We start from the raw sequence: 72089 nt of genomic DNA on the forward strand, positions 1-72089 counted from the left end.
TACTGGAGACACTGAGCAACGCAGAGAGAGGAGAACATGCTTCTCCCCACTAAACGCTGACCCTCTTGTGCACAGACTCAAAGACTCTTCCTTCTGCAGGTTTATCTGAGCCTAGACTCAAAAGAAGCACGTTCATTATGAGCTAAAGGAAATCAGATCCATTTTCTGGTGCATTGGCCCTCTGGCTCTTTGGCAATTTCCATGTCCTCCTCATTTGGAAAGGCTTCCTCATTTTCTGTCTCACAAAGCAGTCCTATTGTTGCTTATTTCCACTGCAGGGAAGAGGTGAAGCGTCTCACTCAGGACGGCAGAACAATGGAAGTCCCTGGAAGAAAAGATTTGAAAGTAAAACCCAAGTTGCCCCTGAGATATTCCAAAGTCCAATTGTTTTACTCCTTTTAAATTTTTCAGAAAAATTTTGAAATCCTCTTTGACACTATTTCATAAAGCCTGTGATTGGGCCAAAAGGCTTATTTCACTGTGTACCAAAAATAGTATACATTGACTAAGAAAAAATAAAGAATTAGAAATAGATTTATTGAGGACATGCCAGTAAAAACAGGCTCCATTGAATCCTCCTTTTCAGAAGGCTGTCAAGCTAAACTTGAACTAGTCTAATCAAGGTAGGTGGTAGATTACAAACTTGGAAACAAGTGAGCCTCTATATTCTGTTAAGTATAACTACTTGATGGAGAATTGGTGAAGATCCTAAATGTGAGTATCTCAGAAAGCAGGAAAGGGCAAGTCTGTCTTGATGCTAAATGGCCAAGGCTTTCCCTTCGACTTTACCTCCTCGTAAACCCATGGCTCAACATTTACTAAACCATTCACATATGTGTCTCCCATCCCAGTAAGTGGCAAAGTTGATAATGTACTTCCTCTAGTAAGAGTGGACAGAGCACCAGAAGCATGAGTAAAAGAATAGTGGGTAAGTGGATTGTTACGTGTGAAAAGATGCGACAAGGTAGACCTGGTTAAGAAACAGATGTAGGGAGGTTGAATAAAGAGAAACGTTGGGGAAAATGGCAGCTAATGCAGAAAAACAGCAATGCTTACAATGTCTTGGGAAAGAATAGAAAGACAGATATTACAAAGTTTCCCATCTTGTTCTAGAATTTCTCTGTATGAAAACAAATTCCTAATGAGGATTCTGGATCGCTTTCTGGGCTGATATACATTTTTCTCCTACAATAGATACTAGCAATCTGCATATTATTTACCAAACTGTCCTAGGCAGGAGTATCTATGGTTATTTATAGTTTACATACACCTTGTCCTGCATTTGCTAGAAAGTCATGCTTTTCCAGAATGCATTTCAATATGAAGTTTCTTAAGTTTAAAGTGAGAAAAAAATGTATGGCTCTAGAAAATATTCTAGTGATTTTTGACACTATGGACTCTCTTGTGTGTTCCTGTCTTGGATTAATATCGATGGCACATGCTTTCGTACTGCCTGGAGATTAAATGAGATACCCAACACAACTTCCTTTTGTTTTCCCACATATGAATTATTTTACTTGCACGGAATTTTGAATAGATGAAACATGTTTTAATCTTCTATTTTTCTACTTTGTAAAAAAGCCAAAGCAGCATTAGCCAAATCATTAACCCAGTTGACTTGTTAATGGATTGACGTGACTCAGGCATTTTCCAAAAAGTGAACCCATATTTGGGTAATCCCATGTACTTTCATCATATCTTTCTGTCTGTTTCCCAATACCATGATGAGGAGTGTCATTCTTTCCTTGGAAGTCTGGCAATTTTGTCAAAAGCAGAAGAAATGCTGTTGACTAATGCAAATCAAGCAATTAAGAGCATTTCTAACAAATGAGGCCACCTTAAAGAAGTCATTTTGCTTCTCTGGGCCTTGTCCACCTCATGTTTAAAGTAAGAAGTGGGACTAACTCACCTCAAAGATTCCTGGAAGCTTTAAATAAAACTCTATGATTGATTTCCGGAGCAAGACTAAAAAAGTGCTTCCTAGCTGCTGCTGTTATAATTCAAAGAGAATTTGGGGAGGAGAGTAGCCATCACTGGATGTTTCTTGAAAGGCAATAACGAGTTGCATCGTCATCTGAGGACCACAGAGTGATAGCCAAAAATAAGGGTGGCTGGTAGAAGCACACTGTTTATTCATGCGCTTTGTCCATGAAGGGATCTCCCTTGACAGTCTTCTGGTACATTTCATCATTTCTCAAGACTACCCTGAACCACCTGATTTGCCTCTCTCTACAACCTCACTCTGTTTATTTCACCTTCTGGGTGACACGTGTACTCTGAACATGCAGTTGAAGGCCTAAATATTAGCCCGGATTCAAAATGAATATAACCCCAAAAGATGAGCAACAGTGACGTTGCCCAATTGATTTCTATTCTCCTCTCTTTTCCTAATTCGTTTATAACAGTTAGAATGACATAGGTTCTTTTTTATTCTTCCCATGACCTCTAGGATTACTATCTATTAAGATCAATTAGGGAAGGCCTAGTTGACTATCACAAACCATCCCAAGATTCATCAAAAGTGAGGCTGTTTCACATGGATTCCAAATTGCTTAAACTTGGGCTCCAAGCACCCGAGGATCACTAAAAACCGCAGAGATAAGGCTTTGTCATATAGGAAGAAAGGCTCAGGTAAGTGTCTTCTTCAAGAAGACTGCCTTGGGACTAGCAGTCCCCCTGTTGTATGGTTAATAAGGCAAATATGTTGTTTTTATTTGCATATCCTCAGAATAGGGGCTTGAAAGGAAACCACATCTCAAATAGACAGACTAATTTGTTGAATTCTGAACTAAACCTCTGTTTATTTATTTGTTTGTTTCGGTATTAACAGATATTTATTGAGATCATACCAGATATAGAAAACTATTTGTGTCAGGCAAAACCTTTCAATCAAAATTGCTGCATACTGAATCAGATCTGAATGAACATTTCATTCAACTGCAGCCTTATATTAGAGGAACATATTCTCTTTTTTTCCTGACATGAATATGACGTGTCTTCCAAAGCAGCTGAGTGACTAGGTTCCCTTGTTCATTATGCTTTGGGATTTGCAGAGACTAGGAAGGGGCATCATCTGAGAGTGATAGAAGTTTCTAGAAAGACTGTTCTTCCTGTAGGCAAGAGAGGTGCCGTTGTCGGCAGCAGCAATGTAAATCAAAACTTTGAGCTCACCCTCTTGACTATCTCATTAGTGTCTCTTCTTGGTTTATTAAAGCACTTGTGGAGAGAAATGAATAAGAGGCTGGGGAGGCTTCTCATTTCCATGCCCATCTTCTCCACATTGACCAGGTGGGAGTCAGGAGGGATGGTCAGACATGATGAACCTAAGTTCTATACTGTAATATAGTCACGGGGCAGAATTTCATAAGAGTTTGTCTTAACTCATACCCAAGGACGTTTAGTTGTCAGTAAACTAAAAAGACCTTTAATAAGGTTACTTCGTCTACATCCTTCACAATAGAAACCAGAGTCCAAAAGGCCCTAGAAAATTATAGCAGCCAGAAGAATGAAGCCCTGTCTTGGCTCTTAGTTGGAATGGTATGATCAAACTCTCTGACACATTCCTTCTGCAGTCATAAACTCGTATAGAGCTAATCACTGTGGGAAACATTTATATCATATGCAGTTATGTGAAGAGAAAAGTAGATGATCTTGGGACATGAACATATAAGAATATCGAGAGATACATCTATCTTATGCTTGATTCTATTATATTCTCTTTGTCAATGAGTTGCAATTTTTGTTAAAAGGAAAGTGAAAAAATAAAGTTTAAGGTAACAGTTGGTTTATAATGGATTGCCTAGTAAAAGAATGGATGCTTTTCTGACTTTAAATCTCTATGAGGACTTTTTCCAAAATGTAAATCTCAGGGGTTGTAATTTTTGCAGGTGATAATTAACTTCCATAGAACATTATTTTAAAGTTTAGATATTGAATCAGATTATATTTTGCAGGCTTTCCAGAGCTTAGTTATGTGTGTTCTCTTCAGTTTGAGTCTCCACCATATTTTAGCATGTAAAAACAAAACAATTTCATTTATCACCGTAGAAGCAATTGTGAAATCATTGCTACATTTAGTCGTGGCACTGTTACCTGGGTCTAAGTACTGGAAATAAATTTATTTTTATCAGCAACTGATGCTGATGTACACACCAAGACAAAAACATCAAACGCATAAACCACCAAGAGAATTTGAACATTTCCTCCTCGAGACTTCTTTTGCCATTGACTAATGTTCGATGCTATATGCTTGAGATTTTGCTTTCAAGGGGATTTCTAACCAGGTTCTTTATTTAATCAATAGGAATAAAAACATCCAAGGTTTAAATTAGCGTAATCTCTCAAGATCTTGAGTTTGATACTTTCATAATTTTTACATAATAGTAGCTGCAGGGGATTGGAATTGCTCTTTTAGCTGGCCTGAGTCTGAGAGGAGGTTCCAAAGTCTCTGAGTTGGTTTATTTTCTTTGTTTTTACCCCCTAAAGCGCTGGAAATGGTTGGCTCTGATGCACTCCTTAAAGCAACCGCAAGATGAGGCAAAACAGGATTGAGATGAAAACCAAGCTCACCCACATCCTACGTCAATTAGCTATTTTCTTTTTCTTTGTAAACAAGGAGACGGTGGGGGGGGGGCGGAGGTGTTATAGCTTTTACAGTAGATGTTCCTCTGTTCCTCCAGCCCTCCCCAGAGCTCTCTTCTCCCCTACCACTACCCCTTACCCCCAATGCCAGCTGACAGCAGACCATGTTTGCTCGAACTGTACTCATTATTTACTTTCCTCCGGCTTTATCTTGAAGGTCATCAGCACATTGAATTATCTTGAGAGAATCTTCAGAATAGTGTGTGTTTGTGTGTGTAGGTGTGTGTGTGTGTTTAGTAAGGATGTGACTGGGATGGGGAGGTGAGTCTCTGAAAAACAAGTTGAAAGAAGAGTATTGAGGAAAGTGATGTTTAAAGTTACGCAAAGTGCAATCAGTTGTTGATAGAACTAAAAGTGCAGAGAGCTCAATGGGGTCTTGGGTTGTGTCTCTAGCCTGAAAAACAACAACAACAAAACTTAGCTCCAAAATTGCAGACACTCAATTTTTTCAGATGTGGGGCTTTTTTTAAGATGTTAAAAACAATATAATCAAAGACACTGTACTTTGTTGGACACGAGCATAGGAAAATTCACTCATTCATTGATTCTCTGTTATGTGCCAGGCAATGTACTAGGCACCGTCAAAGATGAATAAGATATTGTGCTGGAATTCACAGTCTAACAGAAGAGACATAAAAGCAAAGAGTGGAAATATATTGTGACAATAAATATTTGGATATAGTGGTATCACAGAGTAAGGATATTTCAGCCAAATCTTCATGTATGAGGAGGAATATGCCACATGAAAAAGGGAAGGGGGGGCTAGAACTTCAGAGAAGAAACCCCCTGTGCATTAGTGTGGAGTTATGGCAGAGCACAGTCTATTCGGGAAGGGCAGGCAGTTCAAAATGGCTGGCGCATAAAGTTCTGGGATGGGAATGGCTGGCAAAAGAAGAGATCATTGGAGCCAAAGTAATTGAACTGTGATTGAAGTTTAGCTATGATAATGTCTATGAGAAATCTGGCAACGTGACGGCAAGTGAATATGAGGGAGCAAAGATAGACCATTTAGGCTTTCAGGGGCCTCAGCAGAAATACAGTAATTTTGTTGAACACCTAATGTGGGGTGGACACTTGGTAGATTATTTTATGTATTTCGTCCTCTTTAATTCTCACCACAGCCTTGTGGGTTAAGGTTGATAAAGACTTAACTAGAGGCAGAATTCAAAGAAGATTAAATGAAAAGCCTAGAGGAGTATCTTAGATCTTGGTCTTGGTCTGTATGCCAGAAAACTGAGGAGCACTTTAGGAAAGAGATGGGAGTGAGAGTCAGCTGCTTGCAGTGGTTTTGTTCACTTATCTGAAAGCCTGTGCAAGTTTTGAAATAAAGAGAAGTCGGTTGGCCAGTGAGAAAGAGGGGAGGCCTCCCAGAACCATTTGGAGAAAAATTGGAAAACGTTCTCTTTGGGGTTGGCCTCAACTACTTTTCAAAAAAAATAGCAGATTTTTAAAAACCTGAAGGAGTACATAAATCCTTTTAGGCCTTTCAAACTAGGACATCTCTTGGTACCATTCCATATCTTGATATTGTAATAATTATAATTTTCTCAAACTTCCCCAAGGTGGAACATTGGGGGAATGACATGGGTGTGTGCATTTGAACTCCTGTTTGACTTGCTGCAGAAGTCCATCATCTAATTCTCTCTTTAAATCTCACCTTTTAGGCCACGTGGTTCCTTGTTTGATGACACCATTTTTTTTTTTGCCAGCCCTTGCTATCCTCCCTCCTGCCCTAGCAACCAATGCCTAGGTTCTACTCATTTCCACCGAGAGACCTGAATGAACTGCTTCCTACTGTTGCCCTCTTGCAAAACGGCAGTGAAAAAGGAATGGAAGCCACATGCAGGGCCCTCCTCCCAGCGCACGGGCAAGGAAAGGTCTCTTTTCTCCTGGAGGAGGAGAGTCTTCCTTCTCTCTTCAGTAGTTGCCTTTATCACTCTGGTGTTCTGTCCAGTGGTTCTTTATGCCTCAAACAAAACTTCACATCCCTGGCAATTGAATTAGGAAATTTGGGGGCACTGCTGTTCTGGCTCCATAAAGATAGGGATTAAATTGTTTAAGTTATTTATAGCAGCTCTTTGCTTCTTGACCTTCAGTGACTCTTCAGGTTTATTTGGCTGAACTTTTAACTCTGGATCAGGGTAATTTGGGAAATATATTTTATATCCTTAAGTTCCAATTCTAATTTTTGTTTTGTGTTTTGTTTGGTTTCATTTTGTTTATTTGGGGAATTTAAAGTATGGGTGTTCGCCTATCAAACTGACTTCGTTCTGGTCAAGTCAATTCTGGAAATAAACTTTTAATTGAGCATCTACTACAGTGATGACAAGACAATGTTTACTTTAAATGAGGTCTAAATCTAGTTGGAGGGAGGACATGTATGGAATGGACTGGAAATAAAAAATGGACTATATTTGGTGCTACAATGGAAATTAACAAATTATGCTATAAACTGAAGAGGAGGCGTTTTGGACTTTGCGATGGGGAAGGTTTCACAGAAGAGGTGATATTTGAGTTGGACCTTGAATGAAAAGTAGTAGTTCATGAAGTAGAGAAGGAGAGAAGGACATTACAAGATGAGAAGGTAGTGTGAACAAAGAAACAGAGGCATGGAAGCGTATGTCTTATCCAAGGAATAATAAGGACTGCTACAGGACAGTAGGAGACTGCTAAAGGTTGGAGGCTAGAGGAAGTGGGAATAGCTAATCCTAGAAAGACAGGTTGGAGCTTTCTTGTAGAAATCTTTGCATGCCACACCGAGAAGCTTTGAGTTCATTCTGTTGGCAACTATGAACCATTACATGTTTCAAAAGATAGATCTGGTGGGAGAACAGAAATATATATGATGATATTCCAATATGTACAGTTCAGTCCCAGAGTATAATCATGTCTGCCCCATGTCCAATATTCTGCTTGTGCTGTTTGAACCATTTAAGAATAAGAAACAATAAAGTGTTTTCTCTGATACAATATTTAAATAGATTTGGGTTACCAATCCCTACTAAATTCCATTTAGTAAAACATTTATCCCAAATAGACACCATCTCCATGGCAAGTGACAATGAGGAGAGTGGATGGGTTCTTCACAGAATATTAGCTACGTTTTCAGTTTTGGAATGCCACACTCCATTGATGTTTACTCTTATTAAGTAGAATCTCCCAAGAAGTGCTAAGAAAATTATGTTAAGCTGTGTGTGTACTGATTTTCAGGTTTTAGGAACCAGATTCTGTGCCTGTAGCTCACTTAAACCTTGCCATGACTTGGAAGAATTTCCCGAGGTTCTAGGTCTTTCCTTGAAAATTCGGAATGATTCTGGAAAGGTAATTTTCATGATACTTTTTCCTTTGAATAAATCGTTTGATCAACATTGGAAGGAAGAAAAATAACTGAGGTGATGTATGTCTTTCTCCTTAATATGTTCTGTTTGGAATTAATGTCTTATTGATGATCTAAGTATTAGAGCTTAGTACACAGGAGCTATTGAAATGTTGTGTCAGTACAAAAAGCTGTGTTCACTATTTCTCATTCTCAACATAAACGAGCACTAAATCACTGCATAAGGGGGTATATGCATTAGGGCCTCCCACATAAACTTCGCCTCTGCATGCATAAACATTTTCTCATTATTGCAAATAATCAACAGGAGAGTAGCAAATGCAAGTTTAGCTTTTCTCCAGAATGTTTATCATGGTTACTTTAAACTGTTTATAGGAAAGAGAGAACTATAAATGTCCTTCAGGAGGTAGGCAGGACCATATGGCTCAGAAGGCTTTTCTGCGATAAAAATGTTTGGTTAAATTTTAGGCAACACATGATCCTTCCATAGCAATTATTTGTCATTTCAAACACTGTTGTTGATATTCAACTCCTGAAACAAATAACACCAACCTAAAACATTTATAATAACGTAAGAAACGAGGTTCATTCTAGAGCTGCTAGGATCCAGCTGCACCCTTGCAACCCATCTTCCAGTCAGCTGTGGCTCGGGCAGATCCAGCCTCTCCATCCTTGCACTGCAGAGTGTGCTACGGGGAAACTCGCCTTGGCCTTCAAAACAATCACTGATATGATCCACCTTAATGTTTCCCACATTGAGGCTTTGCAAATTTTAACTTTCTCTCAGAAAATAGCTTGTATGTTCAATGGCTTGGCTAAGGGTTTTAATTTCTGATGATTCAAGCATGCCATGCCTTGAAAAGTGTCTCAAATATAGCCTGGGTGTTAACGAGATGTAAGTTGAATAGGAAGCCATTCAATGGCTTGAGTAAGGGTTTAATTTCTGATGCGTAGAGCGTGTTTGCCTTGAAAAGTATCTCGAATATAGCTTGGGCGTGAACAAGATGTTAGTTGAACAGGAAGGCAACGTTTCTTGGTAAATGTCCATCAGCTTAGCTTAGACACAGGGTTTCTGGGTTTGTCTAAATTCAAGTAGTAGTGAATGAGATTAGTAAAAGAAGAGGCAGACCTGTCCCAAGGCCTTTGTTTGGCATGCTGCTGTCCTACTTCATTTACACTGACAAGACTAAAGCTTATCTTGGTTAAACCCTTAGAAAGTCACGCTGACAAAAACCTGGAAAAGTCCTCCTGAGAGCCTTTTTGAATATCTATTTATTTATATACATTATGCTGGTGGTATGATCCCTTAAGAATAATTCAATTTCTTTTTTTTTTTCTTTTTGCCCAAAGTTTATTGACTGGAACAAGGAAAAATAAATCCATTGTAGTTTTCCCATAACTTAAGGATGTTAGCTATTTTGGCCCCTCCTATTCTGTCTCAGTCAAAAAGAACACCCCTGTGCACTGCCCCCACCCCCACACACAAATATACACTTCTCTCTTCCTTCATGTTTCTACGTATTGGAAGGTGTTCTGAAATGGATAAAGAAATGAATAACACAGTTTTTAATTTAAGAAAATCACAATACAAGATTTTAAGAAAATACAATACAAGAAGGAAGACAGTAATGACCACCAAGAACTATGACAGATATTCAATATAATGCGTGTTACACTGTGGGTACTGAAAAAGTACCATGGAGCACAAAGAAGGGAGAAAGGTTAATTCTGACAGGTGTGGGGAGCAGAATGAAGGAGACTTCATGAAGACGTGGCATTTGAGTAGTCTTTAAAGATGAGTTTGATTTTAAGAGGTGAAGAGAAGGGAAATAATGTTCAGAGAAGTCATAAAATAAAACAAACAAGAGAATACCTCGTTCTTGTTCTTAGACATCCTTCTTCTCTTCCTTTCTTCTCCCTTCCTTCCTTCTTTTCTACATATATAGAAAACGAGACTACCAAAAGTTATGGCATTATTTTCCCTTTGGGGTTTCTGTCTTGCCAGTGACTCAAAATGGTGCATTTCATATATAGTTAATGGCAGAATCTTTTTTTTTTTCCACACTACAGAGTGATCATCACCAAAAGTCTAATTACCATACATCACCATACAATTGCCCCATTTCACCCATTTCACCCAGCTTACAACACCCTTCCCTTCTGGAAACCATCAATCTGTTCTCTGTATCTATGAGTTTGTTTTTGTTTTATTTTGGTTTTTTGTTTTGCTTTTTTAGATTCCACATATGAGTGAAATCATTTGGTATTTGTCTTCCTCCTAAATAAGTTAGAACTCCTAAATAAGTTAGAACTTATTTCACATAGCATAATGCCCTTGGGGCCAGCCCCGTGGCTTAGCGGTTAAGCACATGTGCTCCGCTGCTGGCGGCCCGGGTTCCGAAGCACTGCTTCTCCGGCCATGCTGAGGCCACGTCCCACATACAGCAACTAGAAGGCTGTGCAACTATGACATACAACTATCTACTGGGGCTTTGTGGTAAATAAATAAATAAATTTAAAAAAAATTTAAAAATATTAAAAAAAAAATGCCTTCAAGGTCCATCTGTGTTGTTGTAAATGGCAAGATTTCATTCTTTTTTATAGCTGAGTAGTATTCCATTGTGTGTGTATACCGCATCTTCTTTATCCATTCATTTATCAATAGACACTTAAGTTGTTGTGATATCTTGGCTATTGTAAATACTGCTGCAATGAACATAGGGGTGCATATATCTTTATGAATTAGTGTTTTCACGTTCTTCAGATAAATATCCAGAAGTGGAATAAAATCTATTCTTAATTTTTTGAGGAATTTCCATCCTGTTTTCCATAATGGCTGCACCAATTTACATTCCCACTAGCAGTGTATCAGGGTTCCCTTTTCTCCACGTCCTCTCCAACACTTGTTATTTCTTGTATTTTTGATAATAACAATTCTAACAGGTGTGAGGTGATATCTCATTGTGGTTTTGATTTGCATTCCCTAATAATTAGTGATGTTGAACATATTTATATCATGTGCCTGTTGGCCATTTGTATGTCTTCTTTGGAAAAATGTCTATTCAGATCCTCTGATCATTTTTTAATCGGGTTGTTTTTTTGGTTGTTGTTGAGTTATATGAGTTCTTTACATATTTTGGATATTAACTCCTTGCTGTATATATGATTTGCAAATATTTTCTCCCATTTGACAGGTTGCCTTAGGTCTTGATAATGTTTTCCTTCTCTGTGAGAAGCTTTTTAGTTTGATATAGTCTCATTTGTTTACTTCTACTTTCATTTCCCTTGCCTTTTGAGTCAGATTCACAAAAATATTGCTAAGACCAGTGTCAAGGAGATTACTGCCTGTGTTTTCTTCTAGGAATTTTAGGCTTCAGATCTTACATTCAAGTGTTTAATTCATTTTGAATTAATTTTTTGTGTATGGTAATATAGTAGTTTAGTTTCATTCTTTTGCATATAGCTGTTCAATTTTCCCAACATCATTTATTAAAGAGACTGTATCTTCTCCATTGTATGTTCTTGGCTCCTTTGTCATAAATTAATTGTTCACAAAAGTGTGGGTTTAATTCTGGGCTCTCTATTCTTTTCCATTGATCTGTGTGTCTGTTTTTGTGCCAATACAACACTGTTTTGATTACTATAGCTTTGTAGTATAGTTTGAAATCAGGCAGCGTGATACCTTGAGCTTTGCTCGTCTTTCTCAAGATTGCTTTGGCTATTTGGGATCTTTTGTGGTTCCATACAAATTTTAGAATTATTTTTTCTAGTTTTATGAAAAATGCCATTGGAATTTTGATAGAGATTGCATTGAATCTGTAGATAGCTTTGGTTAGTATGGATATTTTAACAATATTAATTCTTCCAATCCATGAGCATGTAATATCTTTCCATTTATTTGTGTCTTCTTCAATTTCCTTCATCAGTGTCTTATAGTTTTCAGTGTACAGGTCTTTCACTTCATGGTTAAATTTATTCCTAGGTATTTTATTCTTTTTGATGCAATTATAAATGAGATTGTTTTCTTAATTTCTCTTTCTGATAGTTGGTTATTAATGTATAGAAATAGATTTCTATAAATTGATTTTGTATCTGCTACTTTACTGAATTTGTTTATTATTCTGACAGTTTTTTGGTGGAGTCTTTAGGGCAGAAAGGCAGAATCTTTTACAAAACAACATAAAACAAACATTAAAAATAAAATTTTGAAAATAGCAAAGACAGAGGTTAATAAAATCTATGTGGACACAATTTGTGTTTGCATTTTCCTTTGTAGTGTTATGGAATTGAAATTCTGAATGCCCCACTGGTAGATTTTAATTGCTCCTGTCTTCATAGTTGTAATGCAGAATAGTTTGATTAATATTAATACCTAACTGGTATTTATAAAATGGCTTACGGTTTGCAGCAGTAGTTCCAAATCGGGCAGTATCTACTGCCTAGGGAGCTTTTGGCAATTTCTGAGTTTATTTTGTTGGCAAGTATTGGAAGACATTAAATGGGCAGGGCCAAGGGTGGGCAAGACAGATATCACACAATGAAAGATTGTCCTGCATCCCACCCAAGGCTTGTGTCCAGCAGATACTCATGCAGGTGAGAAATTTACTTATAATCATTTATGTCAAGTGCCTCACTCTGTTTTATATATGTATATATACATAAATGATTGAATACATACTGAACTTTTTAGGTATGCAATTACCACATAAATCAAATTAAAAATGTATTTTGTTTTGCTCGGATATTTGCTATATTTTTCACCATTTCAGACAATCATATCACACCAGTAGCTTATGTTATTTAAGCCAACAATATGATACAAGACTGTATAAGTCTTCCAAATAGAGGTGCAAGCATCTGACTCCTTCTTTATGGCTTCCAGGGTAATCATGCCTATGCGTGTACCTATTGAAATACAGTATAGCATGGTGGTAAAAGCATGGATGCTGCAGACTGCCTACATTCTCTTACCTTCCACGCTTGCTACACACTAGCTGTGTGACTTTGGGCAACTTACTTACCCTCTCTGTGTCACATTATCCTTATCTGTAAAATGGGAATAATCCTAGTACTTACCTCATAGATATTAAAAAGGTTTGAGAGCTAAGAACAATGCCAGGCATATAGTAAGTATTATAAAAGTGTTAGCAATTATAACAGGTTCACATCCCTTCTCTAAAACTCTTGGGACTAAACGTGTTTTAGAATTCAATATATTTTTTAAAGGTAATTTGATGCATGTAGTGTATGTATTATGTAACATTATTAGTGGAAACTGGGAGAGTGCCTATAATCAAAAACATTAATTTTTCTGCAGAAAAACTTCTGTCTGTTCACATCATTAACTGGGAAAAGTAAAGACCACATCAGCTTCATGTGTGTTTCTGTCAGGTTTTATTGCCAAACAAGTTACAAAATATTTTTGAATTTCTGAGCCATTTGGATTGTAGAATTGTGGAAGAATTATGGATGTGTATTTTATTATTTATTACAAATTATTATCTTCTATTTCTCTTTTATGTGACAGGCATTATTTTGATTAAATAAAAAGGGATCTTGGGAGCCAGCCCTGATGGTCTAGTGGTTGAAGTTCGATGCTCTCACCGCTGCGGTGGCCCGGGTTTAGTTCCCGGCTGCAGAACCACACCACCTGTCTGTCAGTTCTCATACTGTGGCAGGCTCAGCGGCTCACATAGAAGAACTAGAAGGACTTACAACTAGGATATACAACCATGCACTGGGGCTTTAGGGAGGGAAAAAAAAATGAGGAAGATTGGCAATAGATATTAGCTCAGGGTGAATCTTTCCCTGCAGAGAAAAAAAGGTATCTTTGAAGAAAAAGTATAGCATCCACAAATTTCATTTGAAATAGTTAAGGTGCTTTACAAACTATTATAAAAAGGGGACGTTGGGTCTGATATGGTTGAGAACCACTAATATATGGCCTTTTCTGGAGGGGATATATATTATTTTATTTGATCTTCACCATAGCCCTATGAGATAGGTCTTTACTTTAGAGAGAAGAAAATAACAAGGAACAGAGAGATTAAAACGTGTCAAACACCTCCATCTCAGTAAGGCAAAGAATTGCATTGACCCAGATCTTGGACTCCGAGTCCTGTCCTCTTCCTTCCCATTCCACTCTTGATCATGAACCACAGCTAAGGTAGATACACACTATGCTCAGCCTATGATTCACAAGTGACTATTTGAGGCTAAAACCTGAGAACACAGAATGAATAATAATGAGCCACTTCCCATCAAAAAGCTGATTTTTATGCTGTTATATTATTACTTAACATAGCTTCATTTTCCACCTACTTTGCTAACTAAAAGTTATTTAGTACCTGGATCTATTTTTCCCTCCTTTTCTATGAAAATATTTTCATATAGAAGAAATTTCACCCTTTTAAGATTTTCTTGATCTAAACTCTTTTTTAAAAAATACCCATGACCTCTAATAGGTTTCCATTTGAGAAAGAATGCAATTGGCAATGCTCGGTGATGGAAAGAACACTATATTAGAGGGCAGAAAAAATAAATTCAGGCCCTGATTTAGCTTAAGTAGACAGCATGATTGACTATAGGTGAATGCATGCCTTTATGAATCTCAGTTTTTTCATTTGATTTACTGTGAGAATGAAAGGAGGTGCCATACACAATACAGTTAGAATAAAGTCTGCCAAATAAGTGCTCATTCAATACTAACCCCACTGTTTCTATACCTATAAAATAAAAGATTTGTACTATATCAAGAGTTGCTCTATCTCTGAAATTCAGTTACAGTAGAGCAATTCCAAATTATCCCTCATAGCATCGACTCTCTGTTGATGATCCACTGGTTTTCTGAGTTCTATGAACTTCATCACAGCCCAGTTGGACCCATAAATAGTAACGTACTGCTAATTTCAATGTTTTTACTAATAAATTATATTTCCAAGTTGAGTCAAAACAATAGTATAGCAGGCACTGCTCAACACACAAGATAAATAAAAGATATTGCATTAACCAGTCAAAATACTTTTTAAAAATCAAGAAGCAATCACTGAATAGCTTTCCTTGATTTAGATAGCAATTAGGTTAATAATCAAATGAGACTGATAATCACAGCTGAGGAACCCAATCAGCCAGATTACAACGTATTTCTTTAAACCTCTTGAAATGTCCCATCACAGCTGAATAGGAGACTCTACTTATGACTGATGTCCCTTGGTCGTTACTAATTTTGTTTCTTTGGATGCCAGTCCTTAGAGGAAAAATTGTTTCAAACAATCTGTTGTTCATAGAGCTATGTTATTTAATTTTAGAATTATTTGCTATGTACCCTCAATAGAATTTTCTTCTCCCATAACAAGAAAACAAATTCTGTAAGTAAAAAACAGTGCATTTTGCACCCTTCTGTTTCACACAAATTCAGCAATGTGTTGTGATCTATAGTCTTCATTGTTTGCACACTGGTTTGCTCATATCCCCTTCCTTTCACAACAGAGAATCGGATTTATTTTTAAAAAGCACTTGAGAAAAATACACATCCTTACTGTTACTTGCTGCTGAAAGAACATCGATGTCTCCCTCTCTCAGAAAAGTGTGTCCCTCCTCGACTGCAGTTTATCACAGTGCAACCTACACAGTCGTTGCATACATTCTTCCATTCCCACACTACTTCTAGAGTGTCTACTGTTTGTCAGACTCTGTTCCATGTACAACAATGAGCAAAACAGTGGTCCCTGCCCAAATGGAGCAGTGTCTAGTCATGTATGGCCCCCAACTGCCTTCTGCAGTGTCTTTTTGCATTTGTTAGTGGTTCCTTTCCTGGAACACTCTTATTTTTGCATTCTTGTAGAATGTGCATCATTTCAGCTTCATCAGTGATTTTTTTTCCTCCAACCCAAACACTAGAAACTAGAATTGAGGTCTCCGTAGTAATTTAAAAGGAAATCGAAGTCCCTATTCAAATTTCCTTTTTGGGAACTTCATTTAAAAAAATATATTTCATATGATTCCTCTTAGTTTAAAGAATAAGCAATGATAAGCAAAAAGAAAATATTTCTACTTTAATCTTTTCTTTTGAATTGCAGTGTTCCTCTATTCATTTGCATGATAACTGGCCCAAATCACTCTGCAACTGGGACTTGGTATACAGATTATGATGCTCCTAAATTCAGGAGGGGTTTTTCAGAAAGGTTTTGTTTGTTTTGTTGTATTTTGTCTTAACCAAACAAGGCAATGCCCAGGAGCGAGGAGTTTCTGGTTAGAGTATACATATACAGAGGGAATGTACGTGTATGTGCTCATGGTCAACCAATGTGGTGTATGCAGATTACTCAAATGCTTCTCTCCATAGCTACCGAAGATTTGGCCTTCAGCACGTAGAGAAACTGAAAATGTGCGTTGGATACAGGTTCAGCCACTTTTCCTCTGACCTTACAAAGCTCTTGACCTTTCCTTTCTCAAAGCATGGATCAAAAGGAGAATAAAGTAACAAGAGACTTTATCCCAATTGTTTCAGATTTCAAAAGCCAAAACTTGATCAGTCATAGGCTGAGAGAGAGGAATTAAAGTCTCTCACTACTGGCATATTTCTGCCTAGTTTTCTTTTATTTCCTGTAGGTTTTGCTTGTGGTATTTTCATCGTGTGCGTGGATATTTTCATTATCCATACCTTTTATATCTTTGTTGCAGATGAAGTCATTTCCTAATATCACTGCCTCCTCTCCCTTCTCCTAGAGTCATCCATGAGAAATGAATAAATAATGTTATTTGTGAGGTTAAGCTAATTCAGATAATTAGCACTACCAGAAACTTACATTTACTCTGGAGTTTCTGATTGTTTTTTTTCCCCCAAATACAGCTAAAGGGGAGGGAAGGATCAGCCAGATCTTCCACTAAGCAAAACCATGATTTTTTAAAGTAAATCTCTCTCCTGGTTTTCTTTCTATTTCACTGACTACTCATTCTCAGGGTCCTTCACTCTGTCTCCTCTATGTAACTTCCAAATGTTTACATATTGTAGGGTTTCATTCTCTTCACTTTTTACACAGTCAAGTGGCTTCAAATACCATCATCCACTGATGACAGCCAACACTCTAGCTCTAGTTCAAGTCTCCTAGAACACCAGACTCAGGGTCCATTAGGCATCTCCAATTTAACACAGTCAAAACACAACTCCAGTCTTCTCCCCTAACCAGCTCTTTTGCCGGTCTTTTATAGATCAGTAAATTCGTCTGCTGTCTACCCAAGTACTTAAGTAATTACTCAAGTGGGTAGATAGCAATCACTCAAGTCAAATTTCTGGGAGTTATTCCTCTTTTCCCTCATTATCTTCTCACCCCCTCTTCTAATCCATCAACACATCTTATAACTTTTAATTCCAAGTATTCCCAAGATCCTTCCCATTTTGTCTGTCTTTACTTCTCCTTAGCCAGAGCCATTGTAATCTCTTGCCTAGTTTAGCAGTGGTTTTCGAACTCATCCTTTTGATTTTATATTTGCCCCTTCTGATGAATCCTCCATAGAACAGCCAAAATGATCTGTTCAAAACATGAATTCAGTTATGTTACTCTCTTATCTAAAGTCTCCAATGACTTTTCACTCCATTTCGAATAAAATCTAAACTCCTTAGCCTGGCCCCTATTTGATCTTATTTCCTATATCTCACCCACTTGTCTACTATACTCCAATATCACTGATATTTGTTTCTTGCTGTTTCTCTGTTATGCCAAACTCCTTCAGGCCTCAGGGCCTTGACGCTTGCTGTTTTCTGTAACTGGAACACTTTCGTCTCAGGTCCGCAGAAGACTGACGTCTGTTATTTAGATCTCAGATTAAATATCACACCCTCAGAGCGGTCTCCTCTGATATCAGTGTTGCTGCCAGTCATTGAACTTCAGAGCACTTTACATTAGTTTTATGCAGAGTGTTCATCACTGCCTGCTATTTTACAGATTTGTCTTTGCCTGTCTCCTGCCCCCTCCTACCTTTGAAATAGAAGGTAATGTCCCTGAGAGAAAGACATTGTCTGCTTGTTCATGGCAGTAATTCCCGCCCTTGGAAGAGTACTTGACGCATCAATGGTGCTCAATAAACATATAGAGTGAAGGAATGAAAATCATTAGAAAACGTGATCTAAAATGAGTCAGACAATATATTTGGCTCCTTGCACATGCTGTTAATAACACGTTGGAGACTGTTTTTCTGTATATAGCTGTCTCATTTCTTACAGTGCTGATGAACTAACTGGTTCTGTCTTCACAGTTGAAAGTAACTGAGCATCTAACTTGAAGTGAGCTGTGGGTCATCAGCAGGTCTGGGCTGTAAGCATTCAGACTAACTTCAGATGACCTGTTGAGACACTTTCTAGAATGGACTTTTAAGTACCTGTCAAAGTTTATAATTCGAGAGCACACATAAGTGAACTTGAATGCCTTTCAACTCGGAACATTTGATGCTTAAAAATCACCTCTATTTCACTTTTCGCTAGCTGGATCTACTCATCTTTTAGTTTCAGGGCCTGATTCATCAGTTTCTATAGATCCATTTATAAACTCAGTCAGCATTTTGCTCTGCCAGCCTATGAATAAAAGGGGGTAACTGGAGGCTCAGAAAAAAAAAAAACCCTCTGTTTTTCACTAATTCTGCTTTCAAATAATTTCCAAGAAAATAATACAATAAAAAGTACGAGTTATGTATTCTCAGTTCTTCATTTGAATACAGAATATATCCTACTTTCCTCCTCTTTTCTTTTGTCCCCACTTTAACACTCATCCAAGAAATAAAGAAAAGTCAATCATTCTATTCATATAGGCAAAACACACCCCAGCATGAAGCCTGGGGCTAGATGTTAGTAGATGATATATCCTATCAGACTGTAATATTTGATAGCTCTAAAAAAAAAGTGATATATTTATATATAAAATAACAAGTGCTGCAAGAATTGCTGAGCTTTTGAATACAGGGCTCTGTCATTAACCCTTATGAGCTCAATGACACTTTTTCATGTTTCCTTTCTCAGTAAAATAGAACTTTCTCAAAATTCTGGCTCAGATTAGTAGATAATGGAAGAATTTATGGATGATGCCTATGAGGTTCCTACCCTTCAAGTTGACTCAGCTTGTCTCATGATTTCATAGTGCTAGGAAAACCTTTTCTAAAAAAAATCCCTTTTAAAAGAAAGTTTAGGTATATACAAGAAATTTCCATATTATGCAAGATTGGTTTGCCAAAGACATGTCTTCTGATCTAATTTCACCCACAGTCTACACAGGGAACAAAAACAAGTGCCTTCTAAAACTGCCTATTATACTAATATGGCCATCATCTAGAAAGAAAGAGCTTTTGTGTGTGTTATAGTCAATAGAAGAGTTTAGAGAAGCTGTCTTTGAACTATTTACCTTTCCCTGTGTCTAGCTTCAAGTAGCAATCACTCTGAAAATCTCCTGTGCTCTTCCAACATTTAATAATCTAACCAACTATTTTTAAATGACCTAATGTCCCCAACTACCACATAGTTTAAATGAAATAGCCACTTTACTTAATTTTTATTAAATAAAATCACACTTCACCTCTCTGGGTTTCAATTTCTTCTTTATAAAAGAAGAGGCTGTACTTGAAAATTTTTAAATGCTAAATTCCCAGAAATCTAACAGAGGAAGTAAAACTGTATGTGCTTGGCACTCTGTTTCCTTGACGTAGGTTTTTACCATTTTCTTTCACTTGCTGCCTTACTTCAGAGAACCCAGTTTTCAGTTGTGTTGCATCATTAAATTCTGAAGTCAGGATTCTGAAGTCCTGAAATATATTCATGAAAATTCAATTCCACTACAACTTCTAAAAAGGAAGCCCTGACCTAAAGTTACTTTAACTTTAAATTGACTTGCCCTGATGTTACATTATGAAAAGGGACAATGATAGTAATTCCTTACACTCAGATAAAGTTTGGTGTTTTCAAATTATTTTCACATACATTCCCTAATTTAAATTTATTTTCACCTTATGATGTAGCCAGGACAGGACTGTTTTATAGATTAGGAAATTGAGAATAAGGGAATTTAAATATCTAGCTCATAGATTGGGGCTTCATTCAGGTTTCAGATCCCAGTTCATTGTTCTTTCATATAGTCCCAGGATTACCCCAGCTCTGAACATCATCTAAAGTGATACACAATAGAAATAACGTTCTCATCAAAAAATACAGTTTATGAACACAGAGATGGTAATGCCACTGCGACCCATGCTTCAAATAGAATGTGGGAGATGCTTTTGTTTTTCCTTTAAACAATGTACGAGATGTTCTTTCTGAAGAGGTTCTGTCACTAACTAGTTGCATTACTTATATGAGCCATTAAATCTGTCCAAGCTTTGGTTTTTATTAAATATTGTCATTGAACCTGAACTCGATGATATCTATGGCATGTCCAGCTCTAAAATTCTAGAATCCTGAGGTTCTTAAATGTTTATTTCTTGTTTTATTATTTTTCTTTTTATCAAACCACCTCATCTCAGGTAAAATGGTAACCTAAACAAGTGGAAAGTCTTCCATAATTTGCAAAGTAAGGAAACCCGCTTGGCCCACCAACAGCCTGTCTGTAATTGATAAGAGTTACAATTGTAATTGATAATTGTCTGTAATTGATAACTGTTACAGGACAGTCCTTGCTGTCATACTTGCCACCATACCATAAATCTGTCGCTTCCTCTTTTCTTGAAAGAGAGAGACTCTCATGCCTGTGTGGTAGCTGCAGGATTCAGCCTAATGGCTGGCAACTTTCATGCTCCATTGGCCAAATCCACTTCTTTAAGAAAGAAGTTGTTGGGCGCATTCATGGCCCGTTGCTGACAGCTGACTTTCTTAAACTGGTGATCAGGCCAGTCAAGGAAGGACTTTTCTTTTTAGCATAATTTATGTTGGAGAGGATATGACTACAATAAAGACAATAATAAGAAAAATACCAGTGAGCTTTTTGTCAATATGTATTATGATTTTCCACAGTGTTTATCCCCTCTAATCCAGCAATTACTATTCTGGAAAACTACTCTAAGAATATTATTTTTTTATACAATGCATTTTCCGAGTAGGGGTGTTCAGTACAGTATTATTTATGAAGAGAAAAAGGTGGAAGTAATGTCCAACATTAGGGAAGTAGTTATATAAAATATAGCATATACTCTCTTTTGATATTATATAGTCATATAATCATGGGGGGAAATTCTTCTGATAAATTATTAAGATAAAGCACAATACAAAAAAGTATAATTAAAAATATTTAAAAAATTAAAAAGTGTGTCAGCAAAACAAACAAATACAAGAAGGAACTATTAACAATGACAATGTTAGAGTGATGGGCCTTCAGGTAATTTTTATTATTACTTTTTACACTTTTATATATTTCAAGTTTTCTCTGATGATAATAAATATTATTTCAATCTAAAAAAAAAATACCCAATGGCTGGATGATTACTTGGTGGCATCTAAAACTGTATATGAATATATACCTGAGTTCTGATTCCACCATTGACACTATGATCATGTTACAAAAGGAAATCATCTTACTACTCTGGGCTTCCATTTCTTCAAAAGTGAAGTGAAATAGTTAAACTGGATTATTTCCTGGATCTCTCTCAACTCTAAATTGTGATGTTATAATTCTTTGCAAGGAGCATGGGGTGATGAGGTCTAAAGGCCTACAGTTATTACTCCTTACCTCACCAGCACTCTTTCCCTCCATTTCCTTGTAGGACCCTGTTTGCTGTGGGATGGGGGAGGGTGTGGATAATTCACCTGGGCAGTGTGTCTAATGGCCTTGCTACTCTTTCTTCCTGGATGGCTCATATCCCAACACATTTTTTCTCTTGAAATCAGAAGCGTTTGACCTGAAGCAATAACTCCACTGTTCATGTACTAGTGATATTATGATTTATCCTATGTGAAAAATAATGAATATTATTCATATAGAATGAATAATAATATTATTTACATAGGATAAATGATAAAATTACCCATAGCAACCCCTCAAGTTTTGTCTCCGTGTCCTTTGACTCCCATCCCCTTCACTGATTTTTAGCCTAGCACATTTTTAACCTTGCCTCACATGAAGACACATATCTTTCAGATATAAAATTTACAAAGGCATGCCATATCTTTTTAGAATGAATCCAGTATAAATAAATACAAAAGAGTACAGAAGAGTGTAGTGCTTGAGCACTAACCATACCCATGAGAAGTGACTATGCCCATAATGGGTTATTTTGTTTTTTGGTTTTTGCTTGGAATTTCAACGGTTATTTGGCAAAGTGATTAGAAAGAAAACTTGTCCCCTTTCAGAGCCGCCTTCTTAGTCCCAGAGCCCAAATGCATGCATGCTGTAGACCAGGGCTCTTGCCCTGAATTGGCTCTTATGCATCTCTTATAGGCTTGTCCTTGACTGAATCCTATAATAGATGCTGAGAAAACTCCAGTGCACACTCAGTCCAATACACAGCTGCTGCATAAGACAATTTATTCCCATGCATGAGAAATTTTTTCAAAGAGCTCAATTCATAGAAATCACTTATTCATTCAAAAAGCATTCACTGAGTTCATAGTAGGGGCCATGTATTGTGCTAAAGTAGACATAAAGATAAGCCCAATCTAGGTTCTTCCTTTAAAAAGCATGCAGTGTAGGGGAGAACTACACACTCAGCATAAGTAATGATAATATAAAGTCATCAGTGGGTAAGGGCCTCTGAGAGATACAGTCAGAGGGCTGTGGAAGCCAGAAACGGTGTTGGGTGAAAGGTCAATGGCATTAGAAAGGGCCTCTGAGATTTTATGGTCTGGCTCCCTCCTCCCAGCTCTTCGTAGAGTCTAGCCTTTCAGGACTGCCGACTGTCTCCCTTCTCTGCTTGAAATTGTCTAGAGTTTGGTACCTCTTAGATACTTTGAAAATCTCAAGGATAAACATCTGGACCCAACACAGAAGGCTCCAGGAAGTGGTCTCGTCGGCAGCCAGCTGCAAGCAAGCAACAAACACGACCCATTAAATCGTGTGTAATAGGTGGGGATGGCAGTCCTCTTGCCTCCTAACCCCTTAGTGCTTTTCCTCTTTATGGACTAGTCAGGAGCATCACACTTAGCCAACCACTAGAGCACAAGTAGTGCCTTTCCTGCAGGGGAGCCGCTGGGGGCCGCTGGGATGCTCGCTCTTAGAGATGGAAAGTTACAGGGACACGGGATAATTACAGAGTCCAGCTTTGCCTCCTTTTAAGGGATAAATCTTTCTTCCTAGCTTTTGTCTGTTTGTAACCTGAGGTCAACTAAAGTTAATTCTTTTAGTTGGTCCTTGAGAAAAGCCTTTCAGTCTGCATTTATAGGCGCAAATCTTGACTCCAATTAAAAAAAAAAAAAAACAGCCCTCCAAACAGTTATTTACTTGAACTCTCCTATCTTATAGCTGCATTCTCAATGTTTTCATTGCCCAGAGATCACTCTTCCTACAGTTTTGCCCTTAAGTATCCAGATTAGCTTAACTTTCACAGCTGCTGTTAGCATTTCTCTGAATAACTTGACTCTCTTATTTCCGTAAAAAAAAAAAAAATGTATTCCCCCTCCAGGGAATTTTCATTTTGTGTACTTTTCCAACTACTTTCAGGCACATCAGAAAACAACTTTTCTGTTCTATACCTGTTATTTTATCCACCCAGATCTCTCTGAGCTGTCACTAATTAGCGTCTACATATATACAGATTTGAGCAATCTAGCATTAGTTTTCTTTACAGCAAGACGTACCTTCATCATACATTGAGAACTTGGGAGAGGAGCTACTATTCTCACACCATCAATATTTATTTTTATCCATTTCCGTTTTGGAAGGTTTTTTTCCCAAGGAGGTACGTGGGGGTCTACGTGGAGGAAAAGAAAATGAACAAGGTGTTGAAGGCACTGAGAAAGTCATTCATTCATTCATTCAACAGATGTCTTCTGAGCACTGTGCTAAGACCTAAAGACAGTGTGGTGAAGGCAGAGGACATTCCTACTCTAGCACAGCAGTCAAAACCAATAGGAAGTGAGATCGTCAGAGATGATGAAGCTACATAGTCCTCTTCAGGTAACTAACCAGGCGAACGATGGAGGTGATATGGAAGTCTGAGCGTGGTGCAAGAAAAACTCAGCCAACCTCCCTCCTCTTTGGGAAATTTAGATAGGCTGAGAAGTGATGTAACAGACATGTGATATTATCAGGAGAGTCCATTTTCCATAATGACAAAGACATGGTAAGATGGTTAATAAATCTACAGCAAAAGCAGTTTATTCACAATGGAATGGAAGGAGAAATAGAGAGGAGGGTAGAATGGATGAGGCAAAGAGAAAACCATAAAAATAAGCACATTGAGACCTTAGGGTTTATCTGTGCCATGATGTTAAACCAAGTTTGGGGTCAGAGGAAAATGAAAGCTTGTGCTGTTCTTGTTAGTAGTCATGGGCAGGCTGTAAGGAGCAGTATTATTAACCTTCTGGGCCCCAAGGTCCAACTGAAAGAGCTCCAATTGCTCTACTATCAGCTACCAGCTGTGGGCTGTAGGCAAGACATCTAACTTCTCCAAGCTGAGTTTCCCCATGTGTCAAATAGAGGTAATAATTGTTCCAATCTTATTTCATTTTAGTGAGGATCAAGTAAGATTGTGCCAGTAAAGTGTTTAGCAGAATGCCTGATACATGGTAAATATCAATAAAAGCAGACACTATAAGTTGGCAGGGAGTGGAATGAGACTCTCAAGATTTTGATCTTCAAGGGATCAAGGATGCTAAGCAGCAACAGAGGAGGCACAGGAGACTTAGAGAATCATAAAGACAAATGAATGAAAGAATATGATCAAAGAATATTGGACAACGTTTAATTCACTCAGTGTGAAAAGTGGACTCTTTTTAACCTCTTATCCATGTCTAATCTCAGTTTCAACTTTTTTTTGGTCATAAGTACTTTTTTCCCTCCAAGAGAATATAAAAACTAGAACTGCTTTGGGATGGGAGTCAGAGAGGGAGAGGGAAGGTTGGGAGGTCACTGCTTGTGTTTGCTGGTACCAACCCCTCTTCCAATATTTGTGAAATGCACCTCATTTGATAACTCAACTCTCCCCGGCAAACAAAATACTCAAGTTTAATTTAGGAAAACAACAGCTACAACTCCTACCTCTCAGGTGGGTTCATTCACCTCAGATGCCAGCAATCCCTAGTTAATGAAACAATTTGCAATATTAGTGGTGAAATTCTTCTTTCTACAAGTTACTCTTGGCTCTATCACACAGACCACAAAACAAAGAATTGCCTCCTTTTGCACATAGCCTTTAGTACGTTTAAATTCTGCTTTCTTCTTTCTATCTACTTCAGAATCTAGCCATTTGCTTTAAAGAAAATTATTATTTTTTTTGCTTTAAAAATAGTTCTTACCACCCTTTGGAAAGATCTACTAGCTGTGGTAACTATGAATGGGTCTCTTGATTTTTTCTTTTTTCTGGTGAGGGAGATTGGCCGTGAGTTAACATCTGTTGGCAATCTTTCTCTTTTTGCTGTGCAAGATTGGCCCTGAGCTAACATCTGTGCCCATCTTCCTCTATTTTGTATATGGGACACCACCAGAGCATGGCTTGGTGAACGGGGCGTATGTCTGTACCAGGGATCCGAACACACGAACCCCCGGCCGCCGAAGCAAAGTGTGTGAACTTAACCAGTACGCCACTGGGCTGGCCCTGGGTCTCTTGATTTTTTTTTTTTTTTTTTTTTTTTTGTGAGTAAGATCAGCCCTGAGCTAACATCTGCCAATCCTCCTCTTTTTGCTGAGGAAGACTGGCCCTGGGCTAACATCCGTGCCCATCTTCCTCCACTTTATATGGGACGCTGCCACAGCATGGCTTGCCAAGCGGTGCGTCAGTGCGTGACGCCCGGGATCCGAACCGGCAAACCCCGGGCCGCCGCAGCGGAGCGCACGCACTTAACCGCTTGCGCCACCGGGCCAGCCCCGTCTCTTGATTTTTAATAAGCAAGATCTTAAAGAGATGAAGAAAAGTATAGTTTTAATTAGTTTAGAATTCTTGCTTTGTTGATTGACACATTATTTGACTTTTCACCATTAGGAACCTTTTGCAACCTGGCTGTCTCCCTGCCCTCACTGGTTCTTTACAGAAGTCACTAACACTTGGAAGCCATTGATGCCTATAGACATAGAAACAGCTAATTCCCTTTACGACTTGTCCATTTCCACTGCAAGCACTAATTCTATTTCAGTTTGACTCGCATTGATGGGCTTATCTTTGCTTCTATTCAGTTATCTGTTTCAGCAACAATAGGATTCTTTATCTGTACGGCTTGGTGGATGGAAGGGCACACTCACCCGACCTGCTGCTGCTTTTATTTCAGAAAATCCATTTTCTAATCACTTTTCCTTGGACCCAAGTGGATCTATTTTTTTCCCCTACATTTTGTAATTTGTCACATTTACATTTTTGGTAGATTGTTTTGAATTGACTTTTCTGATAAGAGGGTAATGGTTATAGATCAATCACCATCAATCATGGTACCAAGACAGTGAGAAGAAGTACCTTTCTTTCTAGATTTCCTTTGGAAGTGCTTATTTTGCACACATCAGACAATCCAAGTAGAATCTATCCTGAATTTAGTAAGAAACAACCAACATTTGGAAATAGAGACTTATTTTTTTTTTTAATTTTAAAAAATCCTCTAAGACAGATTTTATACTTAGAAACTACCACTGCTAAATACTTAATATTTATAATATTTAAATATCAAAAGAAAAAAAAGATTTTGTGGCTCAGTCTTCTCTTGAGTCAAGCTGCCTTCTCAGCTCTGAAACCTCCAAATAAGGTAAAAAGTCTGATTTAAGTTACAATTCTAAGTTCTAGACGGTTATTTGACTCTTTTCTAGCCAACTTTAGGGCTGATGCTCAAAACAGTTGGAGACTAGATATGAACAGAAAGCTAGCAATGAGAATGGGAAAATTGGTAGTAAGTGTCTGTGAACGCCTGTGGACCACCCGCACTCCCTATATTTAAACAGAGAGATGCGAGTACTCACTCTCTTCCCTCATAGGCTCGTGGTTGAACTTGCCCAGGCAATAGCCCATCAGGTATCTCCACTGCTTTAAAAAGCCACAGGTAATGTCCGGATGGCTTATCAAGGGATAAATTGTGATGTAACGAGAGGAATGAGAGGTTACTTCTGAAGATCCTGACCTGGAGGTCTTGGTCTTTCTCCTTTATTTCCTCTCATACCAATCCTAGTGAAACGTATTTGGTACATATTTATCTTTTAAAAATGCACAGTTTTGGGCCGGCTCCGTGGCTTAGCGGTTGAGTGCGCGCGCTCTGATGCTGGCGGCCCGGGTTCGGATCCCGGGCGCGCCCCGAGGCACCACTTCTCCGTCCAACGCGAGGCCGAGTCCCACGTACAGCAACTGGAAGGATGTGAACCTATGACATACAGCTATCCACTGGGGCTTTGGGGGGGAAAAAAATGAATAAATAAAATCTTTAAAAATGCACAGTTTTTTGTTCCTGCAATAGTGTAAAGGACACAACAATAGTTGGAAGACCACGTTCTTTGAAGTCCTATTTTTGTGGCCTTGAGCAAGTCTTGACTTTTCCATTCCTAGATTTCTTCGCCTTTAGGATGGGGTAATAATACCTACTCCGTAGGCTCAAATGGAGTATCCGTGAGAATGTTTTGTACTTTGCAATATGCATCTTAGTGGTGTTTCTATTGTTTGTTTGGTTGTGTGTTTTCCCCCCTATAACACTGTGAAGAAATACAGAGGCTGAGTGGGAGGGAGTGGGAGCCATCTGTGAGGATGGAAGGCTAAGTCCTTATTTATTTAATGAATCTCTCTTTACAGTTCTGTCACTGTGCAATTTCTCTTTGGATTTCTGTTAGTGTTCCCTCTCTGTGTTTTGACCTGCTATTTGGAAGATACAAGTTTATTAATGACAAATGGATGGGAAAATTTAGGCTGCAGGGTGGAGTAGAAAGAACGAAGTCTTGGAAAGTGAGTTTGAATTCACTTTGACCTTAAACAAGTTACTTAACGACTGAGCCTCTTTTGTCAAATTGAGTTGTTAAAGGGATTAGAGATAACGTATGTACATATGAACACTAGTACAGAGAAGGGGCTGGATAAATGAGTGCTATTACCCACCTGATTATTACTATTATTATTTTAAAAAAGAATATTTTCTGCTTACAGGATACTCACTGAATTCGATTTACCTTAGTGCATAATGGTGGAATTTTAGAACTGGAATGATCCTCAGAGATAATCTAGTAAGTGACATCTAATCTATCCCTTTTGTTTTTAGATGAGGAAACTATAGCCCTGGGAGCAGAGGGTCATCTTTTTCCTTTAAAATATATAGGTAATTGCAGATCTTAGTTAGAACTCCAAAATCATAATCAGAGTTCTTTCCACTATAACATACTATTTAACATAATGCTCAGTCTTTCATTTTCTAGTTCCATCCTGGATTCCAGACCCAACCAAATCCACCAATTCTCCCCCAACTCCCAAGTTCCCCTTTCAGTGAGAAGCCTGATCCATTTTTTATGGTTTCCCTAGACTTACAACACCCTGACCTCCCATCCTTGTGTGTTCTCTCTTGGCCTCCTGATCCCTGGACACAACTCACTGAGATGCCTTTCCATTCAATATTTTTCTTAGTCACTCACCAAATATGTTTATAGTAATATATTCTTGTACATTTGTGACAGAGGACAGCACTCATATAAGTTTTAACGAACACAGACATGCTTTCCCATATTCATAGATAAAAGAATAATGTGAAATTAAAATAAAAATTTCATTTAGAATGGTTTTCTTGAGTATCACACTCTTATTCTAACAATATTGCCCATCCCTCAAGACATTGTGTGAACTCTTTGAAATCACTGGATTGAGGAATGACCACAGTAAGAAGAGTTTTCCTGGGAGTTGGGGAGACTACGTTAGAAGGCAGATTCCAGGAGTCTCAACTTCACACTCTCTCCCATGAGGTCTCTATTCTACAGGCATGTAGACACTCCCCAAAGTATTACCCTCCCTACAGGGTGCCGATCATCCCACTTCTGGTTCTGTTCAGGAGCTGCTCTCAGTGCTATTCTTGTTTCTATGGCTGCGCTTACACACTGTGGAACAGGTACTGTGTGACAGGGATGAGGCCAGAGGTCTCAATTGATTTTTGTGAGGGTTGTTGATTTATTCAGGCAAAGCACGTAGAATTGCTCTCTTCTAGTACAGGGTATTAGCACTGAGAAGACTTGCAGACGATAATGTTTTCTCCCCTAGAAATCCATTATCTTAAAGATTTTGGCACTAATTTTCCCTGCCTGCTTCCTGGACCTTACTTCCCAGCTTGTCAAAAAGCCCCAAGAGTCAACAGCTGCTTCCCCCACCTCATGCCATCACTCCAAAGATCCCTGGCCACCATTGCTTGACTCCTCCCTTAGAAAGTCCCTTCTGCTACCCTCCCTCTATCTTTTCACTTTTAGATCATTTTTGGCTTAAGAATAAATGCACTTCTAACTAAAGAAGTGTAGTAGAAGGGGAAAAATATGAGACAGATAAATCTAGGTTCAATCTTGGCTCTATCACTCACAGGTGACATGATCCTAGGCAAGTTATTTAACAATAATCATCATTAATATCATAGAATATTTATTGATCAGGCGTTGAGTTAGAAGCTTTAAGTGGGTTGTCTCAATTAATTCGGTTCTCCGATTTTTAATTTCTGTTCTAAAAAATGATGCCAAGTAGGCCTATCTCATTGGTGAATAGTAAAAATTAAACAGGTAGCTTCAGGACCCCGCAGGCTGAAAACGATATTCAGTGTCTGAGTGTGCGGGTATGAAAGAAACACAAGTATATAAGGGAAGTGGAAATTGATTTTAAAACCTATGTGACAGAAACTGAAAAAAGAAAGTCTGTTGGAGAAGATATCTATCTCTAGCCGTGTGATCAAGGACAAATGGAGGAAAAGAAGGACCAATTACAGGAAGAATAAGAGCAAGATGTGTGTAGAATTCTAGGGTTGGAACTAAGAGATAGAGCAGAAGATCATGTGTGAAAGGAGCAATTCGTTCTGCAGGGATCCTCTCTGCTGATCCTATGTCCTTTCACACTCCATCCGTTAATTAATTTATTTTTCTCCTTTATGCGCTCACAGGCATTAAGAATACAATTGATCCCATGCAATTATAGAAAAGTTTCATTCCAGGAAGCCAAACAAGAAGTTTCTTTCTGATTTATATTGAGGACAATGATGACAGTGGAAAAAGATGAGTGTAATCTTTTATGGGTGGGCACCATTCAGTTTCTTTTCTAGAGGATCCATAAGATATTTTCCATGTTCAATTTGGTTCAAGAGACTATATGTTCTGTAGGATCGATTCCTTTTGCCAACATATGAGAATTATCGATGATTATAGTATTTGTTGCTCTTGATAGTTAACTCCCTTCATCTCCTTCAGTCTTTATATATGACCTGCAGTATATATTGACAGTTAGGTTGCTGGAAAGAATAACACAGGACAGCTTTTCTTAAGCTCCAAACAGAATTTCGTGGTTAATTGATTGGCCAGCTGGCCCTGCCGTCTCTTGACCTCTACAAGAGCCAGCAAGATTGATGGTTTCAACAGCCTTTCATGGTGCACTGAAGCATTCAGATCTATCTTTTGTTATTTGGGAAACACTCAGTTCTTATGTAGCACTTTGTTTAGATGGACTCAGGGGCTGATGAGTTGGGAGGCAGGCAAATGCCCAGCTGGAAGACAATGTCTGCAGATCAAAGGAGCCGAAGAGACAGAGAGTTCATAAAATGTGAATACAATTCCAGGGGAGGATTGATGATTATGGAAGCAGAAAGCCAATCAAGTTAAATATTCATTCCAGCAACAAGTCCAGTCGTCTCACTGGGACCTGCCCCTCTACGAAGTTTCCTCAGCTTTTTAAGGTCTACACAAGGAAAGAACAAAGCCATCAAGGATGCTCTCATTCCGGAAAGCCGGCTGCAAGATGGCGTGAATCAGAGGTCAGCAAACACCACTGAGAGTTCATCGCATTCGACCCTGCAAAGAATAGGGCTCAAACTGGGGTTCTGCAGGAGTGGTTTAGCGTCATCAGCACCAATGAACCCTAATGAATGTGGCAATTTAGAATTATTGGGTCATTTCCTCAGAAACTTTTCTCCTCAGAAATAAAACAGAACTGAAACTCATGTCTTAAATGTTGTGTTTAGATTTTCATAGATTAATGTCATGAATCAGGTGATAGAAGGGTATATTAACAATTAAAACATTGGGATATGGTGTCTTGTTTCAAGAGCATACTTATAATACAGTTAAAAAAATTATAATTTTAAAAACTGTTGGCCTAGTTTTGCCACCTACATCTTTCAATTGTTGTTTCAAAATCTCAGCTTTTAATGGCTTTTGGGAGTAGGTGAGGTGGGATGGTGGTAGAGGAAGAAAGGATAAAACGAAAAACTAAATCCAAAAAGTAGGACCAAATCGTAAGAATTATTAATTTAGTGTCTCTTCACAAAAATAATTACATTTGTTCTTTGGTCTCTCACAATCTGTAGTTTAACTCCCTGTTATAGTTTAGTGAATAAAATGCCTCAGTTTGATTATTGCTTCGAATCATGGGAAAGATTCTAATAGAGATAATTTAGTCCCTTTTTGCTTAGCTTGCTGAGTTATCTTTACCAATGACACACATCATGTACAATAGACGCATTGGAGATTTGGAAAATCACAACATATAATAAATCTGTATATAATTCTCATCCTCTATAACAATTGAGAAGTTGAAGTTGCCTGATCTTTTCAAGTGAAATGTTGCCACTTTGACCCAGGCAAACGAGAAATAAAACAATACCAACCAGCAGTTTCAAGCATCCTTCTGCTGCATAATAACTCAGCAGTAGGCTTTGCTAATGGTGTTTATGAGCTCCCAGGCTGGGATTGGCCCTTAGGCAAGGAGGCATTTGCCCAGTGGGCTTCTTCTGCATGGGGGGCCTTTTCGCAGCCTGGGGGCCCTTTTAGGTGACTCTCAGCAGGAGCAGACTTTGCAGGCCAAGGCCTTTTGCAATGAGCTAACTGTGTTCAATTATTGCTTTAAGATCCATGCTGCACTCACTATGTTTTAGGACACCGACATAATGCCATAAAAATTACTATGTAGGACACGCCTATGCTAAGAGGTCATGACTACTGTTTTTTAGGTATTATTTATTTATTTGATGCCATTAATGGAAAACAAACAAACCAAAAACGAATATTTCCCAAAGTTTAATTGAAATCATCGTATCCTAAAATCAAAAAGCACTATAAAGTGCAGTGAAACAATCATTAACCAGCAGCCATGAGATGAGTACGGAAGTAGATTATATACAAAAAAAGGCGGGGGTAGAGACCACATGATGATGTCTAAATACAAGCAAAGGAGAAGGAACTGAGAGCCAAGGGTTGGACCATCCAAGTTGTCTTTTGGCTTTAAAATGATCCAAAATGTTCATGAGTTCAAGTTAAAGAAGGAAATCAGTAATGTTCAACGTACTTGAGGTTTCATTTGGCGCCCACAACTGAAACTTCCTCTTTGGGGTGTGTATATTTACCTCAACAAGGAATATAATTGAATTTGGAAATTATCTGCAGTGCTACCTGCTCAGACCTGTTATTTCAGCTCCCTGAAAACTGTTGTATTGAGTTCTACTGGGGAGAGTTCTCACGATGCAACTGTTTACCTAAAAGAGGCTGTGCTCTCCTGCTCTAGGGTACTAAAATTGTAAATCTACACCTGATTCATATAAAACATAATTTCAAGGAAAAAAATCAAGAGACAGATCCTGGCAGGGTTCCAGGGACTCTCTGTCCGATTCCAATTCCCTGTATCTCGTGGGAGAAGTGAATTCATTAAACTGAACGAATCGAGCCCAATTTATTTGTCATAGTTCAAAGGAAAGGAGAGAGCAGAGCAAAGGGGCTTGGTGCAAATGAGTGGTAGCGTGTTCAAAGGTCTAGGGGATAGTTGCCTTTACAGCTCTTTACATAATTTTTTCTAATTATTTTTTTTTTTGGTAAAAGAAAACCCAAGTTTATATATGTTCTTTAAGGTCAGTCAAGGACACATAGGATGTGTTCAATATATGTCCAACATTCTGGTAAGCTTAGGGAGGAGCTGCAAAAGAAAGAGAAGAGGTTGGAGGCAGAGGCAGAGGTCAGATTACTTGAAATCCTTCCTAGCTCTGTGATTCTTTTGGTTTATTATGTGAGTGCCTTTTTGAAGGCAAGGGGAGTGGCGAATTACTGGGCGTCTTTCTGAAATATCTTCCGTTATCTCAGAGAATAGACGGGTGCTCCCAAGAATAAAAGGCACCTCCAGCCAGGCTGTAATTTGGGAAATGGAAGATTTAGCTAGCGAAGTGGGGAAGAGTGACAAGACAGTGAACTGCAAGAACGGGAAAATCTAGGAAAAAATGCTCTCTCTCATCACCCCAATCAACACACATTCATATATAGTTACAGGCTCTTTTGGACCATGCTAACTCACTGTCATCCAGACATGAATTGAGTGTGTACCATATGCCAAGCAGGGGACTGTGGAAAGACACCAGGACAGCCTGAGTCTCATGTTGCCTAACACCCTCTCCCCATAGATCAAAGACTTCTCTCAAATTAGTCGTTTTGCACTTTGGTGTAAATGAGTTTTAAAGCCCAGGTTGTTCCCTGACACCAGCCTGGCTTAGAGAACTTCTGATAGAGAAAGAGAGTATCTTTGGAGCTTTAGTTCAGCCCATCTGTCTGCAGGTTATTCCACCTAGCTGTTGCCTCCCTCTTCCCCCACCGCTCCCATCCTCCTGACTCAACACTCCGAAGAAGCTTGGGACCTGGAGCCCATTTTGCCTGTTCCTTCTCCCTGCTCCCTGCATCTCCTCTTGTCAGGACTGGGCCCCTGCTCCTCATGAATGGAAGAGGGAGGAACTGGGCTTATCCCACAGAGTGACCCAGAGCACTGGAGCAGTCCCTTCCTAATCACAGCAGAACAACGGAGGGAGCTCAGCTCAGGCTGATTCAGGGAACCAGGGCTATCAGGGCACAAGGGTCTCAGCTGGGATCTGCTCAGGAGGACATGGGAGCTTTTGATTTTTAGCATGTATCAATTATGTGCAAAGAATAAACAAGGGAAACTCAAACATTGATACTATTTACAGATACTAGAGAACAAATAAAGAGAGAGAAAGCAAATCCAAAATTTTGGTTGGTGCTATAATGATAATGCCAATTACAATCATTTTGGATACCTACATATATGTATATATATGATTTGTCACCTATACACATATACATATATTATAACTATTAGATGCCTAGTGTGGGGGACCTAAAAGAGGATAAAGTGGGCGGGCCTGGTGGTATAGTGGTTAAGTTCATGCATTCTGCTTTGGCAGCCCGGGGTTCACCGGTTCGGATCCCAGGCATGGACCTACTCACTGCTCATCAAGCCATGCTGAGGCAGCGTCCCACACAGAAGAACTAGAAGGACCTACAACTAGGATATGCAACTATGTGGTGGGGCTTTGGGGACAAAAAAAATAAAAAGAGGAAGTTTGGCAACAGATGTTAGCTCAGGGTCAATCTTCCTCAAAAAAAAAAAAAAGAGGAGAAGGCATAGTCACTGCTTTCAAGGAGCTCATTCTGTGCTTGTAGAGACCCAGTGCAGTGTAGTGGTGAGCTGGAGGCTGCTCACACCTGCTCACACCCACTCGCACCTGCTCATGCCTGCTCATGAGAGCCAATTGTGCATATCTCTTTCCAACTCCCTGTTCAGTGACATCACTTTAATAGTTTCAATTGACATGATGAGAATACTTATAGAAATCAGAATTTTTGTTTTCTGGAGAGCTGATTACCAGCACACTACTGATTATGCATATCATTAATGTGGTAAATTAATTTTGTTGTGAACATTATTAGATTATAGGTGCTTTATTCTTTCCACAGTTATACACAGTCTTCTATTACTCATACAGCACCATTATTTTTTTATCTTAAATGGAAGAGAAATGTAGAAAACTGCCTTAGAGAATAAAAAATAACCTCCTTATCTTAGTATTCAAGACTCTTAATGGTCTGACCCCAGTATATCTCACTCTCACTAGAACATTCAGGCCCAATTAGAGGTCTTCTTGCTACCCAACACCCCCACCCCAGACAAGCCAGGCATTTCTCCATCTCTGCATTCCCACTTAGCCCGACACCTCTCACTTGATAGATGGCGATGTCTTCACCCTCCCTATGCTAATCCAACCCATTCTTCAAGGCAACTGAAAGGTCTAGCTCCTTCAGCAAGTCCACCAGACACTGTTCTAAGCACTTCCTATGTATTAATTTATTTAATCCTTAATTTATTTATTTTTTTTGTGAGGAAGATTAGCCCTGAGCTAACATCTGTTGTCAATCCTCCTCTTTTTGCTGAGGAAGACCGGCCCTGGGCTAACATCCATGCCCATCTTCCTCTACTTTATATGGAACGCCACCCCAGCATGGCTTGACAAGTGGTGCGTCGGTCCGTGCCCAGGATCCAAACTTGTGAACCCCGGGCCGCTGAAGTGGAGCATGTGAACTTAACTGCTATGCCACTGGGCTAACCCCTAATTTATTTAATCCTTGTAGCAACTATTCCAGACTACTATCAGCTCTATATTAAAGATGAGAAAATAAAGCAGAGAAAGGTTAAGTAACTTGCTGGAGGTCACAAAGCTGAGATTTGAATCCATGCAATCTGACTCCAGGGTCCATCGACTGAACCACTGTGCGAGACTCCCTCACTGAGATCCAGGGCTTAGAGTGTACCATCTAGAGACCACAATAATGGCTCATTTTTCTGACTTCACATGTGTTTTCTTGACCACTCATTTGATACGTGCTACTTAATGGCAGCTCGGGCTAGGCTGCTTTTCATTCTTACTAATTGTTTCTGCCATCTCACTTTGTCACCTCAAAGGCTAGGACTTCCTGTTCTGTTTCCTCCGTATGTATCCTTCATACATTGGGTGCCCATGAGCATTTGTTCAGTGATTCAGATAATGACCTCCTAAATTCCTTCTCTCACCAGGAATGTCATGTTCCCAGTCTCCTCCTGTTCATTACTCTGGACTTAGAGCAAAGCAACTTTCAACTTCTCATGCTCAGTATGCACCATGGCTGGTTAGGTCTGAGACCCCGTCCTCCACCTTGTAAGCCTTTTGTAGAATGCCCTTCTCTCCATCTCCAACCTTACAGTAATCTTGTTAGGCTCTTTGAAGGCAGGGGCAGGGACTCTGGTTAGTCTTCTTCGTATTTAAGCATAGGCATGGAGAACCCTATTTGGCCAGTCTCTCTCAGGTGGGTGGCACTGCTGTCACATCAATTTCCTTTCCCTGCTGAGAAGGGGAGAAACAGGTGGGAAGGCACCTCCGGAAACAAAGTCATCCTTTCCACAGTTTTTATCACTGTCTCAAATGTCCACTGACCGTTAGAAAGTTTGGACAGAACCACAGAGCTTCAGGAGAAGCCATTTGGGGATTTGATTCAGGTGGTAAACAGAACAAAAACAGTCTACCAAGGAGACTCTGGTTTCTGTGAAATACACAGTGGAAATGAAAGAGATTGGAGTGAAGAAACCATGTTGGGCTACCAGGGTGTCCAGGTACGAAGTATTGAGCATCCCCATATTGTTGCTCTCAGTGGGCAGGAGAAGAAATAGACAAGGACAAAATACATTTTGAATTAGCATGACTCAGAGACACACTTATATGGAGAAAACACGAGAGAAGGGAGTCAACCTTGACAGAGGTTACAAGAGCAGATCACTGATGAAATGTGGTAACACTAATGAACAGAGAGAAGTTAAGATGGGTTTAGTGAAAACATGATGAGTTCAATTTTAAGCACACTGGGGTCAAGGTGACTATTTGAAATCCAAGTCATGCTGCCCAGCAGGCAGTGTGAGATAGAATCTGTGCCTTGTACATCTGTGCTTGATCTCAGCCTATCTATGCCTTATATTGTCTTATCTCTGTCCTGCTAGAGACTTAGTAACTACCTCTTGCCTTTTTCTGGTGTGCTAAAATATGGTGGGATGTATTTTAATTTTTCTATTTTTCAGAAATTATTTCTTTTTACTTTTTGCCACATTTACCTTTTAGTCTCAAAAGAATGTAAAAGCAATTTTTTTAAAGCACCATAATTTCCTCAGGAGGCTACAGAATTGCCGAAATTTAATGCCAACCCCAGCCCATCTTTCCTTTCTCTAGATTTGGTAGCTAGCATGTGCCTGATACCCATAATGAAGTCACTATGAAAAATCTGAAGTAAATAAAAAAGTCATTTTTTTAATTAAAAATCTTTTTTTTACATTTTTGTCAAATAAACATAATTGGCAAAGAAAAATCTCATCTTTTAAATTTCTGAGTTTCCATTCTTGTCAATAATAATATGTAAAATGGTATGTGTATGGGTTATAGGTTTTTTTGGGTTATAGCTATTGGGTTATTGGGTTATAGGCTTTTTTTCAGACTTGGGAAAAAAAGAGTATAAATCAATTTTGACTGAAAGTGTGATACTGCCTCAAATCTGCCGCTGAAAGCATGGATGAGTTTAGACTGAAGGGACACCTTTAACCCTGCATGTAGCTCAATTTCCACTCCACCAGGGTGTGTAAAGACACTATCCAAGTTGGGACACGGAATGCAACTTTTATTCATTTGACTTCTTATGTCTTGCTGGAAGATAAGTTGATCTGAAAAGATAGATTTTTGGAGCCTGGTATTTTTTTGTATTCCCTATAAGGCAGGGAGGGCTTCATGATTTTGTCAGGTCCCTTCCAATCTCCTAATTTTCCTTCCCAAGTAAGTATTTGGGTCTAGGAGGTTGGTGAATGTCTTTGTGCTCTGCCATTCTAGCGATAAAAACCAAATGAGATTTTAGAAATCCCAGAACAAATGAAATGTGCACCATTTTATTCTTGGGTTCCTTGAGACCGCCTGTCTATATTCCTGTCCCCTGGAGTACAGACTCTCTTGGAGAGCATTTGGGGCCACTGAACCCTGAAAAGCCAAGCATGCAGCGTCTGCTGGGGACACAATCTAGTTTCTGTGGATCAGAAGCATTTCTCTCAACATTAGAGTATAAAGGATTTTTAAAGAGAGGGGCTATATTCAGGGAACTCGTTACAGGTCCCTTTCAACCAGAGTCGGAGCTAAGAATACTCAGCAGATGGTTATGGAGTGAGGTAAATTGCATGCAGCCTTCAGTCATTAGTGACAGATCTATTTTAAAGGCGTGAGGTTGTGTAACAGGGTACAAAGGCAGCTCATGATTCTAATTGTTGGGCTCCATTAGAAGGAATCTTTCTGGAGACCCATGGTTTCTTATAGCACCACAGTCTACCCCCAAATGAAAAGCATCCTGCTGGCTAATTAACTTGCAGCACTTTTTTATCTATTGTGTCCTGATTTTTTTGTTTTAATCCCAGACCCTGTTTCTAGTAGAACTGATGGAGTCTTCTATTATTTACCCAAATATTTTATGATGAAAAGTTTCAATCAACCACTCACTCTGATTTCATTGCTTTCATTTCACTTTTCATTATTGTAATCTGCAACAGAGGGAAGATTTTTAAAATTTAAGCTCTCCTGTTTCATTTTTCAGTATCAGGAAACTCTGTGACCCTTGGAAGATATATTTTACCCTATTTTTTTAAAGTCCTATGTAAGAACATACAGTGTGATTAACTTGGTTTTCATCTATTTCAACACGCCATATGAACATTACTAAATAATAAAGAGTTCAATTTCATGACAAGATACACAGCAGTGTCTATTGCTTAGACGTTCTACTTGAGCAAGTGCATTGCCAAAGCAAAATCAGAGGAATTCACGGAAGACTGGGAATGTTAAAGGAATCTTTCCCTTGGAGTTGTAACCATAACATGAAATGAAATGTAGGAGCAAATGAGGCCAATGAAAAGAGAGATTATTATACATCTGACCATTTGGGAAGCACCCCAAGGAAATGGCTTCAAGGTCCCATGAATTGTTCAGTAATGGTCTCTCAACTGTATGATCTGTGGAACAAGGAGGCAGAAATGGAAAGATGGTGGGTGGAGGGGAGGAGCCTCAGATGGCGAAAAAATTGGAGCACCTGGGTGGGAATGACGCTTCAAGGTTGAAAGTAATGGCAGGCCCCCGGGCCAGGGCTAGGATCACAGGTAGACTTTTTCTAAGGAGCCTGCCAGGCTTCATCCTACTGAAGGACCAAGACTATGTGATCCTAGGGCTGCAGGTAGTCGAAGATATTAAGTAATGGAAGGTAAATATTTAAATCAATCACTCATAATAGTTCTCCAAATGTCTGTAAAAGGCTTTCATTTAACAATAGCTGGCAAATATTATGTCAGTGGAAAACACAGCCAACCTTCGGCTCATCCAAAATGTTGTCATCACCACCACTTTAATATTTAAGAGATTAGTGTTTCAAGATTCTTCCAAAAAATTGTATTTGGAGCCTGATTGAAAGACTTCTCTGCCTCCTGTCATTATTCTTTGCTAATTTGTGACTTTGGATGTTCTAAATACATTTACATTGTATATGCCTATGGGGAACTCAAACTGTAGTTCCTGGACCAGTGCTATCAGCATCACCTGGGAACTTGTTAAAAATGCATATTCCTGGGCCCCACTACAGACCTCCTGAATCAGAAGCTCAGGGGTGTGGGCCAGCTTGTGTTTTAAGAGCGCTCTGTGTGCGTCTGATGTGCGCTCGAGTTTTAGAATTGCTTCTCTACGGCAATGAGCAGGTACTAGGGCATGAGGATTTGAAGGACTGTTTTTGAGGCATCATTGTGATTCATGAGGTAGGTAGTAGTTGATCACTGTTACTTCAGTACTGGCTAGGTGTGAAGCATTCTGTTGGTGTCATTTGTATTAAATACGGAGCAGAAGCGTACCTCCTCTCACTCACGGTCAGATGGAGAAAGATTGGGAAGTCAGAGCCCAAGGACACCTACATAGGCTGAAAGCCCTGAAGAATTGTCAGAGATCAAAACCCTTTGTCTTGAGAAATGTTAACACCTCTTTTGTTTTCAAGGTTTGTTTAATTTTATCATTGCTTTACCAAAATTGTCCACTCATCTCCTTGTTTTATTTTCCACTTCTAAAAAGAAAAGCCAAGGGGGGCCGCCCCATGCGTAGTGGTTAGGTTTGCGTGCTCTGCTTCAGCAGCCCGGGGTTCTCAGGTTCAAATCCTGGGCACAGACTTACTCACTGCTCATCAAGCCATGCTGTGGTGGCATCCCACATACAAAATAGAGGAAGATTGGCACAGATGTTAGCTCAGAGCCAATCTTCCTCACACACACACAAAAAAAGAGAGTGAAGTCAAGTTTGGAAAGGAAAGAGTGCCTGCCACTCATTTTGTCCTCAGGGAGAGCTGCTTGTCCATCTTGCTCTGATCTCTACCTGCCCCTCACCGCTGAGCACCAATGTGCTGACTTTACCCTCCAGTCTCCAATCTTCCATTTTACGTCCTTGGCACTTCTTGGTATGCCTGTGTCGACAGTATCAGAAGAATACACAGCAAAGCAAGGATCAGTGTTTACAAATGTTCTGGGAGGACTGATCTTTTTTCTTCCTATCCTCAGGGAGTCACTGCTTAATCTTAGTTACTATAGTTCCTAAGTAATCTCTATTATAGCGGTAACAACACTTACCTTACAGAAATCTTGGGAAGATGAGGTGAAAAAGATCCGAAAAGACCTAGCATAGTGTCTGGCCCATATAGATGATCAATTACTATTTAATACCAACACAATTATCTTGATTACCTTGAAACTTCTCTTAGTTTCTCTCAGTTAGTACCTTTGAACTAATCATAAGGAACCACTTCATAAGAAAATCATTCTCATTTTCTTATAGCACAAAGAAGATATATTCAAAGAGATAAGTATTTGAATCATTCATCCTGGTATGCTTGTAAAAAAATTACTATTTAAATAAATTTCCTAATCACTCCTACCGTGTAGAAAAAGATGCTTTACTCCTTAATTATTATAATAGGAGATTAGAGAAGAGGCAATTTAATTTGTTTCTGAGGCTAGGAGGATTGGGGCAGAATGTTCTCTTGTGCAAACAAAATAGAAGCTTCTCTTCCCTTCGGTTCAGTCAACCCCATATTATTGGGTACATACCATGTGCTAGAGATCCACTCCCCAGGTAGTCTAGCTTAGAATGGATCCCCAGGCCTTGATCATCTGCACAACTGCTAGAGAAAAGGCTGTCTCAGTTGACCCCAAGAATGTCTCGGGGAATTATATTATATTCATGGAAATGAGTGCAGAGTGCCCACTTGTACAATGGAAGATCCACCATAACATACCTGGGTCTACGGATAGCATCTTCCTGAACTTGAGCCACATCCTCTGGGGTTTATAAAGCCAAAGGGAAACACACAGGGACTGCTTTTGTTTTTGATTATCTGGGAGCTAGATGAGGTGTCATTCTCCCTTGTATGCTAATAAAACTTGTACCACGGCTTGTTCTCTGAAAAGGTGGAAAACTGGACTAAATTCTGGATTATAAGTCTCAAGTCAAACATGCTATATAACCAAGAAATACCATTTATTATGCATAAGTCTATATTTTTGTATGTAATCCTTATAATTATTTTACTCATCAGAGAAATGTATCCAGCTGAGACATAAAAACCTGAGTCAGGATGTAAAAAAGCAATTTTCTCACCAAACAGTCATGGGGACAGGATTGTCTCTATCATTCATTAGGGCCCAGCCCAGTGCTGATCACATGTGGGAGAGGTCCAGCAAATCCTTGTAGAATTGAGTTCAATGGAAGTCAATTACTCAGCTACCTCATTGTAGTAGGAGGTTGAGTCCCTGATACATTTACTTCCCGTTGACCCACGTGACATTTGGTTTTGCAACCTTGTGTTCAGTTTTGTCCACCCACCAATACTCCTAGAATTTTGCTTTTACTCTTCTTCTTCTTTTTTAAAAGACAGTACACATCCACATACGAAATCTCTGCCAGCACAGTCCAGAGCCCAGTTGCAGCCCTTAGCATAGCTTGTGAAACATGGCAAAGAGCTGATTGATATTATTCTATGGACAAACGTCCTTATAGATCTTAGAACAAATCTTTTATTTTTCAAGAAAATAAACTCTAAAATATGAGAACTTCTGAAGTGAAAAGAAAGTGCATGAACCCAAGAAATATTTTAAACGAATCTGTTCTCTGTCCCTGTGTTCTAACATCTGTATTCACCGCTGTATTTGCAATCTTTAAAATGCTTTGAACTCTCACAGTCCTAGTTTCTTATCTAGGCAGTTGTTACATTAAACAAGTTTTCATTAAACAAGGGTTTGAGTGTGTGTGTGGGGAGGGGTGATGGGAGGTTACAGTCGTGGTATTTTTAGCTAACAGTATTAACAAGAAGTCTTTGAAGTGTTTCTGAAAACATGATGGTGGCATAACAAAAAAAAGTAATAATAAGGTGGAGATAGAGTTCTAATTAAAACAGAGCTTTTCCATCCAAGCTAGGACTTAGAGACCTCTGCGTGCTGCTTCATTTTTAAAACAAACTTTACTACAAGTGACTTCCAGTAGCAACTTTACCATTCTACCCAAATGGAGGTAATTAAGAGTCCTTCTGTGTGTTAAATTAGGTATCTACAGGGGCGGGGAAACTTCAGATTTTTGTTGTGAGCCAGAGCCTCTTTTCGTGTTAATCATGCTCTAAAAATCTCATTAGACAGCAGACTAGAGACTCTCAACCCATTAGAACAGCTGAACTAAGCAGCCCAATGAAAGGTGCTGAGACCCACAAAGAAGTAAAAACAGAATCTGGATTAGCGCTGCTTAATAGACCCCTCACTGGGCAATGCTCCCTCCTGACTCCCATGCCCTGTCTCAGAAGATAGACTCTGAACGACTGGCCAAGAGCAGCTACCTTTTATACTTGTACCTGAATTATTTCTTCCTTGCTTAAACTTAAGTAATGGAAGTGACTCTGTGACTTTGGAACGGAGGATCACATCTTCTTAGACATCAGTTGAAAACCCAAGTGGCATAGAAGGGCAATGCATTTCAAAGAGGCACGATTCCATCTTTGTAAATGGTTCATTTGAAATTGCAGCCTTCCATGTGGTAGTTGGCATCCCTCAGCCGGTTTGGTACAGTAGAGTAAATTGTTATTAAAAATAAAACTAAATCCATTTCAAGCATCTTTATTCTCTGTGAGGAAAAAAAATGTTTCATGAATTCAAATAGACCAAATTATTTTGCTGTTAACTTTGCGGAAGTTGCAAGGATGAACTGACTGGAAGGTGATGAATTCCCCACTGATGGAGGATCTGGGGTTTCAGTTGTATAATTCCAGTTGCTGTTGGAGTGGATGATTCTGAAGGTGCCTTCTAATCCTGAGATTCTATGGTTATAAAATCCATCATTTCATTCAAAGAAGACTTTTAAAGGAGTTTGCAAGGAAATGATAGAATAATAAAAGGAGAAATGCAAAGATGAATTTTTAGTTGTTGATAAGCAATCACTTCACTTTGTAATAACATTTTTTTAATTGCTTGTTTGTTGGTGGCAAATGTCATATTGTAATCATGTGGCGTTTACAATAATAAAACCCTTCTCCAATTAAATTGCACCGTGAAGAATTCAAAGATGAATAGAAGTGGTTTCTGCCTTTAAGAAGCTTATTTATAAGATTCTCTTGTAAAATTGACTCATTTTCTGATGATAAAAGTAATATATGTTTATTGCAGAACGTTTGGAAGCTACCAAGGACTATAAAAAACCCGTAATTGCCCCACTAGAGAAGATCATTCTTAATATTTTTACTCTTTTGTTTTATTTCTTCCATATGTATTCAAATTCACATTCACACTAATTGTTTATATTGTGTATCCATCCTATTTTAATCTGTTCTTTATACTTCATGGTATAATTGTACATCAAAACAGAATTGTGTCTCAAAACAGAGCTAAAGTGATTCATTTGTTAATATTTTTAAAATCCTACCTGGATGAAATGTACAAAAAGAAGCAAATCTCTGTGGGGGAGGGGATCAAGGAGTTAGCCTGTTCACTTGATCAGTTATGTAGCAATCAGCCATGACAAAAAGCCCAAATTACCAAATTGACAAAAAGAATTTTATTTAGTGGCCATGTATAAAAGCTAGATGGAGACAAACAACAAAAACTAATATAAAAATAAAAATTGAAAAATACAGCTTTTAATGAAAATAAGAGCTTAGAAAAATCAGTATCCAGATTTACTCACACTGATTTTTCGCCCTGGGCAACTATTGAATAATTCTTTACCTCTTTGTGCCTCTACATCAAGCCTCATTGTCCTTAGTAGTAAACAGTAGTACACCTCCTGTTTCCAAACCTTCAAATATAATACGCATTACAAACTGTGTAATTCTGGTCCTGTATATAATTCCTAGCCAGGGAATGGCTTTGTAGACATCTTAAATACTCCTTAGGAGTTGTAAACGTAGACACAGTTAGCCACAAGAAACAGTACAGAAGAAAATACAAAATTTCCCATTGCTTCTGTGGCTCTGATTTATTTCCCTTTGGTTCTGTGCTTCAACATGGAAACAGAGTCAGTGGATAATACTGGTGATTGTAGCTGACAGTGACAAGAGGGTCTGTGATTTCACAGCAGCACAGGGGAAAGGGACCTTCCCACTCCAGTCTATCCTGCTCTCAGATTACTTTCCTTGACTTGCCAAATAAGACTTTTTTTGTGAACTGCATCGGGTCAGTTATTTCTGAACAGAATCGCCACTCTGCGGTGGTCTGGCTGAATGCAATGCATTTATAACAATTTTAAAAGATTCCTCCATGAGTTTTATAAAGATATATGATATTAAACTGGACAAATAGTACTAGGTAATATGGGAATGAAATCCTTCACTGAAGTTGTTCAGCTTTTTCACAAAAGCCTTGAAGATTTTAGCCAAAACCTCAACAGTTTTCTCAACAGGTTTCTGTCATTTTAGTTCTTTCCCTAAATGGTAGTAAATCAAGTACTAGAAGTTGGAAAAGCAATTGCTTTGTTATTCTGCAGGGGCTAACTTTTATCTGATAAACCTACTATAGAAAGCCCCTGAATTTAGAAATTGCTCTAATTTTCGTTTAAAATTAGAAAGGATGGTGTGTGGTGAAGTGGTTAACCAAGGTAGGTGGGCTCAAGTAGGGTTTGTCGCTCATTTGAGTTCTTCTAAGTCCTTTTTTATGTCTAATAGTGCATATTAGGACCCACTTGCTTTATTATTATTATTATTATTATTATTACTGTTATTATTTTAATTCCTAAGTTAAATTTAATAAGCATGGGAAGAATCAACAAGCCTAGAATTTCTTTCCTCTCCATATTAAAAACTAAGTTCTATTTAGTCCTTGGCTAGTAATACATACATACATCTTATTTGCTCCTTACCATAATCTTGAAACATAGGAGAAGCAGAACAAGTTTTTTCTTTTTTTTTTTTTGAGGAAGATTGGCCCTGAGCTAACATCTGTTGCCAATCTTCCTCCTTTTTTCTCCCCAAAGCCCCAGTAGATAGTTGTATGTCATAGTTGTACATCCTTCTAGTTGCTCTATGTGGGATGTTGCATCAGCATGGCTTGATGAGCGGTGTGTAGGTCTGCGCCCACCATCCGAACCAGCGAACCCCGGGCTGCCAAAGTGGAGCACGCAAACTTAACCACTACGCCACTGGGCCAGCCCCAGCTACAAATTTTCTTATTCCCCTTTTACACATAAGGGAATAAGTTCAGAGACTTTTAGTAAGTTGCCCAGAATCACTCAGTGAATAAGACTTAGAACTAAGAATAGAATCTTAGTTCCATGTCTGCTAGTTCAAATGCCATGTTTTCACATCCAGATGCCCGTATATGGTTTTTAATTTTTCTGATTGATTTGTGAGTCTTATTGTAAGGAATTTAACAGAAATATGTAAATCTCTAAAATAACACCTAAAATGTTAAAGAATTTAAATTCAGCATAGTTATGATTTCTTAACTTACAGGCTGCCACATCTCTACTAGTGTTTTCAAGGGCTTTGGGGCCATAAAGATCCAAGTCCAGGCAGCTTCCAGTATCAATTGGCTGACCTTGCTCTGGCTCACATCACAAGCTGTACACGAAGCTGACCAGCAAACTAATAAATGCACACTATTAGTTGAGGGATGGATGAGCGTGCAAAGGGGCGGTTGGAGAGAAAAATTTTTCCTCCACCTTCTTAGATTTAGTTAATGGGGACCTGAGAATTAGAATAACAAAAGACGGGTTAAAAGGAGAAAAGATACAATTTTTATTAATATTTATGTGCACAGGAGGTCATGGGAAAGAAGTAAAACTCAAAGAAATAGTTAGGAGTTCACGGAAGAAGTGAAACTGAAAGTAGTAGTTAGACTTGAGGGCTCATATACCCTTCGAACAAAGAAAAGAGGGTTTAGACTTCAAGGAATGATAAATTGTGGGGAAATGACTAGGAACTATATGGGGGAAACTAATGGAAGATAAGGGCTATTTTAATGAGATCTGTTTATGCAAACTCATCTTGGCATTGACTCTCCGCCTTCGCTGATAAGGATGACTTTTTCTTCCCAGTAGGGGGGTGGTGGTGGCAGGAGGCACCTTCGTTAAAGGGAAATTTATGACCTACTTTCAGGTAGATAAAGGGAGGGCAGAGAACTCCTCTCGCATCTGTTGATTCTCAATTGCCTTCAGCTCAAAATAATCCTTATGCCAAATTGTACTATTTTGGTATTTTGGGGTGACATTCTGATCCCCTTCATTTCCCCCACCTGAAACTTTCTAAGAAGTTTCATACATCAAAAGCCGAGTTGGTAGCTGAGGAGAAAAGATTCAGGTTAGTGGCTGAGAGGTAAGAGATCTGCAAAGGGAGAGAAGAACATAGATTAGAATGAGAATAAAAAAATGGAAAGAACAATCTAAGCAGTTTTCCCCATAGCTCATTAAATCAGTCTCTCAGTCCTGGGAATAGGTCAGTTTAGTTAAACAGTTCTGTCTCATTTCAGAAGGGGGTGGTTCAGGTGGGAGTAGGGTACCCCCTGAAGTTAGGCCTTCATATGATATGTGAAATTAGGCATTTAATGAAGGGCATTTCTTTGGAAACAAAAGAAAAACATAGATTAATGGTTAAAGCAGACTATAAACCCGGTTTTTTAGCCCAGAGGGCAGTCAAGAAGTTTTCTAGATGTTGGTCTCAAAGTGTCTTTAGATGTCGGAGTGGGGATGGTAGTGGCGGCCTCACAGTTATGGTTATGTTCTGAAGCTCGAAAGACCAGGTTCTGGTGAGCTTCCCGAGTGGCCCAAACGGTGGTAGTGATAAATCCTTTGAAGTTACATCACGTCACCCAGCCTCAGCCTGCAGGGCTTCAGGAAAAGGGCCGTTTTAGTTCTCTGTGATGCCAAGTCAGGAGGGCGGAAGAAAATTGGCAACATTAATTATAAGATGGCAGGATCCAGTTTACAAAGAAGTGAAAATAGCTCAATGACAATGAATACCCACAAAGGTGGGTTATAATTTTCCACTGAAACACAACAGCTCCCTCTAAAATCACCCTCATTTTGATCAAAGATAATCAAAGTAAGACTATTTTTGTTTGCAAAATAAGCCTAATCTAATTATAATTGGACTGATTATTTACGTAAGTGCAACAAGAATAGTAATTGACCACATAAGCATTTTTAAGTTTGCTTTGCTGGATCTTTTAATAAGGAATCTCAGATTAGACTTTTAAAAGCCTATAAAGGCTAGGAAGCCAAGCCAAGAACTCACCATCAGACTTTGCCTGCAATACCTAAGATTTGGGTGAATTCATCTCTTCTCAAGGTCCCCAAAATATGTTAAGGTCCCTGGGTCTGCTCAGAAGTGATCTTCCTTACTCATCCATAAGGCTGGGAACCCAATAAGCCAGACACCAGGCCAGTTTTTCCAAGACGGCTATGTAAGCATTGACTCTATAAAGTCAACCTTAGTTCCTTAAAACCATCTTGTTATATCTGATTCTATGCACATCATTCTCAAATATGACATTCCAATCAAAGCCTTCGTAATATAATCAGTGGTTCCAATTGTGTCCTGTTACAAGGAGAACAGATTCTTATTGAAATTACATGAATAACTATATTGCCATGAAAATAGGGATAATGAATAGGAGTCTGTTAATTTTGTAGGGTTCAGGTGGGCAGAAAAGATATGTTTCATTTTTGTTTACAGAGGTATAACCTATTAAATTGTTGTGAGTTATAGATAGTTTACGAGAAAAGAGAAAGACGTTCCTTATATACAGAAAATTAAAGAACCAGAGAGGTGTCAAACAAAAAGGCCATAAAGGGGCCGGCCTGGTGGTGTAGTGGTTAAGTTCACGTGCTCTGCTTCAGCAGCCCAGGGTTCACAGGTTTGGATCCCTAGCGTGGACCTATACCACTCATCAAGCCATGCTGTGGCGGTGACCCACATACAAAATAGAGGAAGATTGGCACAGATGTTAGCTCAAGGACAATCTTCCTCACCAAAAAAAAAACAAAACAAGCCATAAAAATTATCATCATTTTTCATCATTTCATTCAGGCCTTGTTCTGTTTGATTTTGGGTTAGTGGTTTCACAAACCCATCAGCTTCTTCATTAGTTATAGAAATCCTTACTCATCCCGTGGTATAATCTTAAATTTATTTAAGCAGTGTCATCAGAAGCATGTACTCCAGAGTGCTTGTCATAGACCTTTTCCATGAGTCTCTGAAACAGTCCTTCTTTGTTGAAGATGAAGCACTGTAGCTGATTGCAAGAGCTTTCAGGAAAGCATCAGAGTAAAACAATCGCTGTCTGTGAATGACAAAACACTTAAAATGGCCTTGGTTAAATGTCTGATGAAAGTTCATTATAATGCAATTGACAAGGAGATTTAGTTGTTTCTGTGGCATAAAACATTTTAAGATAAATACTGGAATTATGACTGATAACATTATACTAGGACATACCAGACACAGCTAGAACATTGACAAGTTTCTAGGAATTTTATACAATTTCTGAAACAATATCATTTTGCCCATACAAAGATAACCTAGGGAAGATTAAATATCATTTCTTATTTGATAATGCGTCCCATGTAATTTATCATATCAAATAAACCTAATTAATTTAACATCTCTCTTTTTACAAAGTGAGAGAAAAAATCCTTAGAGATTTTCCAGGGGCCCTCTAGGAAATACTAAAGACAGTTCAAGGTCAAGAAGATTTCATTTAGAATTTGATTTTGGGAAGTTTTCTAAAACGTCAAAAGGTTTGAACGCTTGATTAAATAGGATCACAGATCCCTATGAAACAATACTTAGCTATCTATTTAACCGAAGTGAACATAAAAGAGTTCAAAGATAAATCTAGTTGATAACATGATTGTAAAAAAAACTTAACTCTTTCAATATTGAGACTTGGTTTTCTTAAATAATCAAAGACATGACAAAGACAACATGAAACACACAGTATCTTTGTTTTCTAGGCGGATTACTCAAGAGGTAAAGAAAATCTTTCACAATCTTTTATTAAGAATAGACCATAATCCAAGACAACTTTGTTTTTTTAACAGAGAAAGAAAACCAAACTCTAGTTTTACAGCAGTACACTGTTGGGCTCATTTTTAAAAAATGTTATTAATAAATCCATTCAGTCTTAGCCAACTTGGTCTCACAAGATAAGATTCTTCCTCTCTCTCTCTCTCTTTTTCTTTTTTTCACAGATCCTTTACAACTTTCTATATCCATTCAGGTTTTTGTCCTTCATTTTCCTCTTTCTCATTCTGGAACAACCTTTAAATGACCTCTAAACTACTTTAGGACAAAATCACTCTCCTTTTTCCTTAACAAAAACACATCTTCCTTTCCTTGTAAGGAAACTTACAAATTGTAAACAAAAAGATTTGCATACAGTTTTTTTCTTCATTCTTATTGTTCCTAATAGTTCATTTACAATATATTGATTATATTCTTAACCCTTAGTAACCTTAATTTCCCATGAAAACTAGGAAGTAGACAATTAGGAACTGTCACATTGCAGCATTCTGTAGTAGATGAACAAATATATGAATACACCATTTTATAATTTCTAAAGGCATGTTTCCTCATAGCACAATTTTTCGGTGTGGCAAAATAACATGTTTACTAACAGACTCAAATAACGTTAATCTCTCTGTAAAATTAAAAGGCCAAAAGTAGATAAACTTACGTTTAGTAATTAATGTTTCAGTATGTTATCTCATTTGGTAATGATCTAGATATTCAATGAATATCTATCATTTAACTTAACTTAGTATAATTTTAAGGTTTCAAGTTACCAAAAAGATTTTGAAAACTATTTTTAAACTGACATATTGTAAAACATAATTATTATTGAAATAAAATTTGTCAGAACAATGATTCAATTTGATTAAAAATCAAATATTACATTTTATACTCAAACATCTAGTAGTTGTGTTAGCTTATTTTACTAGTAAACCCAAGTAGAATAAAATATATATGTGCACATATTTAATGTTGACAACTCTGAAAATGTGCCTGTTTTTTATTAAACCAATAATATTAAACTAGTCTTATTTACCAAAGATTATCCCAGATCACATGAACTTGAAAAGTATTTCGGTTAGTTTCTATATTTCTGAGAGTTTTAGGAATACTTACCTTATAAGTGCTTATTGTTTTCTAAGCCAATTTAGAATAGAGCTCCTTTATTAACTTTGTAATACTATCCAGAGGTAAGCAAATATCACATATATATATACCGTACATACGTACGTCCATAAACATGTAGAAGCAAATAGAGATTTTTATTTTAAAATTTTAGCCATGGATCAGGTATAAATACAGAAGCACAAAACTCACTGATTTATATAAGAGATGGTTCTCATCTTCATCTCTTTTTTTTTTAATCCTAATTATGTTTCTGGCAGACAGAAGAAGTCCAAGTTACTTGCTCAACATGAAGGCTAGAGCTGTGTACCAATATTTGTGGGGGAGATTTCTAAGATTTTTTTTCCTGACGTATAACCTTATGGAGGCTGTGACTTTAATCCCGGGTGGTTGTTTTAGTCTACTGAGAAGTCAAAGCAAGGTGCTCTATGGGCTGGGAGCCAAAGTTATTTCCTTGGTAGTTTACATTTCAAAGAGATATCTCTCCTGTTCTTACAAAGATACTTTTGGGTGGTAGAAGATTCACATCTTAAAGGGGGAGAGAAAGGGTGCAAGCTTTCAATAGTTACTCTGAGAAGGATTTTAGGGCCTATTTACTATTTCCAGGGTTTTGTTGTTGTTGTTGTTGTTTTCCTGGGACAAACAGTAAATTCTCCTGACAGCGTTAAGCTTTCTCAAACAGGCATTTTAAAAGGAGGAAAAGAGAATGTTTATGGCAGATGTGGATCTTAATTTTGTTCTAAATCTGATTTCTGCTCTTTAATTTTGTTAAGGAAGTCTTTTAGGCTAGTGATAATTGTTTTTTTCCTTCTTTCAATTTGATCCTCCTATGGGTACTAATAGGACATTTATTTAGGATGAGAGCTCTCTAAAAGTTATTTTAAATATAAAACCTTTTCCAAATCCAAGGATTATCATCTTGCCATTGATGATTTAGGATTTCCAAAGGTATACCTGTTCCAAAATGTGACTCAAAACCAATAAGCCTTTTATGACTCAACACCAATAGGCTTTTTTTTTTTTTTTTTTGGTGAGGAAGATTGACCCTGAGCCAACATCTGTTGCCAATCTTCCTCTTTTTGCTTGAGGAAGATTGTCGCTGAGTAACATCTGTGCCGATCTTCCGCTATTTTGTATATGGGACACCACCACAGCATGGCTTGGTGAGCAGTATGTAGGTCTCTGCCTGGGATCCTGGCCCATGAACCCCGGGCCACTGAAGCGGTGTGTGTGAACTTAACCGCTATGCCACCGGGCCAGCCCCAACACCAATAAGCTTTTTTATGGCTTAATCATGGACACAAGAGGCATCCCCAAAGAAGGGGTAGAAGATACAGCCCCCAGGATGCAAAGTCACTCCCAAAGGTAGCCAAAGAGAAAGCAAGCAAAGACCCCTGTTGCTACAGGCAATAAGATGGTGTTTGTGCAAACTTATGTCTCCAGTCTCCCACAAAAGTGAGACGCCTCCAATCACAGACGCTGATCTGTGACATGTACCAGGCGACACTGAGATGGGGCTTTCCCAGCACTAACAAGGCAACAAGGGAAGAGATGACAAGGGACCCTTATAGGCTAAGATCCTTTCTTTAGATAAACACCCTGAGAGCTGAACAGTCAGATGGAAAATGGCGCTTGTGCAGCTTGTGTCTCGGATTCCTAACCTGATGGCCAGCCACCTCCAGATGCAGGCCAGCAAGCTGCATCCCCCACAGGTGGAAACCTAGGGAGAGAATACTCTCTCTAGATCCAAGCTGAGCTCTCAGGACCAAGAACGAAATGGAAGGAGAACTTCATCTCTTTTTTTCGTTGGTGACTCACAGAAAGTTTGTCCACGTGGATGCTGGTCCGATGAGAACCATAAACTCCCTGGTCTCTGAGGCCAGCTCAAACAATAGGCTTATGAAACCTATGCCTGTGTTCTACCCTATGATTCTCCTCCTAATGACAAACAATACAAAAGACAGAGACAAGGGGAAAACAACAGCTACCTCCAGGTGGGAAAGGATCAATAACAAATATATGCAAACTCAAAATTACCCAAAGTACTAGTTATTACAAATGGAAAGGAAAAGACAAAGAGAGGCTCTTACCACTCTCACTTGACAGGACTCTGAGCAGAAATCCGGGTTGCCGACTTGGTAAGAATTCTTACCCTTGCTGGCTTTGTCAGAGGTCCCAAGATCTCACCTACAGGTTCTGGAGCAAGCAGGGAGTCCCAAGCCAGCCCATCCTCATTGCAAAACTATTGGAGAGGAGAAATTTTTCCTCTACTCTCTCAGGCCTGCAAATTAGACTAACAAAAGACAAATCAACAGGAAAAAGACACACAATTTTTAATTTAAATGCACTTGGAGTTCACAGAAAGAAATGAAGCTCAAAGAAGCAATTAGACTCAGGGGCTTATATACCCCTCTTAACAAAGGAAAGAGGGTTTGAGCTTCAAGGGATAACAAATTGTCGGGAAGTGACTAGTAAGTATATGGGGGAAAGGAATGGAAGATAAGGGCTATTTTAGTAAGGTCTGTTTATGCAAATTCATCTTGGTTTGGACTCCCCCTCTTTGATGATGAGTCACTTCTCTTCCTGGTATGAGAGGAAGATTTCCCTTGCCCAAAGGGAAATTTATGCTCTGTTTTCAGGCAGATAAGGGGAGGGCAGAGAACTCTTCCTGCATCTTTTGATTCTCAGTTGCCTTCAGCTCAAAATAATCGTTATGTCAAATTGTCATATTTTGGGGGTGGCGTATTCTGATCCCCTTTAGGGTGAACTTGACTCCAGCAGTGTAACTTATCACAATTATACCAGGTCAATAGTTTCTCTTTTTATATGAAGATTAGCATGGTTCCTCTACTTGATTATTTTCTGTAGGATAATAGGAAGGGTGCGCTTTCAGATGTAGATCATGCTTTCGAGGGAGTAAATAGGGAAATGGGGTCAGTTGAAGGCCCAAAAGAACTTGGACTGCCCAATTTTTAAAACAGTTTTTTAAGGATGTATAATCTCCAACATCATTAAATCTATTCTCTGATTATTTACCCACATTCAGCCATTCATTTATTCCACAAACGTTATATTAAACATCCTCTTTGTTACAAAGACCCTACTTTGGGGCCAAAAAAAAACCTCCAAAGATGAACCTGGCACCGTTTTTGCACTCAAAATTCTCACCCAATGATGGGAAAGAGAGAAAATATGTTCATGGCAAGTCCTAAATCAGGACTTCAAAAAAAGATGTGGAAGCATAAAAAATGGAGCACGCTGCTTATTAAAGAGTTGAACCAGGAACAGAATCCTGAAGCAGAGCAGGAGTTCAGATTGAGGGGAGGTGGTTCAGAGAGGTGAAATGAGGGGCAGGTTAGAGCATGTGCAAAATCTTTGAAGCACAAACAAATTCTTAATGTCCTGGGATGGAAGGTTTGCAGGAGGCAGTATCCGAAGAAGAGACTAAAATGGTAGGTGGAGGCCAGTCTATGAAAGCCATTGGAACATTAGTTACATCTTGTTGACTACAGTGATCTGACAGGTGTTTAAGTTGGGAAGTCTTATGATCTGCTTTGTTCTTTTCAGGATAACAACTTTAGTGGCTGTGAAAATGATAAACCAGCGTGGGGAGAATTTGTTGGCAAAGACAACAGTTAAGATTATGTTGCAGTAGTCCATTCAAAGAGTAAATAAGAGGAATAGACAACATTTTCAATGGGAATAGACATTTTCAATGGGAATAGACAACATTTTTGGAAGGCAGTTTGGTAGTATTTATTAATCCTTTGGAAATCTTTGCCCAAGGATACAAAGGTATATGTAGAAGCATATTCTATGCATTAGCTACCCATATGTCCATCCAGGGAATATCAATTAAACTATGATATAGCTAAACAAAGTAATACTTTTCATCCATCAATAAGAATTGTAGATGGGACTGGCCCTGTGGCATAGTGGTTAAGTTCTGCGTGTTCCAGTTCAGTGGCCCAGGTTCACGGGTTCCAATCCCAGGCATGGACCTACACCACTCATCAGCCACGCTGTGGCGGCAACCCACATACAAAGTAGAGGAAGACTGGCAAAGATGTTAGCTTAGGGCTAATCTTCCTCAAGCAAAAAATGAGGAAGATTGGTAACAGATGTTAGCTCAGAGCTAATTTTCCTCAGCAAAAGAAAAAAAAAAGAATTATAGAGATATAAATCCTACCCTAAAAAGATGTCCACAATATGAGGTTTTTTTTTGAAGTTGCAAAGCAATATATATAATATAAGCTTATATTTGTGGAAACAAAACAAACTTTTCTATTTGGCTGTATACATATGGAAAATATATATACCAAAATGGTAGCAGTTGTCATTCTGATATGTAGGATTATTAGGAGGCCTTCACTGTCTATTTTTTATGCTTGTATATAGTTTGAGTTGTTTATATTATTCATATATTAACTTGTAATATAAAAAAAAATACTTAAGACTTTAAAACAGAGATGACTGGATTAAGGCAGTGGCAGAGGCTGGAGAGGGAACACTCTGGAAACCATCACCAAATTAGATTGGAGAGTGGGACCGGCCCCGGTGGCTTAGCAGTTAAGTGCGTGAGCTCCACTACTGGCGACCCGAGTTTGGATGCCGGGTGCGCACCAACGCACTGCTTGTCCGGCCATGCTGAGGCCATGTCCCACATACAGCAACTAGAAGGGTGTGCAACTATGACATACAACTATCTACTGGGGCTTTGGGGAGAAAAAGGGAAAAAAAGGAGGAGGATTGGCAATAGATGTTAGCTCAGGGCCGGTCTTCCTCAGCAAAAGGAGGAGGATTGGCCTGGACGTTAGCTCAGGGCTGATCTTCCTCACAAAAAAAAAAAAAAAAATTAGATTGGAAATGATTTGGTGTTTGAAGGATATAAGAAATTAAAGAAGAGGAGAAAGAGTTGAAGGTGACACCAACATTTCTAGTTTAGTAGATTGGTTGCTTGTGATTCTATTAACAGAAATAGAGACAAGAGAAGGCGGAGGAAGGTTTCATTGAGGAAGGAGAGTTTGTGAGTTTCATTTTGGATTTAAGTTTAGGGTCCTGGAAAGGCATCTATACACCTGCCTTGAACCACTCTATTTTCCACCTTCTCAGCAAGTCATTGGTATTTATGAAGCCTTGGCAGGTTGATGTGTGTGTACGGGAGAGAGAGTTAATATTTTTAGAGATTAACATTTTTATCTATCTTGGTCCTTTTACTTTCCTTTGATTCAGATCCTGAAATTATTGCTGGAGGGAAGGAATGTAGCATGGCCTGTGAGATTCTATTTTTGTTTTTTGTCTCCCTCAAGCTTAGCCCCAGAAGAGAGAGAAAATTACTAACTGTAGGAAAAAATGTCTTGGCCAGAACAGGCGAAAGAACATGGCTGCCTTAGATATTTAAAAATAAGGTTGCAATGAGCTGGAGAAAAAGAGGGGAAAAACCAGAAATGTTTACATGTACCTGGAGAGAGAGAATGAAAGACATGCACTCCGCTTCCTGGGTAATGCTGCTAAGGAGACAGTAAGACATCCAAAGGTTGTAGGACCCTAGTCAATAGGGACCTTCACCTCCTTGGCAGGAAGGGTGGCGGATGAGGGTCAGATGAGTGCAGGAAGAATGACTCCAGAAAAGAAATGACTGTGTTTATGTTGAGGCTTATGGTTCACTGATAGCCACAACACAAGGCTCCAATTGTTTCCCCAAAGCATGAGGGACCACTACACCCTAAGAGCTATGCCGGCTGAGACACGGCCTCTTCTCAGCAATCAAGGAGGATGGAAAACTCCGAGATCAAGGGCTAGCCTGACTCTCCTCAGCTCTGCTTTTGTCCCACCCACCCAGTTTCCTGGAATAAAAGTCTGTGTGGAGAGGGTCCTACAAAGACTGAGGTTAATATTCTCACCAGTTTCAAAGATTAAGGATTTGAAATCGACTCTGAGAAAATGAGGGTATATTTTTAAAAATATTTGAATTATGGGCTGAGATTTTTATCTACTAGATCAGATAAGATGGAAACTTCCAATTGACAGAGCAATCAGACATACATGTTCAAACAATTATGGAATGCATACAACAGATTTTTATCAAGAAATACATCAGTAAACAAACTTATATGACCCTGCCTCACCATTCTTCTTCCTCATCAACACACACACACGTGCATGAAATTCTGTAGAACACAGAAACACCTTAGAAACGTATATTATGAGTGAGGAAGAGCTGCTTATCGCCCTGAAGTTCCACCGAAAACCTCTTTTTTCTTTAATATTATGAAAATATTACACTTTTTCCCATTATTTTCTCAGATCATCACAGACACTTCTGATCAGTTTCATATATTTAAGCATAGCCCTGATTATACACAGGTGTTTCATACTTAAAGTGAAAAGAACGACAGTGGTTAGATTATTTTAAGCCTCTTAGATTGGCTGACTTTGAGAACTTTTTTAAAGTGTTTACAAACTAGAGTTTGTCAATTGAGTTGCAGTGGTTTGCGCTGAGTCAGCCAAATGTACTCGATAAAAACATTAAGGACTTTCAAAAGAGGCAAGACTCTGCTAACGTTAAATATACTTTGTGAAGGCAAAGGCATGCTTTAAAGGAAATCTCAGAGCAGATGAGTGGCCATCAGGTTAGGAGTGTGTAGCTGTGACCCCAGATGCAGCGAGTACAGCCTCAGGATGCTATGATGCAATGGTTGCTAGAAGCCAAATGTAACAGACAGAGGCCAGGACCAGTGGGATGGGATCAGGGGAGAAACTCCAGTCTTGTGCTGGACATTGTGTTGGTTTCTTCACTGCCCAGCGCACGCCAAGTGGAAGGCTGCAACGTGATCAGAGGTCATTCCATGCCACGTGTTCCTAGCTCCTGAGCTGGCTTTCTTCATAATCCAAGAATAAGGAGAAGAAAGAGGAGAGAGAGAGAGGGGAGTGAAGAGTGGAGAAACTTCTAGAGGAATTGGGATTTTGATGGAACTAATATAAACAGACATAGTTAATATATTTTGATTTACTTCAAAATTTATCAAGTAAATTTTATTTGAATTACTTCAAAAATATGCCTACTTTTCAAAAGGTTTTGATGTAGGCCTTATAATTTAGCCACCTGGCAATACTAGGAATAATTTATTAAACTAAATTTGAAATTGGGGTAACAGAATGATGAAATAAAAACATATCATAGCTTTATGATCATAAGAATTTTCTTCAATGGGTATTATTTTGTATAGCTTTTGTTGTTGTTTTCCCTTTTATTGAGGTATCATTGACATATGACATTGTATTGGTTTTAGGTGTACAACATGATGATTTGACATATATATATACTGTGAAATGATTAGCACAACAAGTTTAGTTAACATCCATCACTTCACATAGTTACAAAGGTTTGTTCTTGTGTTTTATAGCTTTTTATTACTTTTTGACTTATACTTTTGTTTGCATTTCAAAAGGACCTGATAATAATAGCTAACATTTATTGAGCATTTATTTTATGCCAGACATTCTTCTAAATGCCTTTACTTCATTTATCTCACACAACAACCTTATATGATAAGTGCTTTTGTTAATGTCGTTTATTGACACTAAATGAAGTGTATGAAGCACAGAAGAGCTAAGTGACTTATTCAGGACCACACAGCTGGTAAGTGGCAGACCAAGATTGGAAGCCAGGCAGCTTGATTTCAGCACTTACAATCTTAAACACAATACCATATTGCCTTCTGTGTAGGATGGATGCTTCTGGAAGAGAGATTAGAGGGAGGCATTTCCATTTTTCCCTCCTTACAGTCATATGCTTTTCGAATTTGTTTATATTAAGCATGCATTTATTTTGTAACTTGAAAACAACAAAAAGAAAGAAAAAACTCATTCTTTTTGAAATAGTGTTGGGGTATCTATCTTGGTCTAGTTTTTTTTTTTCCTTTTATTCGTTTTAGTTTTAAAATGCTCCAAATGAAGATAGATATATGTGAAAACTTGGAACAGTAAAACTGTGATCTTTCTATAAAGATAGAGAGGTATGTATAAGGCCATTTTAATGACATTAGGACCATGTCAGGTCGTGGTGAACTATTTTGTATAATAGTTTATTTTAGGTAATTCTTTGTATTGGTTGGTTTATTGAACCTGGTGTATATATTTATATAAAAGATATATATTGAAATCTTTTTAGTGGCTCCTTTTTATTTGTGCTTCTCAACGTGTTTAAGCAAGTGGTATCTTTCCATATAAGGGGCAGAAGAATTTGGGGCTGTGAGGCAGGCTGACAAAGAGGAAATATATCCTGTCTGAGCAAGCAAGAAACAGGGAAAGGAGAGTGAAAATTCTTGCAACAGTTAGTTCTTCAGAAAAAAAAAAATGTGGCCATCATTTCTCCAACAGCAGTTGTCTTGCCACTTTAGATAAAAGGCCTAGAAACATAGCTGTACTAGAAATGCTTCTCCAGGTCTCAGTCTCTTTCTGTCAAAAGGGGTAACGGGTCAGTGCAATTGATTGTTTTATCTATAAACTCCCTTCCATTTCCACCATCCTCTGAATCTCTAGGTCAGGTCTATCGATATGCATGTCCAACCAGAAGTATCATTGGATACAAAAAATTTGCATCTTTTTTGAGGATAAAATAAACAGCTTTTTCATGCATAGCAGTGAATATCTGGGTAAGAAATCAAAACTTTGTGATAGGGGAAATAGTCCAGTTGATCTTTGATAGTACAGAATGTGATGTTCCAAATCAAATTATATATTTAGGTGGATCAGGAAACTATTGGTTATGCTTTTTTACTATTTCAACACAAATAATGTTTCTGCATGAAAATGAGACCATCTAAATGGGAATGGGCAGAGCCAACTAGTGTGTAAAATCCTCTAGAAGTATTTTAATGCTCCTCTAGCCCCAATTAGACCCTGAGGACATTGTTGTACTGATTAGCAATACTAATTGAAATTTTTTCTAACAAGTCCATAACCTACGTACATTTTCAGCTGTGTACTGGAACTCTCAGGGATTGGCAAGGCTGAATCAGAATCTCTCTTTGCCAAGACTTGTCTGCAAATTCTTAACCTTTTTTTGTTTGCCAAGAACAAAGAAAAATTGTTGTAAACTTAGCTGCTGTTGTAACATATGAACAGTCTTTTCTGAAAATGCAAATTAGACAAACAAGAATCATTACATCATTTGCGGCATGAAGTTACATTTGGTTTCTGCTATAGTATGTATATTACGTTTATACCTTACTTGATATATTTTATTATGATTTACCATTTTCAAAGCACTTGCATATGTGAATATCATTTGATCTTTTCTGAGATCCAATGTTTCTAATATACTTCACATTCACAAACATTTGATACTTAAATTTATGGTGCATGCATCATACAACAAATGTTTTGAGTATGTTGTAGGGAAAATTTTATTATATCCCCAAATATAGGTTACACACGCTTGGCAAAGTAAGTCATTGTCAATTTTTATTGCCACATGAACTGGATTTTCAAATAATACCAAATGCATCTGGGTATTTTTTTTTTTTTTTTTTTTTAATGCAAAAGCATCATTGAATGGATGGTGGCTTGTGTCAGTATGTAGGAAATAACCAAGTATTTTGGGTCAGGTAGATTACTACTGAAGATTTGATGAGGCTTAAAAATCTGATACGCTGAAAAGTTCATTGTTAACATATAGGTGACTAATGAACCCATTGCTTCAAATAGCTGTATTTCTGGTTGTTCAGGTTTTATTGTTGTTCTATAGGTAAGAGTTATCAATTACCATTATTTGTGAATAGAGAATTTATCAAGAATAGCAATTCATGGCTTTGTTTGGTGAGCAATTACTACACCCCAGTGATGGATAATGTATTCTCTAGAGGATTGGAAAGAGACTTTGGGGGAAGGAGAAGACTATATTGAAGATCTGTGGCAATAAGAATATATTTGAGTAATTCTATAAGTAAAAATGGGTAATTTTAGTTTAGAATAAGATCGTGAAATCTGGCTGCAACCTGTGTTGTTCGCCCCTCTGTGTGCTCCCACCTCTCTGGGGCTCGGCGTCGTCTGCCTTTGGTTTCCCTGAGCAGCCAGGTATGGCTGGCATCTCAGGTGAGTTCCTTGTTCTCCAGCCAGATTGCCTTCTTTTGTTTTCCTTGAATGCACCAAACCCCTTGCAGTTTGCTCTGTCTGGAGTACTTTTCCCCACACTCTTTACTTAGTACGGTACTGCTTATCTTTTATGTCTCCATTTAAATTCACTTCCTTGAGAAACTCTTCCTTTGTCATCAAGACAAAGTTTATTTCTCTTGTTAAACACTCTTATAGCATCCAGGATGTAAATTCCAAATTGTTCCTGTGGGGTGAGGCTAGAAGAGGGAGATTTCCTACTAGATATGACATTCGAGAGGAAGGGGACTAAGGGTAAGAAGTTTCATCAAAAGAAAGCAAAAGATGTATTTATATATGTTTCTCAATGGCTTTTATTTTTAGTTTTTTGGTGACTATTGCATTAACAATTATTGTGTTCCTAATGTGTGTATATTAACATGTCTAGCTCTGTGAAATATACAACAAGGTTAAGGGATTAGCATTTTTAAAGCTTGAGATTTATTTGGGGAGATAACAACAGAGAGACATTCTATCTAGACTCATAGCAGGTGTAATATAATGATGTGCTGGATCCTATGACACATATAGGGCTGGCCCATATGGGGTTGTTGGAGAGCTAAGACAAGATTTGTCTCGTAGTTTTTCCTGACAACATTCATTTGGGTTAATACATTATACTTACTCGGTTGTCCATAAGATAGCTAAAGTAGAAATATATTAACATATTACCATATACACACAAATTGGTTTGAATGTTCTCTAGCAGAGACCAAATCTAAGACAGAGTAACACAAGGAAATGTCTGGAAATGGGACTCAAGAGAGGGTAACACTGTGTAGTATAAAAGGCCTGGATGTCAAGATAAAAAGAAAAGATAAAAGGGAAAAGTAGGAGGCTGCCAGCACCAGGTAGAAAAATATATTTTCATATTTCACAATTTTGTCCTGGGCCAGTGCTGGTGACAAATTTTCAGATCCTTTTTTTTTTTTTTTTACCCTGAGCTAACATCTGTTGCCAATCCTCCTTTTTTTTTTTTTCCTGAGGAAGATTGGCCCTGGGCTAACATCCTTGCCCATCTTCCTCTACTTTATATGGGATGTTACCACAGCATGGCTTAACAAGTGGTGCATAGGTCTGTGCCCGGGATCAGAACCTGCGAACCCTGGGCCACTACAGTGGAGCGCGCGTTTAAGCACTACGCCAGTGGGCTGGCCCTCAGATCCTTTGCTGAGGACTCATTCTTCACATCCTTTTCATGCTCATTATTTTGATCCTTATCCTCAGTATTCAAAGAGCATATAGAAGCAGAGTGAATTGACCATATTGTCACCTCTTGCTAGGATGCTTGTTACCTCCATCTCCAGAACCTGCCAAGGAGGCTCCCAAAGCCTCAGAGACTCAGAGTAGCAAGTGTTCTGGAATCCATAAAGAAGCTGATAATTCCTTGCAATATCTAGTCCCAGTTGTGTGGGTGACAAACTGACCCATAGTAAAATGAAGAATGTTAAGAGGAATGAGGCTCGAGTTCCTCACCCTTGCTGCTTTAACTAATGGAAATATAACTTGTACCAAGAGTGTGACATAGGACGTTGTAAGGTAGGGGACAAGAGAAGTTTGGATCTACACAAGGAAGAAGGCATTTCATGACCATCAAACTCTGCTAAGGACCAAGTTTCCCAGTGGCTACTACCATATAGATGCAGAGAGAAAAAAATTCACAGGCAGAGGGTTTCATTGAAAAGCCAGAGGGGGAAAGGTGCCTCTATTTGTTAAAAGAATAGCTTCTGATTTGGTGTAATGGCAGGATAAGGAAATGAAGAAGAAAAAAAAGAAAAGTCGACTCTAAAGATATGAATAGGACTTGATGGCTATAGTAATTTTGTTCATAATTAAAATTCTGGATGATTTCACTGAGAATTTAATTATTTTCAGGAGGATTAACCAGTAGACTACTGAATACAATGTACATTATTAAGTCAGTCATAAATAAGTTTCTCATATGAGCCTTTTTAATATTGTGGCATTTTAACTAATGAGTAGTATCATAAAATTAAATTATTATTGTAATAGCAGTGTGTTATTTTCTTCCCTCGATGAGATTTTTTTAGACTTTGAAAATTTTTTCCAGATACAAGATAGACCTACCCTTAAAGACCCTAGAATGTTGCATATAATGTGGCTCTTATTTTAGAATGAATTAAAATTAATTTTGTTTTGAGAATTACGAAGCTCCTTGAGATAACTGCAGCACGTTGAAGTCTTGTAAAGGAAGCAGGAGCTGTTTGTTTTAAAAAACTTGGTGTAGCTTTGTAATTAGGATAAGTTTGCTCAATTGATGCTTTTACTTTAAACATTAGAAGCTCACTAACCCTTAAAATGTATATATTTGATGGAAGTCGCATGCTACAAATTAAAGGTTGATATTTAATTAATCTAAATGTATAATTTATGAATGAATTTTTTTGAGGAAGGAGGCTTCAGATAATATCTATGAAAATCTTCATGATAATGAGATTTTGTGCAGGGTTTGAAACATTTTCAGACCTAGATAGAGATTTACACAAACCATATTTCCACTGGGGGATCCTAAGATAAACTAACAATAATGTGGCAGACATGTTGTGTTATTTTATTTACTAAATTCTATTTACTAAATTCTGTGCTGGTGTGAACTTGGATAACTTAGCTCAAGTTCTTCGCTTGTAAAATGAGATGAGTTCTTATATCATAGGGTTGTTGTGAAATTAAAATGAGATAGTGTGTGTAAAGCTCTCACCACAGTGCTATAAAGGGCACCTAGAGCATTCTGTCAGATAACACAGGACTTCCAAGATCAAATCAAAACCAAGCCAAGCAGAATAGTTTGACTCAAAGGGATTTGAAATCTGTGATAGAAAGCTTGATTTTTTTGTGTGTGACCTTATTGGATCAAAGTAACTTTGTCAGAAGTTCCCCCAAACCTATTTTCCTTCTTTGTGCTACCAGGATTTCTTGTATGTTGGAGACACATAAGCAAAATACAGGTGGGGTAGATTTTTATCTGTATTTCTCCCATTTTCATAACTATTCTGTTTCTCTTATTCAGTGTTTGTAGTGCACACATGTATACCACATGCACACACACACACGAGACTTCAATCTTCAGCAGTTATAGTCTAAAGAATAAAAATGGAAACAATGTAATAGAGTTTATGCTAGAGGGGCTAGAGCCCAGCTTTGCCGCTCTGTGCTGGTGTGAACTTGGATAACTTAGCTCAAGTTCTTCGCTTGTAAAATGAGATAAGAGTTCTTATATCATAGGGTTGTTGTGAAATTAAAATGAGATAGTGTGTGTAAAGCTCTCACCACAGTGCTAGCAGCATAGTAAGGAGCAATAAATGGTATTTATTGTTGTTACTCTTTTTATATAATATTAAGTCATATGGATATATAGTGAAAATATTATTATAGGCTATACCTGTATGACAATAAAGGCAAATGGATATAAGATATCCTTTGGGTTGGTTTGTTTGTTTTGTCTATATAACCCTAAAATGAAAAGAAAATAGGAAAATCTAAATGATTGGTTGATTTTGGCATCAAATAGATCTATTATATTCTGATTTTTTGATTCTTGGTTTCCTGATATTTAATTTTGTAAATGGAGAAATTAAGGCATTGAGATTGGAAATGCTTATTCATGATCATGGAACAAGCCTATGGTGGAACAATAATAAAGTGTTAATCAAACCAAATTGAATATTCTTTCATTGCCCCCATGGAAAGCAATTAATACAGAATGTATTTTAAAGCCTTTACCTAGGAAAATTAATTGGGAAAATCAAAATCAAAATCAGAGAAGATACATTAATATTCATTTTCATGAGAGAGAAATAATCCAAGATTAAGTTTAAAAAATTTTTAATATCATGAATTAATTATATCAAAGTCAGGTATTGAAGAGAAAGATGATAGCTTCAAAGATTTAAGTTGAGTGAAAACATTTCGGGAGGAAGAGAGTTTTGGCTATTCCTAAAGAAATGGGAAAATATGTGGATTCAAGTATAGCTTTCGAAAGAAGACGGAATGAAATGACTCCTTTAACCCCCTCAGTTAAAAATGATACTGAATGTGCCTAACTAATTTTAGTTAGGAAAAACTCCTTTAGTTCACCTCTATCTTCCTCCTTTTCACTGATTTTCTATGTAAACATGAGAGCTGTTAATAAATACATGACAGACAGTTGGAAAGAGATTTCCTGAAATAAGTACCAGATGAGTATAGTGCTTGCTTGAATTACGTTCAGAAGAGAAGGATGATGATGTTCTACAAGATTCACTTTTTAGTGACAAATCCAAAGGTCCATCTCCATTGTGAATATTTTCCATGTGGCTTGGGCTTACTCCATTTCAGAGAGAGAATCAGTCCCTTGGGAGTCTGTGAAGTTACCCCAACAAAGAAGAAGCATGCCCAGCTGGGGCAGACCTGAGCCACTAACACAGATCACTAGAGAACCATGCTATCTTGCTTGGTATCCTCCACTGAGAACCCCTCTTACTGCCCTTTCGTTTATTTAAAAAGAACATTTCGTGGGCATCCATTATGGTCTAAGCACTGTGCTGTGTGTCTCCACATATGCTGTTCATTTAACCATTGTTTTAATTTTTCTCTTGAACTCCCCACAGCTGTGTTTCCTCAAGTCTCCAATGTTGCCCCTACATTACTCACTTTCAACAAAGGACTGTCTCCTTCTTGAGTGAAAAACTGAAGGTGCCTCCCCTTTCCTCATCTTAAGCAATTATCACGTTCTCGCTACCTGGGGTTTTCTCTGTATAACCACTTATCCTTGTTCATGTTTTTGTGTCATGAGGAAAAGTTAGCATTCCCTCTTTAAAGGCTAAACTTTCCACTGTATTCTTCATCCCCCTGTTTCTGCTCTCCATTGGGACCTTCATTCAACATTTACCTCTTCTGCATCTTCAATTTCTTCCTTTCTTGTTTCCTTCCCTTCCATTGGACTTAAAAGCATCTTTACGTTTTCCTTATTCCTAAAAACAAACTAACGAGCTCAGACTCCTTCCCTCAAACCTAATACTTCCTTGAATTGCCACCCAAATTGTCTATTTTTGTTCTTACATTTCTCAAAGAAGTACCTCACCTCAGAATTCTCAGTGCATGGTTTGAGGACTTCTGGGGGTTATGAGACTCTTTGGGAAGTCCCTTTTTTGCAACTACCCATCTGTTTGATCCCAGATTTTCTAAATATACTTCAACTAAAAGAACATATTGCAACATATTGAATGCAGAAGCAGATATGAGAATCCGGCTGTCTTCTATTAAGCCAGACATAAAAGAGATTTACAAAAATGTAAACGAATGCTTTCTTCTCACTAAAGTTATTTTTGTTTGGGAAAATATAGTTATTATTCATAAAAACTATGTTATTTATGTTAATATGTAATGGAGTTGGTATTGTTATTTTAAAATGAATTAATAAATTAAAAATATCTTCCTCAGTTTTGATTTCTAGTAGGCTAAATACTGGTAAATATGACCCACAAAATCGAAAGCTCTCTGGGGGTCCTGAATAATTTTAGTAGTGAAGAGGAGTTTTGAGACAAAAAGGTTTGAGAACTGTAGGTCTACATTGATGGTTCCTTTTCCTCACCACTCTCTCCACATTCTTTTATCTCTGACTGTAGAACTGGCCCCACTGGTATCCCACATCAGATTTCTCAAAGTTATTTCTATATTAAAGAAATTTCTAGAGTCTTTTAATATCCCTGGTTTCTCAGCAGTGGTTAACGATGCTTACCTTCCTTTCCTTCGTAAAATTCTTTCCTTCTATGACAGCAAACTCTTTCAATTCTCTTCCTACCTTCCTGATTACTCCTCTTTCTCTGTCTTGGTTCCTATTCCCCAGGATTTTTTCCTCTCAGTTGTGTCTACATGCTCGTCTTTAAAGATAGTTTTCCTATCTCTTTTCCAAACTTTTTTCTAGATCTGCAGTCTTTCCCATGGTGTCAAACAAAAAGCATTCCAGTTGCCAGCTGAATATCCTGCATCTCAGTGTCAATGTGTCTAAAACCAAATTTAACAGCTAGCTTTCCCTCCAATAGTTCTTCTAATTAATTTGATGACTGCTTCTATTATGGAACCTCAATTGTCTCAGTTACCCAATTTTAAAACTCCAGAGTAATTTTTTACTCCTTCTCCCACCACATCACATGCACATATCTGTTTGTTCTTCTGTGTTCCTCCCGTCCATTCCCAGACAATGCACGTTCAGAAGCTTATCCTCACAAACCTAAGCTATTTCAATAGTCACTTTTTAACTGTCATCCCCTTCCACCCCTATGGAATTTCACTAGCCGAGTTTACCCTACACATTCTATCAGATTTATCATTGAAATCATTGGTTTTCAACTTTTATTTTTAACCAGGCAAAACTTTTCCACTAAAAAAAAAAAAGAAATTTAATCCTAATATTTAGCTGGCTGGGCTGTACAGGTGGATTTACCACTGAAAACTTGAGTGAAGAACTGTTTGAATCTTCTTCTAGGCTGTGTATGTCTCCAGAGGAAGGGAATTGCTGAGATGGGTACGAGGGAGACTGCTTTCCTGACCATCCTGTCCTTCCCCCAATAGACCCACAGACCCTAGGAGCCAAAGCTAAGGAGTCCAGTACCCATGAAAGAAAGGCAAGCAATGCCGCCCTTTTTGAAGTAGAGTGGAGAGCTCAGAGCCACACCTGCTCAGCCTTGCCCTCAGGCTGCCCCTGTGGAGCTGCTGTAAGTAGAATCTTTTGTCACAAGCCAGTCAGTTTTTCCAAACAAGACTACTCTCATCTCAAGCATGGTGTGTGTGTGAGTGTGTGTATGTGAGCCTGATTGCCAGCTTTCTGGGAATTGAGAAGAAATAGGAAGGTAGAAATCATCATCATTCCAAATTAGACTTCCACTTTATTTCCCTATTTTCAATCTGAGACCACACAAATTTACACTCTTCTTGCTTGGTGTCCCCAAGCTCAACATCTCTCTGCTTCAGTTTCTTCAGAGAATAAACCTCCTGTCCTCTGCTACCTGGGGGAAGGCTTAGTCATCTGCTTTTCCAGGTGTTGGAGTGGATCTGTGTATCTAAATGCTTCTCATTCATCCTTTCATTGATTCAGTCCTTGTTTTCAGCACCCCATCCCCTTTCACCCTAGCTTCCTGCATGCCTGGTGCTTCCAGTTCTTGAGCCTTTCTATAGTTCTTTAGCGTGAATCAACTTTCTTCTTGTTGGCTTTCTCCTTTATAGGAACATAGGTTTCAGCTTTTATGGCTTTACTAAGTTAGTTATTACAAATCCATCAGCTTCCCATTGTATAAAATTTGAATACATCTTGTCTACTATTTTTATTTCTTCTAGCTTTTCTTCCCTTTTCTTGTGGTTCAATACTCATTTTACTACTTTCCCTACCCTCATTTTAGTGGCATTTCAAAAAGTGTATTCATTATTTAATTGTTTTGTAACAAATACCACAAACTTAGCAGATGAAACAACACACGTTAATTATCTCAGAATTAGTGGGGGTCAGATGTCTGAGCATGGCTTAGCTGGGTCCTCTACTTCAGAGTCTCTCTTAAGGCTATAATCAAGGTGCTTGCCAGGCCTGGGGTCTCATGTGAAGGCTCAAAGGAAGAAGCATCCACTTCCATGCTCATGTAATAATTGAAATTTTTAGTTCCTCATGAGCTGTTGAACTGAGAACCTTAGTCCCTTAGTGACTGTTGGCCAGGAGTCATCCTCAGTCCCTTGCCACATGGCCTTCTCCATATGGCAGCATGCTTCCTCAAAGCCAGCAACGAAGAGAGTCAGCTGGCAAGATGGAAGTCAGTTTTATGTAATCTGATCACAGAAGTGACATCTTAACCGCTTTTGCCACATTCTGTTAGTTAGCAGCGTGCACTCAAGATAAGGGCTTTATGTGAAGGTGTAAATATCAGGAGGTAGATCAGGGACTATCTTAGAGTCTGTCTGGCACAGGATGCATAGGTGATAAACACATGTGTTCAACTGGAAGTTCCCCACATCTAACTGGAATCTCCATTCTCTCTCACTTCCATCAAGCTTACACTCCCATCATACTAATAAAGCTGCTCTTGTCAAAGTCAACAGTGAGTTCCATCTTGCAAAATCCAATGAACTATCACCAGACCTCATCATACTCAAATAACCAGCAGCAATTGACCTACTCTCTTCTTAAAGCATTTTTTTCCCTTGGAGGTTGAGATACCTCACCTCCCTGTTTTTTCCCTCCATCCCTTGCCTCTGTGTCTCAGGTTCCTATCCTAGTTCTCTTTCTTTCTGACCTCTAAATGTTGGAGGGCTGAAGGGCTCCATTTTCGGTCCTCTACTCTTTGGTAATTATGCACTCCACCTCAGACATCTACTCTCATAACTTTAAGCTCCATCTATCTATTGATGCCTCTCAAATTCATATCTCTAGCTCCAGCCTTTCCCCTGAGCTCCAGATAGAACGAATCGGCATCTGCACTTGGACTCACAGACATCTCAAATGTAACAACTTGATGTGGAATTCTTAATTTCCTTATCTCCCCTCCCCTACAAAAACCCACTTTGCCCAAATTTGTCCCATTTCAATAAATGTCACTACCTTTTACCCAGTTGCTCAGGTGAAAATTTAGTTGTCTTCGTTTTTCTTCTTTTCTTTACACTCCACATGTGATTCTCACTCAGTATATCCTGGCAGCTCTGTCTTCAGAATATATCCATAATCCAGCCACTTCTCCCCACTTCTGCCAGACTCAGCCTTGGTCACCATTGTTTCTCAAGTGGATAATTATAGTTAAATTCCAACTAATCTTCTTGCTTCCACTCTTTCCCCCTACAATCTATTCTCCATATAGAAGTCAGAGTGGTCTTTAAAAAATATAACTCAGATTATGTCATTCTCCTTCACAAAACCCTCTGATGACTTCATTTACACTTAGAATTCAGTTCTACCTTCAAACTTTTAGACTTCTTACCATGGTGTTCAGGGTCCATAAGACCTGGCCCTGCCTTTCTTTCCTCTCTGTCCTTGTCTTCCACCATCATCCCCTTGTTCAGCCCACTCTACCCTCACTGGCACATTTGCTATTCTTCAACTGCATCAAGCTTATTCCTGCCACAGCACCTTTATATCTGCTGTACTTTCTACTTGGGATTGTTATCTTTCTGATCTCAGCATGGCACTCCTTTACATCATTGAAGTTTTTCCTTAAATATTACCTCTTCAGAGAAGCCTTCTTTGGCCATTCTATGTAAAATAGCTAAGCTTCCATTATTCTCTATCTTCTTTCACTGTTTTATTTTTTACTTATGACCATTTGAAAGTATTGTCTGTGGCTATGCATTTAGTTTAGTTTTTTATTGCCTCAGTATAAGCTTTATAAGTGTAATGCCTTGTTTTACTTACCACTGTATCCCTGTAATCCAGAACAAAACGTGGTCCACTGTTGGCATGCAGTTAAGTGTTGAACGTGTGAACAGATTGTTAGATAGGATTGAAATTGTGAGATCAGCTTTCTCAAGCAACCTTGAAGTCAGGAATGCAGTTTATTGTACAGTATAACCAAATAACTATATACATCACTGTATAACTAAACTATATAACTATACTATATAACTATTCTATATATAAAATTTGGAAGTTTTTTTTTAAACCTACATTGGTGACAGCAGATGTACTCATAGGTTGTCATGTAGTTCTTTTTTATTTTTGTTCTTTTTCAGAGTAATTCTCCCTCCCCCTACCACTGAATTGATAATAGAGGAGCTGTACTATATCATGGGTTTAATTCACCAAATGACTGGTCCCTGTAGAACCTTCACTGAAATCTTTATTATGGAGAATTGTGTGGCTCACTCCAATCCTGGCCTAAATTTACAATTTGAATAAAAATATGGGAGTCCACTAAATAATTGACTGATGCTTAAGTGTGACAACTATAGCTTTATAGATAGTCCAGAGCATATATTTCTAAACACCATTTTCAATAATAAATTAAGGTTTTTAATTTCTAGACTGAAAATAACTTCCATAACCAGGTAGCTCGATTTAAATATGTCTTCCAGATCTCTCAATTAGAATTGATTTATGTTTCCATTTCTTTCTCTTTCTCCTCAGTTCCATCCCCATTCCACATATAAAGTTTTTTGGTAATCAGATCACAAATAGTACTTGTATAAAGTTGTGCTAGTAAAGGTTAAGCATTTTATTCTAGTGAGTAATTTTATATCCCCCAAACAAACTATCTATTAATAGCAATTGACTATTTGGGGCTTAAAAGAAGTATTTGGGAGATGCTGTTTGTGATTTAGTGGAAATGAGAAAACCAGGAAGGCACTGACTATGAAGTTCTAGTGAAAATTCTGAAAAACAAATCTAGAAAAAGGGAGAAAAAGAAGGAAATTGAGAATACCCTGTAATCTGCAGAAAGAGTTTTCCTAATTACAGGGAATAAAACCCCAATCACTTAACAAATACTTCTGAGAAAACCACTGTATTCTGCCCATTTATATGTTTCTTTCTACTTTCTTTTTTTCTTTTTACTTTTTTTTCCTAAAAAGTAATTAAACATTAATTACTTTTAGAGGAGAGATTGCTCTGATAATAAAGAAGTCAAGAAAAGCAAAGTTTCTTTCTGTTTCTTTGCCAAAGATTTTCAGCCAAAGTTATAAAAGAAGAATCTAAAAAAGGGAAAGTATGCGAGTTGAATGAAAAATCCATTTTCAAGTGTTATTGTGGCAGTGTAAAATGATACCATGTGCTCAAATGCCTAAACACTTTTGAAACTTTTGAAATGGTTTTACTATTACTTAGGGTGTTGTACAGACATAGTCTTAGGTAACTTTTTAAGGTATAGAATTTTGAAATTCTCAACTTCTATTTTTGCGTCCATTATATGATAAAGTGAAAATATTACCTACCTCATCGAGTTATTGTGAAGGCTAAATGACACAGTGATATATGAAACACTTAGCACAATGTCTGGCATACAATTCAATGCTAAATAAGTGATAGCCAAAAATAAACAAAGAAAATTCTCCAAACAAAAATAAATTATAACTAGAGTGACTGTAATTTATGGACCAATACAAGCAGGTTTGAGAGTGAACAAAGGTGCTATTAGTAATTACACTTGGACCACAGGTATAAACCA

This window comes from Ceratotherium simum, chromosome 28 (assembly GCF_057802395.1).
Source record: "Ceratotherium simum simum isolate JZ-2026a chromosome 28, ASM5780239v1, whole genome shotgun sequence".
In the NCBI taxonomy this organism is placed as follows: domain Eukaryota; kingdom Metazoa; phylum Chordata; class Mammalia; order Perissodactyla; family Rhinocerotidae; genus Ceratotherium; species Ceratotherium simum.